Below are 71,645 nucleotides of genomic sequence, written 5' to 3' on the forward strand. Positions count from 1 at the left end.
TGATTTTTATGTACAAAATGCACTCAAAAGTGAGGAAAGTGTTTGTTTTTTTGTCACCTTGTAAGTGGAGAAGTCCAAACAGTGCAGTTTAGAGCTGAAAACGCTTTTTTGACATTTTTGAATGAAAAGCTGTTTTTTGTGAACAAAATGCACTAAAGATTGAAGAAAGTGTTATTTCTTGTCACCTTGTAAGTGGAAAAGTCCAAACAGTGCTGTTTAGAGCTGAAAACGCTTTTTTGACACTTTTGAATGAAAAACTGTTTTTTGTGGCGAAAATGCACTCAAAAGTTAAAGTTCCCATTTGCAGTTGAAGAACGTGTTATTTCTTGTCACCTTGTAAGTGGAGAAGTCCAAACAGTGCTCTTTGGAGCTGAAAACGCTTTTTTGACACTTTTGAATGAAAAACTGTTTTTTATGTACATAATGCACTCAAAAGTCAAAAATGTCATTTGCAGCTGAAGAACGTGTTATTTCTTTTCACCTTGTAAGGGGAAATGTCCAAACAGTGCCGTTTAGAGCTGAAAACGCTTTTATGACCTTTTTGAATGAAAAACTGATTTTTATGTATAAAATGCACTCAAAAGTCAAAGTTGTCATTTGCAGTTGAAGAACGTGTTATTTCTTATCACCTTGTAAGGGGAGAAGTCCAAACAGTGCTCTTTGGAGCTGAAAACGCTTTTTTGACACTTTTGAATGAAAAACTGATTTTTATGTATAAAATGCACTCAAAAGGCAAAGTTGTCATTTGCAGTTGAAGAACGTGTTATTTCTTGTCACCTTGTAAGGGGAGAAGTCCAAACAGTGCTCTTTGGAGCTGAAAACGCTTTTTTGACACTTTTGAATGAAAAACTGTTTTTTATGTACAAAATGCACTCAAAAGTGGAGAAAGTGTTTTTTTTTTGTCACCTTGTAAGTGGAAAAGTCCAAACAGTGCCGTTTGGAGCTGAAAACGCTTTTATGACATTTTTGAATGAAAAACTGATTTTTATGTATAAAATGCACTCAAAAGTCATAGTTGTCATTTGCAGTTGAAGAACGTGTTATTTCTTGTCACCTTGTAAGTGGAGAAGAAAAACAGTGCTCTTTGGAGCTGAAAACGCTTTTTGACACTTTTGAATGAAAAATTGATTTTTATGTATAAAATGCACTCAAAAGTGAAGAAAGTGTTATTTTTTGTCACCTTGTAAGTGGAAAAGTCCAAACAGTGCCGTTTTGAGCTGAAAACGCTTTTATGAGATTTTTGAATGAAAAACTGATTTTTATGTATAAAATGCACTCAAAAGTCAAAGTTGTCATTTGCACTTGAAGAACGTGTTATTTCTTGTCACCTTGTAAGTGGAGAAGTCCAAACAGTGCTCTTTGGAGCTGAAAACGCTTTTTTGACACTTTTGAATGAAAAACTGATTTTTTTGTACAAAATGCACTCAAAAGTGAAGAAAGTGTTATTTTTTGTCACTTTGTAAGTGGACAAGTCCAAACGGTGCTGTTTACAGCTGAAAACGCTTTTTTGACACTTTTGAATGAAAAACTGTTTTTTGTGGCCAAAATGCACTCAAAAGTGAATAAAGTGTAATCTATTGTCACCTTGTAAGTGGAAAAGTCCAAACAGTGCCGTTTTGAGCTGAAAACGCTTTTATGACATTTTTGAATGAAAAACTGATTTTTATGTATAAAATGCACTCAAAAGTCAAAGTTGTCATTTGCAGTTGAAGAACGTGTTAGTTCTTGTCACCTTGTAAGGGGAGAAGTCCAAACAGTGCTCTTTGGAGCTGAAAACGCTTTTTTGACACTTTTGAATGAAAAATGTTTTTTATGTACAAAATGCACTCAAAAGTGAAGAAAGTGTTATTTATTGTCACCTTGTAAGTGGAAAAGTCCAAACAGTGCTGTTTAGAGCTGAAAACGCTTTTTTGACACTTTTGAATGAAAAACTGCTTTTTGTGGCGAAAATGCACTCAAAAGTCAAAGTTCCCATTTGCAGTTGAAGAACGTGTTATTTCTTGTCACCTTGTAAGTGGAGAAGTCCAAACAGTGCCGTTTGGAGCTGAAAACGCTTTTATGACATTTTTGAATGAAAAACTGATTTTTATGTATAAAATGCACTCAAAAGTCAAAGTTGTCATTTGCACTTGAAGAACGTGTTATTTCTTGTCACCTTGTAAGGGGAGAAGTCCAAACAGTGCTCTTTGGAGCTGAAAACGCTTTTTTGACACTTTTGAATGAAAAACAGTTTTTTATGTACATAATGCACTCAAAAGTGAAGAAAGTGTTTTTTTTGTCACCTTGTAAGTGGAAAAGTCCAAACAGTGCTGTTTAGAGCTGAAAACGCTTTTTTGACACTTTTGAATGAAAAACTGTTTTTTGTGGCCAAAATGCACTCAAAAGTCAAACTTCCCATTTGCAGTTGAAGAACGTGTTATTTATTGTCACCTTGTAAGTGGAGAAGTCCAAACAGTGCTCTTTGGAGCTGAAAACGCTTTTTTGACACTTTTGAATGAAAAACTGATTTTTATGTATAAAATGCACTCAAAAGGCAAAGTTGTCATTTGCAGTTGAAGAACGTGTTATTTCTTGTCACCTTGTAAGTGGAGAAGAAAAACAGTGCTCTTTGGAGCTGAAAACGCTTTTTGACACTTTTGAATGAAAAATTGATTTTTATGTATAAAATGCACTCAAAAGTGAAGAAAGTGTTATTTTTTGTCACTTTGTAAGTGGAAAAGTCCAAACAGTGCCGTTTTGAGCTGTAAACGCTTTTATGAGATTTTTGAATGAAAAACTGATTTTTATGTATAAAATGCACTCAAAAGTCAAAGTTGTCATTTGCACTTGAAGAACGTGTTATTTCTTGTCACCTTGTAAGTGGAGAAGTCCAAACAGTGCTCTTTGGAGCTGAAAACGCTTTTTTGACACTTTTGAATGAAAAACTGATTTTTTTGTACAAAATGCACTCAAAAGTGAAGAAAGTGTTATTTTTTGTCACTTTGTAAGTGGACGAGTCCAAACGGTGCTGTTTACAGCTGAAAACGCTTTTTTGACACTTTTGAATGAAAAACTGTTTTTTGTGGCCAAAATGCACTCAAAAGTGAAGAAAGTGTTATTTATTGTCACCTTGCAAGTGGAAAAGTCCAAACAGTGCTGTTTACAACTGAAAACGCTTTTTTGACACTTTTGAATGAAAAACTGTTTTTTGTGGCGAAAATGCACTCAAAAGTCAAAGTTCCCATTTGCAGTTGAAGAACGTGTTATTTCTTGTCACCTTGTAAGTGGAGAAGTCCAAACAGTGCTCTTTGGAGCTGAAAACGCTTTTTTGACACTTTTGAATGAAAAACGGATTTTTATGTATAAAATGCACTCAAAAGTCAAAAATGTCATTTGCAGTTGAAGAACGTGTTATTTCTTTTCACCTTGTAAGGGGAAATGTCCAAACAGTGCCGTTTGGAGCTGAAAACGTTTTTATGACATTTTTGAATGAAAAACTGATTTTTATGTATAAAATGCACTCAAAGGTCAAAGTTGTCATTTGCACTTGAAGAACGTGTTATTTCTTGTCACCTTGTAAGGGGAGAAGTCCAAACAGTGCCGTTTGGAGCTGAAAACGCTTTTTTGACACTTTTGAATGAAAAACTGTTTTTTACGTACATAATGCACTCAAAAGTGAAGAAAGTGTTATTTTTTGTCACCTTGTAGGTGGAAAAGTCCAAACAGTGCTGTTTAGAGCTGAAAATGCTTTTTTGACATTTTTGAATGAAAAACTGTTTTTTGTGGCCAAAATGCACTCAAAAGTCAAAGTTCCCATTTGCAGTTGAAGAACGTGTTATTTCTTGTCACCTTGTAAGTGGAAAAGTCCAAACAGTGCTGTTTAGAGCTGAAAACGCTTTTTTGACACTTTTGAATGAAAAACTGTTTTTTGTGGCGAAAATGCTCTCAAAAGTCAAAGTTCCCATTTGCAGTTGAAGAACGTGTTATTTATTGTCACCTTGTAAGTGGAGAAGTCCAAACAGTGCAGTTTAGAGCTGAAAACGTTTTTTTGACACTTTTGAATGAAAAACTTATTTTTATGTATAAAATGCACTCAAAAGTCAAAGTTGTCATTTGCAGTTGAAGAACGTGTTATTTCTTGTCACCTTGTAAGGGGAGAAGTCCAAACAGTGCTCTTTGGAGCTGAAAACGCTTTTTTGACACTTTTGAATGAAAAACTGTTTTTTACGTACATAATGCACTCAAAAGTGAAGAAAGTGTTATTTTTTGTCACCTTGTAAGTGGAAAAGTCCAAACAGTGCTCTTTGGAGCTGAAAACGCTTTTTTGACACTTTTGAATGAAAAACTGTTTTTTATGTACATAATGCACTCAAAAGTGAAGAAAGTGTTATTTTTTGTCACCTTGTAAGTGGAGAAGTCCAAACAGTGCTCTATGGAGCTGAAAATGCTTTTTTGACACTTTTGAATGAAAAACTGATTTTTATGTACAAAATGCACTCAAAAGTGAGGAAAGTGTTTGTTTTTTTGTCACCTTGTAAGTGGAGAAGTCCAAACAGTGCAGTTTAGAGCTGAAAACGCTTTTTTGACATTTTTGAATGAAAAGCTGTTTTTTGTGAACAAAATGCACTAAAGATTGAAGAAAGTGTTATTTCTTGTCACCTTGTAAGTGGAAAAGTCCAAACAGTGCTGTTTAGAGCTGAAAACGCTTTTTTGACACTTTTGAATGAAAAACTGTTTTTTGTGGCCAAAATGCACTCAAAAGTCAAAGTTCCCATTTGCAGTTGAAGAACGTGTTATTTCTTGTCACCTTGTAAGTGAAGAAGTCCAAACAGTGCTCTTTGGAGCTGAAAACGCTTTTTTGACACTTTTGAATGAAAAACTGTTTTTTATGTACATAATGCACTCAAAAGTGAAGAAAGTGTTATTTTTTGTCACCTTGTAAGTGGAAAAGTCCAAACAGTGCTCTTTGGAGCTGAAAACGCTTTTTTGACACTTTTGAATGAAAAACTGTTTTTTATGTACATAATGCACTCAAAAGTGAAGAAAGTGTTATTTTTTGTCACCTTGTAAGTGGAGAAGTCCAAACAGTGCTCTTTGGAGCTGAAAACGCTTTTTTGACACTTTTGAATGAAAAACTGATTTTTATGTATAAAATGCACTCAAAAGTCAAAGTTGTCATTTGCAGTTGAAGAACGTGTTATTTCTTGTCACCTTGTAAGTGGAAAAGTCCAAACAGTGCTGTTTAGAGCTGAAAACGCTTTTTTGACACTTTTGAATGAAAAACTGTTTTTTGTGGCGAAAATGCTCTCAAAAGTCAAAGTTCCCATTTGCAGTTGAAGAACGTGTTAATTATTGTCACCTTGTAAGTGGAGAAGTCCAAACAGTGCAGTTTAGAGCTGAAAACGCTTTTTTGACACTTTTGAATGAAAAACTTATTTTTATGTTTAAAATGCACTCAAAAGTCAAAGTTGTCATTTGCAGTTGAAGAACGTGTTATTTCTTGTCACCTTGTAAGGGTGAAGTCCAAACAGTGCTCTTTCGAGCTGAAAACGCTTTTTTGACACTTTTGAATGAAAAACTGTTTTTTACGTACATAATGCACTCAAAAGTGAAGAAAGTGTTATTTTTTGTCACCTTGTATGTGGAAAAGTCCAAACAGTGCCGTTTGGAGCTGAAAACGCTTTTATGACATTTTTGAATGAAAAACTGATTTTTATGTATAAAATGCACTCAAAAGTCATAGTTGTCATTTGCAGTTGAAGAACGTGTTATTTCTTGTCACCTTGTAAGTGGAGAAGAAAAACAGTGCTCTTTGGAGCTGAAAACGCTTTTTGACACTTTTGAATGAAAAATTGATTTTTATGTATAAAATGCACTCAAAAGTGAAGAAAGTGTTTTTTTTTGTCACCTTGTAAGTGGAGAAGTCCAAACAGTGCAGTTTAGAGCTGAAAACGCTTTTTTAACATTTTTGAATGAAAAACTGTTTTTTGTGGCCAAAATGCACTCAAAAGTCAAAGTTCCCATTTGCAGTTGAAGAACGTGTTATTTCTTGTCACCTTGTAAGGGGAGAAGTCCAAACAGTGCTCTTTGGAGCTGAAAACGCTTTTTTGACACTTTTGAATTAAAAACTGTTTTTTGTGGCCAAAATGCACTCAAAAGTGAAGCAAGTGTTATTTATTGTCACCTTGTAAGTGGAAAAGTCCAAACAGTGCGGTTTTGAGCTAAAAAACGCTTTTATGACATTTTTGAATGAAAAACTGATTTTTATGTATAAAATGCACGCAAAACTCAAAGTTGTCATTTGCAGTTGAAGAACGTGTTATTTCTTGTCACCTTGTAAGGGGAGAAGTCCAAACAGTGCTGTTTAGAGCTGAAAACGCTTTATTGACACTTTTGAATGAAAAACTGTTTTTTGTGGAGAAAATGCTCTCAAAAGTCAAAGTTCCCATCTGCAGTTGAAGAACGTGTTATTCCTTGTCACCTTGTAAGTGGAGAAGTCCAAACAGTGCTCTTTGGAGCTGAAAACACTTTTTTGACACTTTTGAATGAAAAACTGATTTTTATGTATAAAATGCACTCAAAAGTCAAAGTTGTCATTTGCAGTTGAAGAACGTGTTATTTCTTTTCAACTTGTAAGGGGAGAAGTCCAAACAGTGCTCTTTGGAGCTGAAAACGCTTTTTTGAAACTTTTGAATGAAAAACTGTTTTTTACGTACATAATGCACTCAAAAGTGAAAAAAGTGTTATTTTTTGTCACCTTGTAAGTGGAGAAGTCCAAACAGTGCAGTGTAGAGCTGAAAACGCTTTTTTGACATTTTTGAATGAAAAACTGATTTTTATGTATTAAATGCACTCAAAAGTCAAAGTTGTCATTTGCAGTTGAAGAACGTGTTATTTCTTGTCACCTTGTAAGGGGAGAAGTCCAAACAGTGCTCTTTGGAGCTGAAAACGCTTTTTTGACAATTTTGAATGAAAAACTGTTTTTTATGTACATAATGCACTCAAAAGTGAAGAAAGTGTTATTTATTGTCACCTTGTAGGTGGAGAAGTCCAAACAGTGCTTTTTACAGCTGAAAACGCTTTTTTGAATCTTTTGAATGAAAAACTGTTTTTTGTGGCCAAAATGCACTCAAAATTGAAGAAAGTGTTATTTCTTGTCACCTTGTAAGTGGAGAAGTCCAAACCGTGGTTATTACAGCTGAAAACGCTTTTTTGACACTTTTGAATGAAAAACTGTTTTTTGTGGCCAAAATGCACTCAGAAGTGAAAAAAGTGTTATTTACTGTCACCTTGTAAGTGGAAAAGTCCAAACAGTGCCGTTTTGAGCTGAAAACGCTTTTTTGACATTTTTGAATGAAAAACTGATTTTTATGTATAAAATGCACTCAAAAGTCAAAGTTGTCATTTGCAGTTGAAGAACGTGTTATTCCTTGTCACCTTGTAAGTGGAGAAGTCCAAACAGTGCTCTTTGGAGCTGAAAACGCTTTTTTGACACTTTTGAATGAAAAACTGATTTTTATGTACAAAATGCACTCAAAAGTGAAGAAAGTTTTTTTTTTTGTTACCTTGTAAGTGGAAAAGTCCAAACAGTGCTGTTTGGAGCTGAAAACGCTTTTATGACATTTTTGAATGAAAAACTGATTTTTATGTATAAAATGCACTCAAAAGTCAAAGTTGTCATTTGCAGTTAAAGAACGTGTTATTTCTTGTCACCTTGTAAGGGGAGAATTCCAAACAGTGCTGTTCAGAACTGAAAACGCTTTTTTGACACTTTTGAATGAAAAACTGATTTTTATGTATAAAATGCACTCAAAGGTCAAAGTTGTCATTTGCACTTGAAGAACGTGTTATTTCTTGTCACCTTGTAAGGGGAGAAGTCCAAACAGTGCCGTTTGGAGCTGAAAACGCTTTTTTGACACTTTTGAATGAAAAACTGTTTTTTACGTACATAATGCACTCAAAAGTGAAGAAAGTGTTATTTTTTGTCACCTTGTAGGTGGAAAAGTCCAAACAGTGCTGTTTAGAGCTGAAAATGCTTTTTTGACATTTTTGAATGAAAAACTGTTTTTTGTGGCCAAAATGCACTCAAATGTCAAAGTTCCCATTTGCAGTTGAAGAACGTGTTATTTCTTGTCACCTTGTAAGTGGAAAAGTCCAAACAGTGCTGTTTAGAGCTGAAAACGCTTTTTTGACACTTTTGAATGAAAAACTGTTTTTTGTGGCGAAAATGCTCTCAAAAGTCAAAGTTCCCATTTGCAGTTGAAGAACGTGTTATTTATTGTCACCTTGTAAGTGGAGAAGTCCAAACAGTGCAGTTTAGAGCTGAAAACGTTTTTTTGACACTTTTGAATGAAAAACTTATTTTTATGTATAAAATGCACTCAAAAGTCAAAGTTGTCATTTGCAGTTGAAGAACGTGTTATTTCTTGTCACCTTGTAAGGGGAGAAGTCCAAACAGTGCTCTTTGGAGCTGAAAACGCTTTTTTGACACTTTTGAATGAAAAACTGTTTTTTACGTACATAATGCACTCAAAAGTGAAGAAAGTGTTATTTTTTGTCACCTTGTAAGTGGAAAAGTCCAAACAGTGCTCTTTGGAGCTGAAAACGCTTTTTTGACACTTTTGAATGAAAAACTGTTTTTTATGTACATAATGCACTCAAAAGTGAAGAAAGTGTTATTTTTTGTCACCTTGTAAGTGGAGAAGTCCAAACAGTGCTCTATGGAGCTGAAAATGCTTTTTTGACACTTTTGAATGAAAAACTGATTTTTATGTACAAAATGCACTCAAAAGTGAGGAAAGTGTTTGTTTTTTTGTCACCTTGTAAGTGGAGAAGTCCAAACAGTGCAGTTTAGAGCTGAAAACGCTTTTTTGACATTTTTGAATGAAAAGCTGTTTTTTGTGAACAAAATGCACTAAAGATTGAAGAAAGTGTTATTTCTTGTCACCTTGTAAGTGGAAAAGTCCAAACAGTGCTGTTTAGAGCTGAAAACGCTTTTTTGACACTTTTGAATGAAAAACTGTTTTTTGTGGCGAAAATGCACTCAAAAGTTAAAGTTCCCATTTGCAGTTGAAGAACGTGTTATTTCTTGTCACCTTGTAAGTGGAGAAGTCCAAACAGTGCTCTTTGGAGCTGAAAACGCTTTTTTGACACTTTTGAATGAAAAACTGTTTTTTATGTACATAATGCACTCAAAAGTCAAAAATGTCATTTGCAGCTGAAGAACGTGTTATTTCTTTTCACCTTGTAAGGGGAAATGTCCAAACAGTGCCGTTTAGAGCTGAAAACGCTTTTATGACCTTTTTGAATGAAAAACTGATTTTTATGTATAAAATGCACTCAAAAGTCAAAGTTGTCATTTGCAGTTGAAGAACGTGTTATTTCTTATCACCTTGTAAGGGGAGAAGTCCAAACAGTGCTCTTTGGAGCTGAAAACGCTTTTTTGACACTTTTGAATGAAAAACTGATTTTTATGTATAAAATGCACTCAAAAGGCAAAGTTGTCATTTGCAGTTGAAGAACGTGTTATTTCTTGTCACCTTGTAAGGGGAGAAGTCCAAACAGTGCTCTTTGGAGCTGAAAACGCTTTTTTGACACTTTTGAATGAAAAACTGTTTTTTATGTACAAAATGCACTCAAAAGTGGAGAAAGTGTTTTTTTTTTGTCACCTTGTAAGTGGAAAAGTCCAAACAGTGCCGTTTGGAGCTGAAAACGCTTTTATGACATTTTTGAATGAAAAACTGATTTTTATGTATAAAATGCACTCAAAAGTCATAGTTGTCATTTGCAGTTGAAGAACGTGTTATTTCTTGTCACCTTGTAAGTGGAGAAGAAAAACAGTGCTCTTTGGAGCTGAAAACGCTTTTTGACACTTTTGAATGAAAAATTGATTTTTATGTATAAAATGCACTCAAAAGTGAAGAAAGTGTTATTTTTTGTCACCTTGTAAGTGGAAAAGTCCAAACAGTGCCGTTTTGAGCTGAAAACGCTTTTATGAGATTTTTGAATGAAAAACTGATTTTTATGTATAAAATGCACTCAAAAGTCAAAGTTGTCATTTGCACTTGAAGAACGTGTTATTTCTTGTCACCTTGTAAGTGGAGAAGTCCAAACAGTGCTCTTTGGAGCTGAAAACGCTTTTTTGACACTTTTGAATGAAAAACTGATTTTTTTGTACAAAATGCACTCAAAAGTGAAGAAAGTGTTATTTTTTGTCACTTTGTAAGTGGACAAGTCCAAACGGTGCTGTTTACAGCTGAAAACGCTTTTTTGACACTTTTGAATGAAAAACTGTTTTTTGTGGCCAAAATGCACTCAAAAGTGAATAAAGTGTAATCTATTGTCACCTTGTAAGTGGAAAAGTCCAAACAGTGCCGTTTTGAGCTGAAAACGCTTTTATGACATTTTTGAATGAAAAACTGATTTTTATGTATAAAATGCACTCAAAAGTCAAAGTTGTCATTTGCAGTTGAAGAACGTGTTAGTTCTTGTCACCTTGTAAGGGGAGAAGTCCAAACAGTGCTCTTTGGAGCTGAAAACGCTTTTTTGACACTTTTGAATGAAAAATGTTTTTTATGTACAAAATGCACTCAAAAGTGAAGAAAGTGTTATTTATTGTCACCTTGTAAGTGGAAAAGTCCAAACAGTGCTGTTTAGAGCTGAAAACGCTTTTTTGACACTTTTGAATGAAAAACTGCTTTTTGTGGCGAAAATGCACTCAAAAGTCAAAGTTCCCATTTGCAGTTGAAGAACGTGTTATTTCTTGTCACCTTGTAAGTGGAGAAGTCCAAACAGTGCCGTTTGGAGCTGAAAACGCTTTTTTGACACTTTTGAATGAAAAACTGATTTTTATGTATAAAATGCACTCAAAAGGCAAAGTTGTCATTTGCACTTGAAGAACGTGTTATTTCTTGTCACCTTGTAAGGGGAGAAGTCCAAACAGTGCTCTTTGGAGCTGAAAACGCTTTTTTGACACTTTTGAATGAAAAACAGTTTTTTATGTACAAAATGCACTCAAAAGTGGAGAAAGTGTTTTTTTTTTTGTCACCTTGTAAGTGGAAAAGTCCAAACAGTGCTGTTTGGAGCTGAAAACGCTTTTATGACATTTTTGAATGAAAAACTGATTTTTATGTATAAAATGCACTCAAAAGTCAAAGTTGTCATTTGCAGTTGAAGAACGTGTTATTTCTTGTCACCTTGTAAGTGGAGAAGAAAAACAGTGCTCTTTGGAGCTGAAAACGCTTTTTGACACTTTTGAATGAAAAATTGATTTTTATGTATAAAATGCACTCAAAAGTGAAGAAAGTGTTATTTTTTGTCACTTTGTAAGTGGAAAAGTCCAAACAGTGCCGTTTTGAGCTGTAAACGCTTTTATGAGATTTTTGAATGAAAAACTGATTTTTATGTATAAAATGCACTCAAAAGTCAAAGTTGTCATTTGCACTTGAAGAACGTGTTATTTCTTGTCACCTTGTAAGTGGAGAAGTCCAAACAGTGCTCTTTGGAGCTGAAAACGCTTTTTTGACACTTTTGAATGAAAAACTGATTTTTTTGTACAAAATGCACTCAAAAGTGAAGAAAGTGTTATTTTTTGTCACTTTGTAAGTGGACGAGTCCAAACGGTGCTGTTTACAGCTGAAAACGCTTTTTTGACACTTTTGAATGAAAAACTGTTTTTTGTGGCCAAAATGCACTCAAAAGTGAAGAAAGTGTTATTTATTGTCACCTTGCAAGTGGAAAAGTCCAAACAGTGCTGTTTACAACTGAAAACGCTTTTTTGACACTTTTGAATGAAAAACTGTTTTTTGTGGCGAAAATGCACTCAAAAGTCAAAGTTCCCATTTGCAGTTGAAGAACGTGTTATTTCTTGTCACCTTGTAAGTGGAGAAGTCCAAACAGTGCTCTTTGGAGCTGAAAACGCTTTTTTGACACTTTTGAATGAAAAACGGATTTTTATGTATAAAATGCACTCAAAAGTCAAAAATGTCATTTGCAGTTGAAGAACGTGTTATTTCTTTTCACCTTGTAAGGGGAAATGTCCAAACAGTGCCGTTTGGAGCTGAAAACGTTTTTATGACATTTTTGAATGAAAAACTGATTTTTATGTATAAAATGCACTCAAAGGTCAAAGTTGTCATTTGCACTTGAAGAACGTGTTATTTCTTGTCACCTTGTAAGGGGAGAAGTCCAAACAGTGCCGTTTGGAGCTGAAAACGCTTTTTTGACACTTTTGAATGAAAAACTGTTTTTTACGTACATAATGCACTCAAAAGTGAAGAAAGTGTTATTTTTTGTCACCTTGTAGGTGGAAAAGTCCAAACAGTGCTGTTTAGAGCTGAAAATGCTTTTTTGACATTTTTGAATGAAAAACTGTTTTTTGTACAAAATGCACTCAAAAGTGAAGAAAGTGTTATTTTTTGTCACTTTGTAAGTGGACGAGTCCAAACGGTGCTGTTTACAGCTGAAAACGCTTTTTTGACACTTTTGAATGAAAAACTGTTTTTTGTGGCCAAAATGCACTCAAAAGTGAAGAAAGTGTTATTTATTGTCACCTTGCAAGTGGAAAAGTCCAAACAGTGCTGTTTACAACTGAAAACGCTTTTTTGACACTTTTGAATGAAAAACTGTTTTTTGTGGCGAAAATGCACTCAAAAGTCAAAGTTCCCATTTGCAGTTGAAGAACGTGTTATTTCTTGTCACCTTGTAAGTGGAGAAGTCCAAACAGTGCTCTTTGGAGCTGAAAACGCTTTTTTGACACTTTTGAATGAAAAACGGATTTTTATGTATAAAATGCACTCAAAAGTCAAAGTTCCCATTTGCAGTTGAAGAACGTGTTATTTCTTGTCACCTTGTAAGTGGAAAAGTCCAAACAGTGCTGTTTAGAGCTGAAAACGCTTTTTTGACACTTTTGAATGAAAAACTGTTTTTTGTGGCGAAAATGCTCTCAAAAGTCAAAGTTCCCATTTGCAGTTGAAGAACGTGTTATTTATTGTCACCTTGTAAGTGGAGAAGTCCAAACAGTGCAGTTTAGAGCTGAAAACGTTTTTTTGACACTTTTGAATGAAAAACTTATTTTTATGTATAAAATGCACTCAAAAGTCAAAGTTGTCATTTGCAGTTGAAGAACGTGTTATTTCTTGTCACCTTGTAAGGGGAGAAGTCCAAACAGTGCTCTTTGGAGCTGAAAACGCTTTTTTGACACTTTTGAATGAAAAACTGTTTTTTACGTACATAATGCACTCAAAAGTGAAGAAAGTGTTATTTTTTGTCACCTTGTAAGTGGAAAAGTCCAAACAGTGCTCTTTGGAGCTGAAAACGCTTTTTTGACACTTTTGAATGAAAAACTGTTTTTTATGTACATAATGCACTCAAAAGTGAAGAAAGTGTTATTTTTTGTCACCTTGTAAGTGGAGAAGTCCAAACAGTGCTCTATGGAGCTGAAAATGCTTTTTTGACACTTTTGAATGAAAAACTGATTTTTATGTACAAAATGCACTCAAAAGTGAGGAAAGTGTTTGTTTTTTTGTCACCTTGTAAGTGGAGAAGTCCAAACAGTGCAGTTTAGAGCTGAAAACGCTTTTTTGACATTTTTGAATGAAAAGCTGTTTTTTGTGAACAAAATGCACTAAAGATTGAAGAAAGTGTTATTTCTTGTCACCTTGTAAGTGGAAAAGTCCAAACAGTGCTGTTTAGAGCTGAAAACGCTTTTTTGACACTTTTGAATGAAAAACTGTTTTTTGTGGCCAAAATGCACTCAAAAGTCAAAGTTCCCATTTGCAGTTGAAGAACGTGTTATTTCTTGTCACCTTGTAAGTGAAGAAGTCCAAACAGTGCTCTTTGGAGCTGAAAACGCTTTTTTGACACTTTTGAATGAAAAACTGTTTTTTATGTACATAATGCACTCAAAAGTGAAGAAAGTGTTATTTTTTGTCACCTTGTAAGTGGAAAAGTCCAAACAGTGCTCTTTGGAGCTGAAAACGCTTTTTTGACACTTTTGAATGAAAAACTGTTTTTTATGTACATAATGCACTCAAAAGTGAAGAAAGTGTTATTTTTTGTCACCTTGTAAGTGGAGAAGTCCAAACAGTGCTCTTTGGAGCTGAAAACGCTTTTTTGACACTTTTGAATGAAAAACTGATTTTTATGTATAAAATGCACTCAAAAGTCAAAGTTGTCATTTGCAGTTGAAGAACGTGTTATTTCTTGTCACCTTGTAAGTGGAAAAGTCCAAACAGTGCTGTTTAGAGCTGAAAACGCTTTTTTGACACTTTTGAATGAAAAACTGTTTTTTGTGGCGAAAATGCTCTCAAAAGTCAAAGTTCCCATTTGCAGTTGAAGAACGTGTTAATTATTGTCACCTTGTAAGTGGAGAAGTCCAAACAGTGCAGTTTAGAGCTGAAAACGCTTTTTTGACACTTTTGAATGAAAAACTTATTTTTATGTTTAAAATGCACTCAAAAGTCAAAGTTGTCATTTGCAGTTGAAGAACGTGTTATTTCTTGTCACCTTGTAAGGGTGAAGTCCAAACAGTGCTCTTTCGAGCTGAAAACGCTTTTTTGACACTTTTGAATGAAAAACTGTTTTTTACGTACATAATGCACTCAAAAGTGAAGAAAGTGTTATTTTTTGTCACCTTGTATGTGGAAAAGTCCAAACAGTGCCGTTTGGAGCTGAAAACGCTTTTATGACATTTTTGAATGAAAAACTGATTTTTATGTATAAAATGCACTCAAAAGTCATAGTTGTCATTTGCAGTTGAAGAACGTGTTATTTCTTGTCACCTTGTAAGTGGAGAAGAAAAACAGTGCTCTTTGGAGCTGAAAACGCTTTTTGACACTTTTGAATGAAAAATTGATTTTTATGTATAAAATGCACTCAAAAGTGAAGAAAGTGTTTTTTTTTGTCACCTTGTAAGTGGAGAAGTCCAAACAGTGCAGTTTAGAGCTGAAAACGCTTTTTTAACATTTTTGAATGAAAAACTGTTTTTTGTGGCCAAAATGCACTCAAAAGTCAAAGTTCCCATTTGCAGTTGAAGAACGTGTTATTTCTTGTCACCTTGTAAGGGGAGAAGTCCAAACAGTGCTCTTTGGAGCTGAAAACGCTTTTTTGACACTTTTGAATTAAAAACTGTTTTTTGTGGCCAAAATGCACTCAAAAGTGAAGCAAGTGTTATTTATTGTCACCTTGTAAGTGGAAAAGTCCAAACAGTGCGGTTTTGAGCTAAAAAACGCTTTTATGACATTTTTGAATGAAAAACTGATTTTTATGTATAAAATGCACGCAAAACTCAAAGTTGTCATTTGCAGTTGAAGAACGTGTTATTTCTTGTCACCTTGTAAGGGGAGAAGTCCAAACAGTGCTGTTTAGAGCTGAAAACGCTTTATTGACACTTTTGAATGAAAAACTGTTTTTTGTGGAGAAAATGCTCTCAAAAGTCAAAGTTCCCATCTGCAGTTGAAGAACGTGTTATTCCTTGTCACCTTGTAAGTGGAGAAGTCCAAACAGTGCTCTTTGGAGCTGAAAACACTTTTTTGACACTTTTGAATGAAAAACTGATTTTTATGTATAAAATGCACTCAAAAGTCAAAGTTGTCATTTGCAGTTGAAGAACGTGTTATTTCTTTTCAACTTGTAAGGGGAGAAGTCCAAACAGTGCTCTTTGGAGCTGAAAACGCTTTTTTGAAACTTTTGAATGAAAAACTGTTTTTTACGTACATAATGCACTCAAAAGTGAAAAAAGTGTTATTTTTTGTCACCTTGTAAGTGGAGAAGTCCAAACAGTGCAGTGTAGAGCTGAAAACGCTTTTTTGACATTTTTGAATGAAAAACTGATTTTTATGTATTAAATGCACTCAAAAGTCAAAGTTGTCATTTGCAGTTGAAGAACGTGTTATTTCTTGTCACCTTGTAAGGGGAGAAGTCCAAACAGTGCTCTTTGGAGCTGAAAACGCTTTTTTGACAATTTTGAATGAAAAACTGTTTTTTATGTACATAATGCACTCAAAAGTGAAGAAAGTGTTATTTATTGTCACCTTGTAAGTGGAGAAGTCCAAACAGTGCTTTTTACAGCTGAAAACGCTTTTTTGAATCTTTTGAATGAAAAACTGTTTTTTGTGGCCAAAATGCACTCAAAATTGAAGAAAGTGTTATTTCTTGTCACCTTGTAAGTGGAGAAGTCCAAACCGTGGTTATTACAGCTGAAAACGCTTTTTTGACACTTTTGAATGAAAAACTGTTTTTTGTGGCCAAAATGCACTCAGAAGTGAAAAAAGTGTTATTTACTGTCACCTTGTAAGTGGAAAAGTCCAAACAGTTCCGTTTTGAGCTGAAAACGCTTTTTTGACATTTTTGAATGAAAAACTGATTTTTATGTATAAAATGCACTCAAAAGTCAAAGTTGTCATTTGCAGTTGAAGAACGTGTTATTCCTTGTCACCTTGTAAGTGGAGAAGTCCAAACAGTGCTCTTTGGAGCTGAAAACGCTTTTTTGACACTTTTGAATGAAAAACTGATTTTTATGTACAAAATGCACTCAAAAGTGAAGAAAGTTTTTTTTTTTGTTACCTTGTAAGTGGAAAAGTCCAAACAGTGCTGTTTGGAGCTGAAAACGCTTTTATGACATTTTTGAATGAAAAACTGATTTTTATGTATAAAATGCACTCAAAAGTCAAAGTTGTCATTTGCAGTTAAAGAACGTGTTATTTCTTGTCACCTTGTAAGGGGAGAAGTCCAAACAGTGCTGTTCAGAACTGAAAACGCTTTTTTGACACTTTTGAATGAAAAACTGATTTTTATGTATAAAATGAACTCAAAAGTCAAAGTTCTCATTTGCAGTTGAAGAACGTGTTATTTCTTATGACCTCAGAGCTGAAAACGCTTTTTTGACATTTTTGAATGAAAAACTGTTTCTTGTGGCCAAAATGCACTCAAAATTGAAGAAAGTGTTATTTGTCACCTTGTAAGTGGAAAAGTCCAAACAGTGCTGTTTAGAGCTGAAAACGCTTTTTTGACACTTGAATGAAAAACTGTTTTTTGTGGCGAAAATGCACTCAAAAGTCAAAGTTCCCATTTGCAGTTGAAGAACGTGTTATTTCTTGTCACCTTGTAAGGGGAGAAGTCCAAACAGTGCTCTTTGGAGCTGAAAATGCTTTTTTGACACTTTTGAATGAAAAACTGTTTTTTGTGGCGAAAATGCTCTCAAAAGTAAAATTTCCCAATTGCAGTTGAAGAACGTGTTATTTCTTGTCATCTTGTAAGTGGAGAAGTCCAAACAGTGCTTATTACAGCTGAAAACGCTTTTTTGACACTTTTGAATGAAAAACTGATTTTTATGTACATAATGCACTCAAAAGTGAAGAAAGTGTTATTTTTTGTCACCTTGTAAGGGGAGAAGTCCAAACAGTGCTCTTTGGAGCTGAAAACGCTTTTTTGACACTTTTGAATGAAAAACTGATTTTTATGTATTAAATGCACTCAAAAGTCAAAGTTGTCATTTGCAGTTGAAGAACGTGTTATTTCTTGTCACCTTGTAAGGGGAGAAGTCCAAACAGTGCTCTTTGGAGCTGAAAACGCTTTTTTGACAATTTTGAATGAAAAACTGTTTTTTATGTACATAATGCACTCAAAAGTGAAGAAAGTGTTATTTATTGTCACCTTGTAAGTGGAGAAGTCCAAACAGTGCTTTTTACAGCTGAAAACGCTTTTTTGAATCTTTTGAATGAAAAACTGTTTTTTGTGGCCAAAATGCACTCAAAATTGAAGAAAGTGTTATTTCTTGTCACCTTGTAAGTGGAGAAGTCCAAACAGTGGTTATTACAGCTGAAAACGCTTTTTTGACACTTTTGAATGAAAAACTGTTTTTTGTGGCCAAAATGCACTCAGAAGTGAAAAAAGTGTTATTTACTGTCACCTTGTAAGTGGAAAAGTCCAAACAGTGCCGTTTTGAGCTGAAAACGCTTTTTTGACATTTTTGAATGAAAAACTGATTTTTATGTATAAAATGCACTCAAAAGTCAAAGTTGTCATTTGCAGTTGAAGAACGTGTTATTCCTTGTCACCTTGTAAGTGGAGAAGTCCAAACAGTGCTCTTTGGAGCTGAAAACGCTTTTTTGACACTTTTGAATGAAAAACTGATTTTTATGTACAAAATGCACTCAAAAGTGAAGAAAGTTTTTTTTTTTGTTACCTTGTAAGTGGAAAAGTCCAAACAGTGCTGTTTGGAGCTGAAAACGCTTTTATGACATTTTTGAATGAAAAACTGATTTTTATGTATAAAATGCACTCAAAAGTCAAAGTTGTCATTTGCAGTTAAAGAACGTGTTATTTCTTGTCACCTTGTAAGGGGAGAAGTCCAAACAGTGCTGTTCAGAACTGAAAACGCTTTTTTGACACTTTTGAATGAAAAACTGATTTTTATGTATAAAATGAACTCAAAAGTCAAAGTTCTCATTTGCAGTTGAAGAACGTGTTATTTCTTATGACCTCAGAGCTGAAAACGCTTTTTTGACATTTTTGAATGAAAAACTGTTTCTTGTGGCCAAAATGCACTCAAAATTGAAGAAAGTGTTATTTGTCACCTTGTAAGTGGAAAAGTCCAAACAGTGCTGTTTAGAGCTGAAAACGCTTTTTTGACACTTGAATGAAAAACTGTTTTTTGTGGCGAAAATGCACTCAAAAGTCAAAGTTCCCATTTGCAGTTGAAGAACGTGTTATTTCTTGTCACCTTGTAAGGGGAGAAGTCCAAACAGTGCTCTTTGGAGCTGAAAATGCTTTTTTGACACTTTTGAATGAAAAACTGTTTTTTGTGGCGAAAATGCTCTCAAAAGTAAAATTTCCCAATTGCAGTTGAAGAACGTGTTATTTCTTGTCATCTTGTAAGTGGAGAAGTCCAAACAGTGCTTATTACAGCTGAAAACGCTTTTTTGACACTTTTGAATGAAAAACTGATTTTTATGTACATAATGCACTCAAAAGTGAAGAAAGTGTTATTTTTTGTCACCTTGTAAGGGGAGAAGTCCAAACAGTGCTCTTTGGAGCTGAAAACGCTTTTTTGACACTTTTGAATGAAAAACTGATTTTTATGTACATAATGCACTCAAAAGTGAAGAAAGTGTTATTTTTTGTCACCTTGTAAGTGGAGAAGTCCAAACAGTGCTTTTTACAGCTGAAAACGCTTTTTTGAATCTTTTGAATGAAAAACTGTTTTTTGTGGCCAAAATGCACTCAAAATTGAAGAAAGTGTTATTTCTTGTCACCTTGTAAGTGGAGAAGTCCAAACAGTGCTGTTTACAGCTGAAAACGCTTTTTTGACACTTTTGAATGAAAAACTGCTTTTTGTGGCGAAAATGCACTCAAAAGTCAAAGTTCCCATTTGCAGTTGAAGAACGTGTTATTTCTTGTCACCTTGTAAGTGGAGAAGTCCAAACAGTGCCGTTTGGAGCTGAAAACGCTTTTATGACATTTTTGAATGAAAAACTGATTTTTATGTATAAAATGCACTCAAAAGTCAAAGTTGTCATTTGCACTTGAAGAACGTGTTATTTCTTGTCACCTTGTAAGGGGAGAAGTCCAAACAGTGCTCTTTGGAGCTGAAAACGCTTTTTTGACACTTTTGAATGAAAAACAGTTTTTTATGTACATAATGCACTCAAAAGTGAAGAAAGTGTTTTTTTTTGTCACCTTGTAAGTGGAAAAGTCCAAACAGTGCAGTTTAGAGCTGAAAACGCTTTTTTGACATTTTTGAATGAAAAACTGTTTTTTGTGGCCAAAATGCAGTCAAAATTGAAGAAAGTGTTATTTATTGTCACCTTGTAAGTGGAAAAGTCCAAACAGTGCTGTTTAGAGCTGAAAACGCTTTTTTGACACTTTTGAATGAAAAACTGTTTTTTGTGGCCAAAATGCACTCAAAAGTCAAACTTCCCATTTGCAGTTGAAGAACGTGTTATTTATAGTCACCTTGTAAGTGGAGAAGTCCAAACAGTGCTCTTTGGAGCTGAAAACGCTTTTTTGACACTTTTGAATGAAAAACTGATTTTTATGTATAAAATGCACTCAAAAGGCAAAGTTGTCATTTGCACTTGAAGAACGTGTTATTTCTTGTCACCTTGTAAGGGGAGAAGTCCAAACAGTGCTGTTCAGAACTGAAAACGCTTTTTTGACACTTTTGAATGAAAAACTGATTTTTATGTATAAAATGAACTCAAAAGTCAAAGTTCTCATTTGCAGTTGAAGAACGTGTTATTTCTTATGACCTCAGAGCTGAAAACGCTTTTTTGACATTTTTGAATGAAAAACTGTTTTTTGTGGCCAAAATGCACTCAAAATTGAAGAAAGTGTTATTTATTGTCACCTTGTAAGTGGAAAAGTCCAAACAGTGCTGTTTAGAGCTGAAAACGCTTTTTTGACACTTTTGAATGAAAAACTGTTTTTTGTGGCCAAAATGCACTCAAAAGTCAAAGTTCCCATTTGCAGTTGAAGAACGTGTTATTTCTTGTCACCTTGTAAGTGGAGAAGTCCAAACAGTGCTCTTTGGAGCTGAAAACGCTTTTTTTGACACTTTTGAATGAAAAACTGATTTTTATGTATAAAATGCACTCAAAAGGCAAAGTTGTCATTTGCAGTTGAAGAACGTGTTATTTCTTGTCACCTTGTAAGGGGAGAAGTCCAAACAGTGCTCTTTGGAGCTGAAAACGCTTTTTGACACTTTTGAATGAAAAATTGATTTTTATGTATAAAATGCACTCAAAAGTGAAGAAAGTGTTTTTTTTGTCACTTTGTAAGTGGAAAAGTCCAAAATGTGCCGTTTGGAGCTGAAAACGCTTTTATGACATTTTTGAATGAAAAACTGATTTTTATGTATAAAATGCACTCAAAAGTGAAGAAAGTGTTATTTTTTGTCACTTTGTAAGTGGACAAGTCCAAACGGTGCTGTTTACAGCTGAAAACGCTTTTTTGACACTTTTGAATGAAAAACTGTTTTTTGTGGCCAAAATGCACTCAAAAGTGAAGAAAGTGTTATTTATTGTAACCTTGTAAGTGGAAAAGTCCAAACAGTGCCGATTTGAGCTGAAAACGCTTTTATGACATTTTTGAATGAAAAACTGATTTTTATGTATAAAATGCACTCAAAAGTCAAAGTTGTAATTTGCAGTTGAAGAACGTGTTATTTCTTGTCACCTTGTAAGGGGAGAAGTCCAAACAGTGCTCTTTGGAGCTGAAAAACGCTTTCTTGACGTTTTGAATGAAAAACGTATTTTTATGTATAAAATGCACTCAAAAGTCAAAGTTCCCATCTGCAGTTGAAGAACGTGTTATTTCTTGTCACATTGTAAGTGGAGAAGTCCAAACAGTGCTCTTTGGAGCTGAAAACGCTTTTTTGACTTTTTTGAATGAAAAACTGTTTTTTGTGGCCAAAATGCACTCAAAAGTCAAACTTCCCATTTGCAGTTGAAGAACGTGTTATTTATTGTCACCTTGTAAGTGGAGAAGTCCAAACAGTGCTCTTTGGAGCTGAAAACGCTTTTTTGACACTTTTGAATGAAAAACTGATTTTTATGTACAAAATGCACTCGAAAGTGGAGAAAGTGTTTTTTTTTTGTCACCTTGTAAGTGGAAAAGTCCAAACAGTGCCGTTTGGAGCTGAAAACGCTTTTATGACATTTTTGAATGAAAAACTGATTTTTATGTATAAAATGCACTCAAAAGTCAAAGTTGTCATTTGCAGTTGAAGAACGTGTTATTTCTTGTCACCTTGTAAGTGGAGAAGAAAAACAGTGCTCTTTGGAGCTGAAAACGCTTTTTGACACTTTTGAATGAAAAATTGATTTTTATGTATAAAATGCACTCAAAAGTGAAGAAAGTGTTATTTTTTGTCACTTTGTAAGTGGAAAAGTCCAAACAGTGCCGTTTTGAGCTGAAAACGCTTTTATGAGATTTTTGAATGAAAAACTGATTTTTATGTATAAAATGCACTCAAAAGTCAAAGTTGTCATTTGCACTTGAAGAACGTGTTATTTCTTGTCACCTTGTAAGTGGAGAAGTCCAAACAGTGCTCTTTGGAGCTGAAAACGCTTTTTTGACACTTTTGAATGAAAAACTGATTTTTTTGTACAAAATGCACTCAAAAGTGAAGAAAGTGTTATTTTTTGTCACTTTGTAAGTGGACAAGTCCAAACGGTGCTGTTTACAGCTGAAAACGCTTTTTTGACACTTTTGAATGAAAAACTGTTTTTTGTGGCCAAAATGCACTCAAAAGTGAAGAAAGTGTTATTTATTGTCACCTTGTAAGTGGAAAAGTCCAAACAGTGCCGTTTTGAGCCGAAAACGCTTTTATGACATTTTTGAATGAAAAACTGATTTTTATGTATAAAATGCACTCAAAAGTCAAAGTTGTCATTTGCAGTTGAAGAACGTGTTATTTCTTGTCACCTTGTAAGTGGAGAAGAAAAACAGTGCTCTTTGGAGCTGAAAACGCTTTTTGACACTTTTGAATGAAAAATTGATTTTTATGTATAAAATGCACTCAAAAGTGAAGAAAGTGTTATTTTTTGTCACCTTGTAAGTGGAAAAGTCCAAACAGTGCCGTTTTGAGCTGAAAACGCTTTTATGAGATTTTTGAATGAAAAACTGATTTTTATGTATAAAATGCACTCAAAAGTCAAAGTTGTCATTTGCACTTGAAGAACGTGTTATTTCTTGTCACCTTGTAAGTGGAGAAGTCCAAACAGTGCTCTTTGGAGCTGAAAACGCTTTTTTGACACTTTTGAATGAAAAACTGATTTTTTTGTACAAAATGCACTCAAAAGTGAAGAAAGTGTTATTTTTTGTCACTTTGTAAGTGGACAAGTCCAAACGGTGCTGTTTACAGCTGAAAACGCTTTTTTGACACTTTTGAATGAAAAACTGTTTTTTGTGGCCAAAATGCACTCAAAAGTGAAGAAAGTGTTATTTATGGTCACCTTGTAAGTGGAAAAGTCCAAACAGTGCCGTTTTGAGCTGAAAACGCTTTTATGACATTTTTGAATGAAAAACTGATTTTTATGTATAAAATGCACTCAAAAGTCAAAGTTGTCATTTGCAGTTGAAGAACGTGTTAGTTCTTGTCACCTTGTAAGGGGAGAAGTCCAAACAGTGCTCTTTGGAGCTGAAAACGCTTTTTTGACACTTTTGAATGAAAAATGTTTTTTATGTACAAAATGCACTCAAAAGTGAAGAAAGTGTTATTTATTGTCACCTTGTAAGTGGAAAAGTCCAAACAGTGCTGTTTAGAGCTGAAAACGCTTTTTTGACACTTTTGAATGAAAAACTGCTTTTTGTGGCGAAAATGCACTCAAAAGTCAAAGTTCCCATTTGCAGTTGAAGAACGTGTTATTTCTTGTCACCTTGTAAGTGGAGAAGTCCAAACAGTGCCGTTTGGAGCTGAAAACGCTTTTATGACATTTTTGAATGAAAAACTGATTTTTATGTATAAAATGCACTCAAAAGTCAAAGTTGTCATTTGCACTTGAAGAACGTGTTATTTCTTGTCACCTTGTAAGGGGAGAAGTCCAAACAGTGCTCTTTGGAGCTGAAAACGCTTTTTTGACACTTTTGAATGAAAAACAGTTTTTTATGTACATAATGCACTCAAAAGTGAAGAAAGTGTTTTTTTTGTCACCTTGTAAGTGGAAAAGTCCAAACAGTGCAGTTTAGAGCTGAAAACGCTTTTTTGACATTTTTGAATGAAAAACTGTTTTTTATGGCCAAAATGCAGTCAAAATTGAAGAAAGTGTTATTTATTGTCACCTTGTAAGTGGAAAAGTCCAAACAGTGCTGTTTAGAGCTGAAAACGCTTTTTTGACACTTTTGAATGAAAAACTGTTTTTTGTGGCCAAAATGCACTCAAAAGTCAAACTTCCCATTTGCAGTTGAAGAACGTGTTATTTATTGTCACCTTGTAAGTGGAGAAGTCCAAACAGTGCTCTTTGGAGCTGAAAACGCTTTTTTGACACTTTTGAATGAAAAACTGATTTTTATGTATAAAATGCACTCAAAAGGCAAAGTTGTCATTTGCAGTTGAAGAACGTGTTATTTCTTGTCACCTTGTAAGGGGAGAAGTCCAAACAGTGCTCTTTGGAGCTGAAAACGCTTTTTTGACACTTTTGAATGAAAAACTGTTTTTTATGTACAAAATGCACTCAAAAGTGGAGAAAGTGTTTTTTTTTGTCACCTTGTAAGTGGAAAAGTCCAAACAGTGCTGTTTGGAGCTGAAAACGCTTTTATGACATTTTTGAATGAAAAACTGATTTTTATGTATAAAATGCACTCAAAAGTCAAAGTTGTCATTTGCACTTGAAGAACGTGTTATTTCTTGTCACCTTGTAAGTGGAGAAGAAAAACAGTGCTCTTTGGAGCTGAAAACGCTTTTTGACACTTTTGAATGAAAAATTGATTTTTATGTATAAAATGCACTCAAAAGTGAAGAAAGTGTTATTTTTTGTCACTTTGTAAGTGGAAAAGTCCAAACAGTGCCGTTTTGAGCTGTAAACGCTTTTATGAGATTTTTGAATGAAAAACTGATTTTTATGTATAAAATGCACTCAAAAGTCAAAGTTGTCATTTGCACTTGAAGAACGTGTTATTTCTTGTCACCTTGTAAGTGGAGAAGTCCAAACAGTGCTCTTTGGAGCTGAAAACGCTTTTTTGACACTTTTGAATGAAAAACTGATTTTTTTTGTACAAAATGCACTCAAAAGTGAAGAAAGTGTTATTTTTTGTCACTTTGTAAGTGGACAAGTCCAAACGGTGCTGTTTACAGCTGAAAACGCTTTTTTGACACTTTTGAATGAAAAACTGTTTTTTGTGGCCAAAATGCACTCAAAAGTGAAGAAAGTGTTATTTATTGTCACCTTGTAAGTGGAAAAGTCCAAACAGTGCCGTTTTGAGCTGAAAACGCTTTTATGACATTTTTGAATGAAAAACTGATTTTTATGTATAAAATGCACTCAAAAGTCAAAGTTGTCATTTGCACTTGAAGAACGTGTTATTTCTTGTCACCTTGTAAGTGGAGAAGTCCAAACAGTGCTCTTTGGAGCTGAAAACGCTTTTTTGACACTTTTGAATGAAAAACTGATTTTTTTGTACAAAATGCACTCAAAAGTGAAGAAAGTGTTATTTTTTGTCACTTTGTAAGTGGACAAGTCCAAACGGTGCTGTTTACAGCTGAAAACGCTTTTTTGACACTTTTGAATGAAAAACTGTTTTTTGTGGCCAAAATGCACTCAAAAGTGAAGAACGTGTTATTTCTTGTCACCTTGTAAGGGGAGAAGTCCAAACAGTGTTCTTTGGAGCTGAAAAACGCTTTCTTGACGTTTTGAATGAAAAACGTATTTTTATGTATAAAATGCACTCAAAAGTCAAAGTTGTCAAGTGCAGTTGAAAAACGTGTTAGTTCTTGTCACCTTGTAAGGGGAGAAGTCCAAACAGTGCTCTTTGGAGCTGAAAACGCTTTTTTGACACTTTTGAATGAAAAATGTTTTTTATGTACAAAATGCACTCAAAAGTGAAGAAAGTGTTATTTACTGTCACCTTGTAAGTGGAAAAGTCCAAACAGTGCTGTTTAGAGCTGAAAACGCTTTTTTGACACTTTTGAATGAAAAACTGATTTTTGTGGCGAAAATGCACTCAAAAGTCAAAGTTCCCATTTGCAGTTGAAGAACGTGTTATTTCTTGTCACTTTGTAAGGGGAGAAGTCCAAACAGTGCTCTTTGGAGCTGAAAACGCTTTTTGACACTTTTGAATGAAAAATTGATTTTTATGTATAAAATGCACTCAAAAGTGAAGAAAGTGTTTTTTTTGTCACTTTGTAAGTGGAAAAGTCCAAAATGTGCCGTTTGGAGCTGAAAACGCTTTTATGACATTTTTGAATGAAAAACTGATTTTTATGTATAAAATGCACTCAAAAGTGAAGAAAGTGTTATTTTTTGTCACTTTGTAAGTGGACAAGTCCAAACGGTGCTGTTTACAGCTGAAAACGCTTTTTTGACACTTTTGAATGAAAAACTGTTTTTTGTGGCCAAAATGCACTCAAAAGTGAAGAAAGTGTTATTTATTGTAACCTTGTAAGTGGAAAAGTCCAAACAGTGCCGATTTGAGCTGAAAACGCTTTTATGACATTTTTGAATGAAAAACTGATTTTTATGTATAAAATGCACTCAAAAGTCAAACTTCCCATTTGCAGTTGAAGAACGTGTTATTTATTGTCACCTTGTAAGGGGAGAAGTCCAAACAGTGCTCTTTGGAGCTGAAAACGCTTTTTTGACACTTTTGAATGAAAAACTGATTTTTATGTATAAAATGCACTCAAAAGGCAAAGTTGTCATTTGCAGTTGAAGAACGTGTTATTTCTTGTCACCTTGTAAGGGGAGAAGTCCAAACAGTGCTCTTTGGAGCTGAAAACGCTTTTTTGACACTTTTGAATGAAAAACTGTTTTTTATGTACAAAATGCACTCAAAAGTGGAGAAAGTGTTTTTTTTTTGTCACCTTGTAAGTGGAAAAGTCCAAACAGTGCTGTTTGGAGCTGAAAACGCTTTTATGACATTTTTGAATGAAAAACTGATTTTTATGTATAAAATGCACTCAAAAGTCAAAGTTGTCATTTGCAGTTGAAGAACGTGTTATTTCTTGTCACCTTGTAAGTGGAGAAGAAAAACAGTGCTCTTTGGAGCTGAAAACGCTTTTTGACACTTTTGAATGAAAAATTGATTTTTATGTATAAAATGCACTCAAAAGTGAAGAAAGTGTTATTTTTTGTCACTTTGTAAGTGGAAAAGTCCAAACAGTGCCGTTTTGAGCTGTAAACGCTTTTATGAGATTTTTGAATGAAAAACTGATTTTTATGTATAAAATGCACTCAAAAGTCAAAGTTGTCATTTGCACTTGAAGAACGTGTTATTTCTTGTCACCTTGTAAGTGGAGAAGTCCAAACAGTGCTCTTTGGAGCTGAAAACGCTTTTTTGACACTTTTGAATGAAAAACTGATTTTTTTTGTACAAAATGCACTCAAAAGTGAAGAAAGTGTTATTTTTTGTCACTTTGTAAGTGGACAAGTCCAAACGGTGCTGTTTACAGCTGAAAACGCTTTTTTGACACTTTTGAATGAAAAACTGTTTTTTGTGGCCAAAATGCACTCAAAAGTGAAGAAAGTGTTATTTATTGTCACCTTGTAAGTGGAAAAGTCCAAACAGTGCCGTTTTGAGCTGAAAACGCTTTTATGACATTTTTGAATGAAAAACTGATTTTTATGTATAAAATGCACTCAAAAGTCAAAGTTGTCATTTGCAGTTGAAGAACGTGTTATTTCTTGTCACCTTGTAAGGGGAGAAGTCCAAACAGTGTTCTTTGGAGCTGAAAAACGCTTTCTTGACGTTTTGAATGAAAAACGTATTTTTATGTATAAAATGCACTCAAAAGTCAAAGTTGTCAAGTGCAGTTGAAAAACGTGTTAGTTCTTGTCACCTTGTAAGGGGAGAAGTCCAAACAGTGCTCTTTGGAGCTGAAAACGCTTTTTTGACACTTTTGAATGAAAAATGTTTTTTATGTACAAAATGCACTCAAAAGTGAAGAAAGTGTTATTTACTGTCACCTTGTAAGTGGAAAAGTCCAAACAGTGCTGTTTAGAGCTGAAAACGCTTTTTTGACACTTTTGAATGAAAAACTGATTTTTATGTATAAAATGCACTCAAAAGTCAAAGTTGTCAATTGCAGTTGAAGAACGTGTTATTTCTTTTCACTTTGTAAGGGGAGAAGAAAAACAGTGCTCTTTGGAGCTGAAAACGCTTTTTGACACTTTTGAATGAAAAATTGATTTTTATGTATAAAATGCACTCAAAAGTGAAGAAAGTGTTTTTTTTGTCACTTTGTAAGTGGAAAAGTCCAAAATGTGCCGTTTGGAGCTGAAAACGCTTTAATGACATTTTTGAATGAAAAACTGATTTTTATGTATAAAATGCACTCAAAAGTGAAGAAAGTGTTATTTTTTGTCACTTTGTAAGTGGACAAGTCCAAACGGTGCTGTTTACAGCTGAAAACGCTTTTTTGACACTTTTGAATGAAAAACTGTTTTTTGTGGCCAAAATGCACTCAAAAGTGAAGAAAGTGTTATTTATTGTAACCTTGTAAGTGGAAAAGTCCAAACAGTGCCGATTTGAGCTGAAAACGCTTTTATGACATTTTTGAATGAAAAACTGATTTTTATGTATAAAATGCACTCAAAAGTCAAAGTTGTCATTTGCAGTTGAAGAACGTGTTATTTCTTGTCACCTTGTAAGGGGAGAAGTCCAAACAGTGCTCTTTGGAGCTGAAAAACGCTTTCTTGACGTTTTGAATGAAAAACGTATTTTTATGTATAAAATGCACTCAAAAGTCAAAGTTCCCATCTGCAGTTGAAGAACGTGTTATTTCTTGTCACATTGTAAGTGGAGAAGTCCAAACAGTGCTCTTTGGAGCTGAAAACGCTTTTTTGACACTTTTGAATGAAAAACTGTTTTTTGTGGCCAAAATGCACTCAAAAGTCAAACTTCCCATTTGCAGTTGAAGAACGTGTTATTTATTGTCACCTTGTAAGTGGAGAAGTCCAAACAGTGCTCTTTGGAGCTGAAAACGCTTTTTTGACACTTTTGAATGAAAAACTGATTTTTATGTACAAAATGCACTCGAAAGTGGAGAAAGTGTTTTTTTTTTGTCACCTTGTAAGTGGAAAAGTCCAAACAGTGCCGTTTGGAGCTGAAAACGCTTTTATGACATTTTTGAATGAAAAACTGATTTTTATGTATAAAATGCACTCAAAAGTCAAAGTTGTCATTTGCAGTTGAAGAACGTGTTATTTCTTGTCACCTTGTAAGTGGAGAAGAAAAACAGTGCTCTTTGGAGCTGAAAACGCTTTTTGACACTTTTGAATGAAAAATTGATTTTTATGTATAAAATGCACTCAAAAGTGAAGAAAGTGTTATTTTTTGTCACTTTGTAAGTGGAAAAGTCCAAACAGTGCCGTTTTGAGCTGAAAACGCTTTTATGAGATTTTTGAATGAAAAACTGATTTTTATGTATAAAATGCACTCAAAAGTCAAAGTTGTCATTTGCAGTTGAAGAACGTGTTATTTCTTGTCACCTTGTAAGTGGAGAAGTCCAAACAGTGCTGTTTACAGCTGAAAACGCTTTTTTGACACTTTTGAATGAAAAACTGTTTTTTGTGGCCAAAATGCACTCAAAAGTGAAGAAAGTGTTATTTATTGTCACCTTGTAAGTGGAAAAGTCCAAACAGTGCCGTTTTGAGCCGAAAACGCTTTTATGACATTTTTGAATGAAAAACTGATTTTTATGTATAAAATGCACTCAAAAGTCAAAGTTGTCATTTGCAGTTGAAGAACGTGTTATTTCTTGTCACCTTGTAAGGGGAGAAGTCCAAACAGTGCTCTTTGGAGCTGAAAAACGCTTTCTTGACGTTTTGAATGAAAAACGTATTTTTATGTATAAAATGCACTCAAAAGTCAAAGTTGTCAAGTGCAGTTGAAAAACGTGTTAGTTCTTGTCACCTTGTAAGGGGAGAAGTCCAAACAGTGCTCTTTGGAGCTGAAAACGCTTTTTTGACACTTTTGAATGAAAAATGTTTTTTATGTACAAAATGCACTCAAAAGTGAAGAAAGTGTTATTTACTGTCACCTTGTAAGTGGAAAAGTCCAAACAGTGCTGTTTAGAGCTGAAAACGCTTTTTTGACACTTTTGAATGAAAAACTGATTTTTATGTATAAAATGCACTCAAAAGTCAAAGTTGTCAATTGCAGTTGAAGAACGTGTTATTTCTTTTCACTTTGTAAGGGGAGAAGTCCAAACAGTGCTCTTTGGAGCTGAAAATTATGAGGGGCCGTATAAGACATTATTTATTCTGAACCATTCACATTCATACATTCTTGCTCTCACAGTCATATATACTCTCTTTCGCATACATATATTCTCTTACGCATCCATATATTCTCTCTCTCACATTCATACATTCTTGCTCTCACAGTCATATATACTCTCTTTCGCATACATATATTCTCACTTGCACATCCATATATTCTCTCTCTCGCATGCATATATATTCTCTTACGCATTCATATATTCTCACTTGCACATCCATATATTCTCTCTCTCGCATGCATATATATTACTTTACACATACATACATTCTCACTCTCATTGTCACTCTTAAAAAAGAATGTATGTATGTGAAAGACAAGTATATATGAACGTGTGAGGAAGAGTTTATATGTGTGTGTGAGAGAGGAGTATGCATGAAACGGAAGTTACTTTGCATGAAAAGGAAGGCACTTTGAATGAAAAGGAAGGCACTTTGAATGAAACGGAAGGCAGATGATTTCTCGTGCTCTGATTGGACGAGAGGCCGCCACCTCCCATTTTGAACAGACGCTAACACGAGCCAATAAGAAGGCCATCGGAACCTTAAGAAATATTTTATCTTCACCTCAAGTGGTCACAAATCTGTCTGCATCTCTAGAGACACAAAGGAATGTCTCAAATACCAATAATGGTAATAGAAGTGCCACCGAAACAGAAAATCCGTATCCACCTTATTCCTAGCCCCCATGAGCCTTTGCGTGAATTATGGGCGACACTTCCTGTAGACGCTGGAACACGCATTTACATTAAAACAAATTCCTCTTGTTTTCGATCCATAACTACATATAAATGTGGGAAAACCAGCTGTCATTTCTTAAAAAAGGCAACGGTGAGGTGGAGATGAAATTTTTGTTAAGGTTCCGATGGCTGCAGGACCCCCGTGGCTACTTCTTGCCGGTTCGTTTTTTTAAAAAAATAAACTTTATTAACAATATCTTGCACATACAAAATACCAAACACAAAACTCCACTGTGTGCAAAATACAATCTTCACGTTCGCCATGAGAATGAACAAAAAAACATAATGATAACCATGTAAAACAGGTTATGCAAAAAGAAAACAAAAATAATAAGGCAAAGGAATCTGTTAAAGTTTCAGGAGAGACCATGTTTCAACTGTTCTGACAGCTTTTTTGTTAGTGGAAGATTTAATACTGTTCACATACAAAACCATTTCTTTCTGAAAAACATAAAACACGGTTTTTTTGTTGGCATATTTACACTTGTGTATAAAGTATTTAGCCATAATTATAAGTAAATTAACTACATATATTTTTTCTGCATTAAGTCTTTCTTGTGTAAAATATCCAAAAATAATATGCTCGTAAAATAATCTATAATCTTCACATAGATGAGTTCTTATAAAATGTATCACATCTTTCCAAAATAGTTGAGTGAAATAGCAAAACCAAATAAGATGAGGCACAGTTTCTGGTGAGGAATGACAGAATGAACAGTTTATGTCCAGATCTTTTTTAAACTTAGTAAAGAAATGTTTCACTGGATAAAATTTGTGAAGAATTTTGAAAGAAATTTCTCTGATTTTATTGGTGATGAAATACTTTTGTGGCAGGGTCCAAACCTTTTCCCACTGAATTCTACATCCAAAGCTGTTCCAGTATGAGATAACATACGGTTTTGTGGCAATCTCATTTTGAAACAGAGAACAGATACTTTGATTATTCCTGCTAGCTGAAAAACATACCTTTCCACAACACAAGTCTGTTAATTTGGGATTTCTTGCTTGTTCACGTTAGCGTCTGCACTGTAATCCCTAGCGAGTTGACTGAACTTAAAAATTATTTTGTAACAGATTACGCAACAGTTAAGTTATATTATTAAAACTTTTAAGTTAACATTTATTAAAATTCATATTGTCAGTTGGCTTACATTTGTATTATTTCATATAAAAAATATTAAGATTCCTCAACTTATAAAAGAGAGATTATTTACTTAAAGTTTTTAATATTTTCCAACTAAAAAACGCTTTAACTAACTATATTTTTATATTACTCAACTCATAAAATATGTAAAATTCACTCAAATGCTTTATAAATTCTTTAACTCATTAAATGTGTAGCATTGAAAATATTTAAAATTCTTCAGCTTAAAATGTATTCTAAACAGAGATATTGATACTGCCCCACTACATTTTAAAGGCTAACATTGATAAAAACCAACAAACGTGAAGGCCACACAATAGTGATTGCTTAATACACTTTTTTTAATTGCTCTTTAAAAAAAAGCACAAATATCAAGAGGATGAAGAAACAATAAGTGCAATAAAACTGCATTATAAGAGTGCCACACAACATATTGACAAAAAGAGTTGGTTTTGTATTTTACGGCAGAAAAAGCAAATGATCACAACAAAACACATTAGTTACATAACACTTAAACCAACAAATAGTCCATTCTGGAAGACTCACTCAACGAAACATTCTTCAGCGTCAATAAATGTCCTTTCAGTGGTTTGCTGTCCTCAAGGCTCAAGACAGCATTCTGAATAAATATGAAGGCAAGTTCAAGTTTTTTGGGGTGCTGTAGGTCCAGAGCATAGATGTCCCCGAAGAGTTAGAAGAGATTAGTCAGCCAGATGTGTGGGACCACTGACGGCAGCATCAGGAGCATCACCACGACAACTGAGAAGATACCCACAGCAGTGTCTGTGAGGTCTGGTATTCTGGAAAATACAAAACAAAAAACACAGATGAGTTCAGACCCTCAAAGATATTCATCACACTAATGTCCAAAACTGACATTCCTGCCATCTGTCAATGGGAATCTTTTCATGCTAACATTCTGTTAGCTTTTAATCAACTGGCTATGATGTTTTAAGGACCAACTCCAATTAAAATTGTGTTTTTAAAAAGTTCTTTAGCATTTTTCTGAAGGAGGACATTTATAAAATAATTTAAGACTAAAGCTTCATTTTTCTTTATTCAAATAATGATGGATCAGGAGCACAAAAGGTAAACGAAACTCCACTCCTTCCAATCAGGAGTCCCTGATGTTCGCCTTTCATCTTCCGTCTCAGTTTTAAAACCATTTAAAAATATCACTCAGTTTACAAACTACAAACAATTGCCCTATTTATTATGTCACTCAATAAAATCTCAATCAATATTAAAGGATTACTGAAAACCATTGACAGGGAGTCGTGTGCACTTACTGTACAGGTCTTGAAGAAGTTGGAGGCATCTTCATGCAGATAAACAGGAAGTGCAAGGAGGACAAGTGCCCGTCTCATGTTCACGTCACGCTGGTCCTAAAAGAATAAAAAGAAATATCCATTACCTTTGAAGCAAATGCAGAGCAAACACTTCCAATATTTACTTAAGGAACTTTAAGAAATAATAAAATGATACCTTTTCTAGATGTCTATTTCTAGTAAGAGGACAATACAGTGTTTATGTCATGATCCACTTCAGGTCAAAGACCCAAAGTCATTTGAAGGCAAGTTACACCGTGGCTTCTTACAGCTGTTTACAAATGATTTGTTATCCGTTTTTGAATTATGCACATTAGAAATTCACCTGGAGGTCATAAATCCTAACCAAGCTGGCCAGTTCCTGTCTGTTTTGGTGGACTTAGTCTCAGAAAAGGGCAGCTTTAAGTTACACAAACATGTAAAAACTGCACAATTTCCTCTGACTGCATCTACTCTACATAAATCCATTTCAGATCTTGACAGATGAGTTTTCATGGTTTCAAATGATGGAATGGTGCTAATGCAACATCATTTTATTATTGTAATATACTGTCATAAAGACATGACAATATTCCAAAGTGTCTCCACATACATGGCAGTGGAAACACTTTGGAATATTGGCTATGTAGTACTGCAGTATTATATGTAGTACTGCATAGTGCCAAAGTAACAGAACACAACTTGCACCTCCATTCCATTGTGCCACCTTCAGCCTGCAATCTAAAAAAGTTTAGTTAAATTGTAAATAATTTCAGCTCTATTTAGACCTTTGGCTAGTTAAAATGTGCATAAATGTTTCCATGCTGCCGTATAAATCTAATAATGGTAATAGTTCAGGATGAATGCATTAAATAAGTATAAAACTCACCTACTGACAGGTCTTTTCTGGTGAAATGGTGACTTTCTGGTGAACTTTCTGAAGTTCAGTATCTGAAAAAGTCCAAAAGAGATTTTTCAATGTTAAAAAATGTTTCAATTATATTCTGATCAAAAAACATTTATTGCACTACACAACCTATTGCATTTTTTGTTTTTTTTAAAATAGCTCTAGACAAATAACTGAGACAAGTTACCTCGCTGGCCTTGGCGTCTACCTGGAGGTGAAACACTGAACACTCTGTAGTTCGGTACCTGAACACAACACGAGCACGTTGATTAATTTATTTTTACAAAAACCTTTTTTATAACGGAGATCAGTGATTTATAAAAGCTTAAAGCTGCATTCAAAACCCAATGCTTCCATGTAGCAACCAGGCTTAAAACTGTTGGCGGTAGCTCCTCCCACACAACCGTTAGAGGCTTTGAGTGACATTTTTGGACAAATGTCCAGCAGCAAACTTTAGCCACAGACAGAGGCCTCCAACGCGAATTTCACACGCGGATCATGTTTAGTGTGATTGCAGCATAACAGATCATTTCTACCTCTGAAAAAAAAAAAAAACCTCATCACTGTCGTAACTTACGGGCAGAAATGCATTTTGGGTTTGGCTCGCCATACGTCTGCTATGACAAACTAATCATGTATACATTTCCACATTAATCTCTAAAACAATCATAACACACATATGTTTAAACAACAGTAAACCACATTTACGGTAGTATAAGAGCATTTTTAAAGCATTCATTCATAAACCATGAACGATACTTACCAAATAAAATCAGGGCTGAAGACAAGACGGCACCATCAGCGATGAGGCGGATGGAAAAAAAACCCCGAGGTTGGGGCGTCTTGAAGCGGGACGAAATCGCAACGCTTTGCAGAATAATAAAATGCTCGACTTTCAATTTCAAACGTCGCATACTCGCATTCGGCAAATCCAACATGGCCACCTGAGCTAACGTAGAGAAAACGAAAGACCCTCCCACCAGTACGTGATGACGTCATGACGCTACTTCAGGGATCTTAAAATTTTTGAGTGCTAGATACAAATAAGCTTTAAAATATTTAGCACTGTTAAGTTAAATTTGAAAAAATCTTGATAGAGCTTAATACTTTATAGTTGAATCAACTACAAAATGACATTTAAGTTGTGTAACCTTAATAGTTATGAGTCAGTACAAGTGATAGGGTTTAGAGTGTGTTCAAAATGGGAGGTGGCGGCCTCTCGTCCAATCAGAGCACGAGAAATCATCTGCCTTCCGTTTCATTCAAAGTGGCTTCCTTTTCATTCAAAGTGCCTTCCTTTTCATGCAAAGTAACTTCCGTTTCATGCATACTCCTCTCTCACACACACATATAAACTCTTCCTCACACGTTCATATATACTTGTCTTTCACATACATACATTCTTTTTTAAGAGTGACAATGAGAGTGAGAATGTATGTATGTGTAAAGTAATATATATGCATGCAAGAGAGAGAATATATGGATGTGCAAGTGAGAATATATGAATGCGTAAGAGAATATATATGCATGCGAGAGAGAGAATATATGGATGTGCAAGTGAGAATATATGTATGCGAAAGAGAGTATATATGACTGTGAGAGCAAGAATGTATGAATGTGAGAGAGAGAATATATGGATGCGTAAGAGAATATATGTATGCGAAAGAGAGTATATATGACTGTGAGAGCAAGAATGTATGAATGTGAGAGAGAGAATATATGGATGCGTAAGAGAATATATGTATGCGAAAGAGAGTATATATGACTGTGAGAGCAAGAATGTATGAATGTGAATGGTTCAGAATAAATAATGTCTTATACGGCCCCTCATAGAAAATGCTTTTTGACACTTTTGAATGAAAAATTGATTTTTATGTATAAAATGCACTCAAAAGTGAAGAAAGTGTTTTTTTTGTCACTTTGTAAGTGGAAAAGTCCAAAATGTGCCGTTTGGAGCTGAAAACGCTTTTATGACATTTTTGAATGAAAAACTGATTTTTATGTATAAAATGCACTCAAAAGTGAAGAAAGTGTTATTTTTTGTCACTTTGTAAGTGGACAAGTCCAAACGGTGCTGTTTACAGCTGAAAACGCTTTTTTGACACTTTTGAATGAAAAACTGTTTTTTGTGGCCAAAATGCACTCAAAAGTGAAGAAAGTGTTATTTATTGTAACCTTGTAAGTGGAAAAGTCCAAACAGTGCCAATTTGAGCTGAAAACGCTTTTATGACATTTTTGAATGAAAAACTGATTTTTATGTATAAAATGCACTCAAAAGTCAAAGTTGTAATTTGCAGTTGAAGAACGTGTTATTTCTTGTCACCTTGTAAGGGGAGAAGTCCAAACAGTGCTCTTTGGAGCTGAAAAACGCTTTCTTGACGTTTTGAATGAAAAACGTATTTTTATGTATAAAATGCACTCAAAAGTCAAAGTTCCCATCTGCAGTTGAAGAACGTGTTATTTCTTGTCACATTGTAAGTGGAGAAGTCCAAACAGTGCTCTTTGGAGCTGAAAACGCTTTTTTGACACTTTTGAATGAAAAACTGATTTTTATGTATAAAATGCACTCAAAAGTCAAAGTTGTCATTTGCAGTTGAAGAACGTGTTATTTCTTGTCACCTTGTAAGGGGAGAAGTCCAAACAGTGCTCTTTGGAGCTGAAAACGCTTTTTTGACACTTTTGAATGAAAAACTGTTTTTTGTGGCCAAAATGCACTCAAAAATGAAGAAAGTGTTATTTATTGTCACCTTGTAAGTGGAAAAGTCCAAACAGTGCTGTTTACAACTGAAAACGCTTTTTTGACACTTTTGAATGAAAAACTGTTTTTTGTGGCGAAAATGCACTCAAAAGTCAAAGTTCCCATTTGCAGTTGAAGAACGTGTTATTTCTTGTCACCTTGTAAGTGGAGAAGAAAAACAGTGCTCTTTGGAGCTGAAAACGCTTTTTGACACTTTTGAATGAAAAATTGATTTTTATGTATAAAATGCACTCAAAAGTGAAGAAAGTGTTATTTTTTGTCACTTTGTAAGTGGACAAGTCCAAACGGTGCTGTTTACAGCTGAAAACGCTTTTTTGACACTTTTGAATGAAAAACTGTTTTTTGTGGCCAAAATGCACTCAAAAGTCAAAGTTCCCATTTGCAGTTGAAGAACGTGTTATTTCTTGTCACCTTGTAAGTGGAGAAGAAAAACAGTGCTCTTTGGAGCTGAAAACGCTTTTTGACACTTTTGAATGAAAAACTGATTTTTTTGTACAAAATGCACTCAAAAGTGAAGAAAGTGTTATTTATTGTCACCTTGTAAGTGGAAAAGTCCAAACAGTGCCGTTTTGAGCTGAAAACGCTTTTATGACATTTTTGAATGAAAAACTGATTTTTATGTATAAAATGCACTCAAAAGTCAAAGTTGTCATTTGCAGTTGAAGAACGTGTTATTTCTTGTCACCTTGTAAGGGGAGAAGTCCAAACAGTGCTCTTTGGAGCTGAAAAACGCTTTCTTGACGTTTTGAATGAAAAACGTATTTTTATGTATAAAATGCACTCAAAAGTCAAAGTTGTCAAGTGCAGTTGAAAAACGTGTTATTTCTTGTCACCTTGTAAGGGGAGAAGTCCAAACAGTGCTCTTTGGAGCTGAAAACGCTTTTTTGACACTTTTGAATGAAAAATGTTTTTTATGTACAAAATGCACTCAAAAGTGAAGAAAGTGTTATTTATTGTCACCTTGTAAGTGGAAAAGTCCAAACAGTGCTGTTTAGAGCTGAAAACGCTTTTTTGACACTTTTGAATGAAAAACTGATTTTTATGTATAAAATGCACTCAAAAGTCAAAGTTGTCAATTGCAGTTGAAGAACGTGTTATTTCTTTTCACTTTGTATGGGGAGAAGTCCAAACAGTGCTCTTTGGAGCTGAAAACGCTTTTTTGACGCTTTGAATGAAAAACTGATTTTTATGTATAAAATGCACTCAAAAGTCAAAGTTGTCATTTGCACTTGAAGAACGTGTTATTTCTTGTCACCTTGTAAGGGGAGAAGTCCAAACAGTGCTCTATGGATTGGAAAACTCTTTTTTGACACTTTTGAATGAAAAACTGTTTTTTATGTACATAATGCACTCAAAAGTGAAGAAAGTGTTATTTTTTGTCACCTTGTAATTGGAGAAGTCCAAACAGTGCAGTTTAGAGCTGAAAACGCTTTTTTGACATTTTTGAATGAAACTGTTTTTTGTGGCCAAAATGCACTCAAAAGTGGAGAAAGTGTTTTTTTTTGTCACCTTGTAAGTGGAAAAGTCCAAACAGTGCTCTATGGATTGGAAAACTCTTTTTTGACACTTTTGAATGAAAAACTGTTTTTTTATGTACAAAATGCACTCAAAAGTGGAGAAAGTGTTTTTTTTTTTTTGTCACCTTGTAAGTGGAAAAGTCCAAACAGTGCCGTTTGGAGCTGAAAACGCTTTTATGACATTTTTGAATGAAAAACTGATTTTTATGTATAAAATGCACTCAAAAGTCAAAGTTGTCATTTGCAGTTGAAGAACGTGTTATTTCTTGTCACCTTGTAAGTGGAGAAGAAAAACAGTGCTCTTTGGAGCTGAAAACGCTTTTATGACATTTTTGAATGAAAAACTGATTTTTATGTATAAAATGCACTCAAAAGTCAAAGTTGTCATTTGCACTTGAAGAACGTGTTATTTCTTGTCACCTTGTAAGTGGAGAAGTCCAAACAGTGCTCTTTGGAGCTGAAAACGCTTTTTTGACACTTTTGAATGAAAAACTGATTTTTTTGTACAAAATGCACTCAAAAGTGAAGAAAGTGTTATTTTTTGTCACTTTGTAAGTGGACAAGTCCAAACGGTGCTGTTTACAGCTGAAAACGCTTTTTTGACACTTTTGAATGAAAAACTGTTTTTTGTGGCCAAAATGCACTCAAAAGTGAAGAAAGTGTTATTTATTGTCACCTTGTAAGTGGAAAAGTCCAAACAGTGCCGTTTTGAGCTGAAAACGCTTTTATGACATTTTTGAATGAAAAACTGATTTTTATGTATAAAATGCACTCAAAAGTCAAAGTTGTCATTTGCAGTTGAAGAACGTGTTATTTCTTGTCACCTTGTAAGGGGAGAAGTCCAAACAGTGCTCTTTGGAGCTGAAAAACGTTTTCTTGACGTTTTGAATGAAAAACGTATTTTTATGTATAAAATGCACTCAAAAGTCAAAGTTGTCAAGTGCAGTTGAAAAACGTGTTATTTCTTGTCACCTTGTAAGGGGAGAAGTCCAAACAGTGCTCTTTGGAGCTGAAAACGCTTTTTTGACACTTTTGAATGAAAAATGTTTTTTATGTACAAAATGCACTCAAAAGTGAAGAAAGTGTTATTTATTGTCACCTTGTAAGTGGAAAAGTCCAAACAGTGCTGTTTAGAGCTGAAAACGCTTTTTTGACACTTTTGAATGAAAAACTGATTTTTATGTATAAAATGCACTCAAAAGTCAAAGTTGTCAATTGCAGTTGAAGAACGTGTTATTTCTTTTCACTTTGTAAGGGGAGAAGTCCAAACAGTGCTCTTTGGAGCTGAAAACGCTTTTTGACACTTTTGAATGAAAAATTGATTTTTATGTATAAAATGCACTCAAAAGTGAAGAAAGTGTTTTTTTTGTCACTTTGTAAGTGGAAAAGTCCAAAATGTGCCGTTTGGAGCTGAAAACGCTTTTATGACATTTTTGAATGAAAAACTGATTTTTATGTATAAAATGCACTCAAAAGTGAAGAAAGTGTTATTTTTTGTCACTTTGAAAGTGGACAAGTCCAAACGGTGCTGTTTACAGCTGAAAACGCTTTTTTGACACTTTTGAATGAAAAACTGTTTTTTGTGGCCAAAATGCACTCAAAAGTGAAGAAAGTGTTATTTATTGTAACCTTGTAAGTGGAAAAGTCCAAACAGTGCCGATTTGAGCTGAAAACGCTTTTATGACATTTTTGAATGAAAAACTGATTTTTATGTATAAAATGCACTCAAAAGTCAAAGTTGTAATTTGCAGTTGAAGAACGTGTTATTTCTTGTCACCTTGTAAGGGGAGAAGTCCAAACAGTGCTCTTTGGAGCTGAAAAACGCTTTCTTGACGTTTTGAATGAAAAACGTATTTTTATGTATAAAATGCACTCAAAAGTCAAAGTTCCCATCTGCAGTTGAAGAACGTGTTATTTCTTGTCACATTGTAAGTGGAGAAGTCCAAACAGTGCTCTTTGGAGCTGAAAACGCTTTTTTGATACTTTTGAATGAAAAACTGATTTTTATGTATAAAATGCACTCAAAAGTCAAAGTTGTCATTTGCAGTTGAAGAACGTGTTATTTCTTGTCACCTTGTAAGGGGAGAAGTCCAAACAGTGCTCTTTGGAGCTGAAAACGCTTTTTTGACACTTTTGAATGAAAAACTGATTTTTATGTATAAAATGCACTCAAAAGTCAAAGTTGTCATTTGCAGTTGAAGAACGTGTTATTTCTTATCACCTTGTAAGGGGAGAAGTCCAAACAGTGCTCTTTGGAGCTGAAAACGCTTCTTTGACGTTTTAATTGAATAACTGATTTTTATGTATAAAATGCACTCAAAAGTCAAATTTGTCATTTGCAGTTGAAGAACGTGTTATTTCTTGTCACCTTGTAAGGGGAGAAGTCCAAACAGTGCTCTTTGGAGCTGAAAACGCTTTTTTGACACTTTTGAATGAAAAACTGATTTTTATGTACAAAATGCACTCAAAAGTGAAGAAAGTGTTATTTCTTGTCACCTTGTAAGTGGTGAAGTCCAAACGGTGCTGTTTGAGCTGAAAACGCTTTTTTGACACTTTTGAATGAAAAACTGCTTTTTGTGGCGAAAATGCACTCAAAAGTCAAAGTTGTCATTTGCAGTTGAAGAACGTGTTATTTCTTGTCACCTTGTAAGTGGAGAAGAAAAACAGTGCTCTTTGGAGCTGAAAACGCTTTTTGACACTTTTGAATGAAAAACTGATTTTTATGTATAAAATGCACTCAAAAGTCAAAGTTGTCATTTGCAGTTGAAGAACGTGTTATTTCTTGTCACCTTGTAAGTGGAGAAGAAAAACAGTGCTCTTTGGAGCTGAAAACGCTTTTTGACACTTTTGAATGAAAAATTGATTTTTATGTATAAAATGCACTCAAAAGTGAAGAAAGTGTTATTTTTTGTCACTTTGTAAGTGGAAAAGTCCAAACAGTGCCGTTTTGAGCTGTAAACGCTTTTATGAGATTTTTGAATGAAAAACTGATTTTTATGTATAAAATGCACTCAAAAGTCAAAGTTGTCATTTGCACTTGAAGAACGTGTTATTTCTTGTCACCTTGTAAGTGGAGAAGTCCAAACAGTGCTCTTTGGAGCTGAAAACGCTTTTTTGACACTTTTGAATGAAAAATGTTTTTTATGTACAAAATGCACTCAAAAGTGAAGAAAGTGTTATTTATTGTCACCTTGTAAGTGGAAAAGTCCAAACAGTGCTGTTTAGAGCTGAAAACGCTTTTTTGACACTTTTGAATGAAAAACTGATTTTTATGTATAAAATGCACTCAAAAGTCAAAGTTGTCAATTGCAGTTGAAGAACGTGTTATTTCTTTTCACTTTGTAAGGGGAGAAGTCCAAACAGTGCTCTTTGGAGCTGAAAACGCTTTTTGACACTTTTGAATGAAAAATTGATTTTTATGTATAAAATGCACTCAAAAGTGAAGAAAGTGTTTTTTTTGTCACTTTGTAAGTGGAAAAGTCCAAAATGTGCCGTTTGGAGCTGAAAACGCTTTTATGACATTTTTGAATGAAAAACTGATTTTTATGTATAAAATGCACTCAAAAGTGAAGAAAGTGTTATTTTTTGTCACTTTGTAAGTGGACAAGTCCAAACGGTGCTGTTTACAGCTGAAAACGCTTTTTTGACACTTTTGAATGAAAAACTGTTTTTTGTGGCCAAAATGCACTCAAAAGTGAAGAAAGTGTTATTTATTGTAACCTTGTAAGTGGAAAAGTCCAAACAGTGCCGATTTGAGCTGAAAACGCTTTTATGACATTTTTGAATGAAAAACTGATTTTTATGTATAAAATGCACTCAAAAGTCAAAGTTGTAATTTGCAGTTGAAGAACGTGTTATTTCTTGTCACCTTGTAAGGGGAGAAGTCCAAACAGTGCTCTTTGGAGCTGAAAAACGCTTTCTTGACGTTTTGAATGAAAAACGTATTTTTATGTATAAAATGCACTCAAAAGTCAAAGTTCCCATCTGCAGTTGAAGAACGTGTTATTTCTTGTCACATTGTAAGTGGAGAAGTCCAAACAGTGCTCTTTGGAGCTGAAAACGCTTTTTTGACACTTTTGAATGAAAAACTGATTTTTATGTATAAAATGCACTCAAAAGTCAAAGTTGTCATTTGCAGTTGAAGAACGTGTTATTTCTTGTCACCTTGTAAGTGGAGAAGTCCAAACAGTGCTCTTTGGAGCTGAAAACGCTTTTTTGACACTTTTGAATGAAAAACTGTTTTTTGTGGCCAAAATGCACTCAAAAATGAAGAAAGTGTTATTTATTGTCACCTTGTAAGTGGAAAAGTCCAAACAGTGCTGTTTACAACTGAAAACGCTTTTTTGACACTTTTGAATGAAAAACTGTTTTTTGTGGCGAAAATGCACTCAAAAGTCAAAGTTCCCATTTGCAGTTGAAGAACGTGTTATTTCTTGTCACCTTGTAAGTGGAGAAGAAAAACAGTGCTCTTTGGAGCTGAAAACGCTTTTTGACACTTTTGAATGAAAAATTGATTTTTATGTATAAAATGCACTCAAAAGTGAAGAAAGTGTTATTTTTTGTCACTTTGTAAGTGGAAAAGTCCAAACAGTGCCGTTTTGAGCTGAAAACGCTTTTATGACATTTTTGAATGTAAAACTGATTTTTATGTATAAAATGCACTCAAAAGTCAAAGTTGTAATTTGCAGTAGAAGAACGTGTTATTTCTTGTCACCTTGTAAGTGGAGAAGTCCAAACAGTGCTCTTTGGAGCTGAAAACGCTTTTTTGACACTTTTGAATGAAAAACTGATTTTTTTGTACAAAATGCACTCAAAAGTGAAGAAAGTGTTATTTATTGTCACCTTGTAAGTGGAAAAGTCCAAACAGTGCCGTTTTGAGCTGAAAACGCTTTTATGACATTTTTGAATGAAAAACTGATTTTTATGTATAAAATGCACTCAAAAGTCAAAGTTGTCATTTGCAGTTGAAGAACGTGTTATTTCTTGTCACCTTGTAAGGGGAGAAGTCCAAACAGTGCTCTTTGGAGCTGAAAAACGCTTTCTTGACGTTTTGAATGAAAAACGTATTTTTATGTATAAAATGCACTCAAAAGTCAAAGTTGTCAAGTGCAGTTGAAAAACGTGTTATTTCTTGTCACCTTGTAAGGGGAGAAGTCCAAACAGTGCTCTTTGGAGCTGAAAACGCTTTTTTGACACTTTTGAATGAAAAATGTTTTTTTATGTACAAAATGCACTCAAAAGTGAAGAAAGTGTTATTTATTGTCACCTTGTAAGTGGAAAAGTCCAAACAGTGCTGTTTAGAGCTGAAAACGCTTTTTTGACACTTTTGAATGAAAAACTGATTTTTATGTATAAAATGCACTCAAAAGTCAAAGTTGTCAATTGCAGTTGAAGAACGTGTTATTTCTTTTCACTTTGTAAGGGGAGAAGTCCAAACAGTGCTCTTTGGAGCTGAAAACGCTTTTTTGACGCTTTGAATGAAAAACTGATTTTTATGTATAAAATGCACTCAAAAGTCAAAGTTGTCATTTGCACTTGAAGAACGTGTTATTTCTTGTCACCTTGTAAGGGGAGAAGTCCAAACAGTGCTCTATGGATTGGAAAACTCTTTTTTGACACTTTTGAATGAAAAACTGTTTTTTATGTACATAATGCACTCAAAAGTGAAGAAAGTGTTATTTTTTGTCACCTTGTAATTGGAGAAGTCCAAACAGTGCAGTTTAGAGCTGAAAACGCTTTTTTGACATTTTTGAATGAAACTGTTTTTTGTGGCCAAAATGCACTCAAAAGTGGAGAAAGTGTTTTTTTTTTGTCACCTTGTAAGTGGAAAAGTCCAAACAGTGCTCTATGGATTGGAAAACTCTTTTTTGACACTTTTGAATGAAAAACTGTTTTTTATGTACAAAATGCACTCAAAAGTGGAGAAAGTGTTTTTTTTTTTTTTGTCACCTTGTAAGTGGAAAAGTCCAAACAGTGCCGTTTGGAGCTGAAAACGCTTTTTTGACACTTTTGAATGAAAAACTGATTTTTTTGTACAAAATGCACTCAAAAGTGAAGAAAGTGTTATTTTTTGTCACTTTGTAAGTGGACAAGTCCAAACGGTGCTGTTTACAGCTGAAAACGCTTTTTTGACACTTTTGAATGAAAAACTGTTTTTTGTGGCCAAAATGCACTCAAAAGTGAAGAAAGTGTTATTTATTGTCACCTTGTAAGTGGAAAAGTCCAAACAGTGCCGTTTTGAGCCGAAAACGCTTTTATGACATTTTTGAATGAAAAACTGATTTTTATGTATAAAATGCACTCAAAAGTCAAAGTTGTCATTTGCAGTTGAAGAACGTGTTATTTCTTGTCACCTTGTAAGTGGAGAAGAAAAACAGTGCTCTTTGGAGCTGAAAACGCTTTTATGACATTTTTGAATGAAAAACTGATTTTTATGTATAAAATGCACTCAAAAGTCAAAGTTGTCATTTGCACTTGAAGAACGTGTTATTTCTTGTCACCTTGTAAGTGGAGAAGTCCAAACGGTGCTGTTTACAGCTGAAAACGCTTTTTTGACACTTTTGAATGAAAAACTGTTTTTTGTGGCCAAAATGCACTCAAAAGTGAAGAAAGTGTTATTTATTGTCACCTTGTAAGTGGAAAAGTCCAAACAGTGCCGTTTTGAGCTGAAAACGCTTTTATGACATTTTTGAATGAAAAACTGATTTTTATGTATAAAATGCACTCAAAAGTCAAAGTTGTCATTTGCAGTTGAAGAACGTGTTATTTCTTGTCACCTTGTAAGGGGAGAAGTCCAAACAGTGCTCTTTGGAGCTGAAAAACGTTTTCTTGACGTTTTGAATGAAAAACGTATTTTTATGTATAAAATGCACTCAAAAGTCAAAGTTGTCAAGTGCAGTTGAAAAACGTGTTATTTCTTGTCACCTTGTAAGGGGAGATGTCCAAACAGTGCTCTTTGGAGCTGAAAACGCTTTTTTGACACTTTTGAATGAAAAATGTTTTTTATGTACAAAATGCACTCAAAAGTGAAGAAAGTGTTATTTATTGTCACCTTGTAAGTGGAAAAGTCCAAACAGTGCTGTTTAGAGCTGAAAACGCTTTTTTGACACTTTTGAATGAAAAACTGATTTTTATGTATAAAATGCACTCAAAAGTCAAAGTTGTCAATTGCAGTTGAAGAACGTGTTATTTCTTTTCACTTTGTAAGGGGAGAAGTCCAAACAGTGCTCTTTGGAGCTGAAAACGCTTTTTGACACTTTTGAATGAAAAATTGATTTTTATGTATAAAATGCACTCAAAAGTGAAGAAAGTGTTTTTTTTGTCACTTTGTAAGTGGAAAAGTCCAAAATGTGCCGTTTGGAGCTGAAAACGCTTTTATGACATTTTTGAATGAAAAACTGATTTTTATGTATAAAATGCACTCAAAAGTGAAGAAAGTGTTATTTTTTGTCACTTTGAAAGTGGACAAGTCCAAACGGTGCTGTTTACAGCTGAAAACGCTTTTTTGACACTTTTGAATGAAAAACTGTTTTTTGTGGCCAAAATGCACTCAAAAGTGAAGAAAGTGTTATTTATTGTAACCTTGTAAGTGGAAAAGTCCAAACAGTGCCGATTTGAGCTGAAAACGCTTTTATGACATTTTTGAATGAAAAACTGATTTTTATGTATAAAATGCACTCAAAAGTCAAAGTTGTAATTTGCAGTTGAAGAACGTGTTATTTCTTGTCACCTTGTAAGGGGAGAAGTCCAAACAGTGCTCTTTGGAGCTGAAAAACGCTTTCTTGACGTTTTGAATGAAAAACGTATTTTTATGTATAAAATGCACTCAAAAGTCAAAGTTCCCATCTGCAGTTGAAGAACGTGTTATTTCTTGTCACATTGTAAGTGGAGGTCCAAACAGTGCTCTTTGGAGCTGAAAACGCTTTTTTGATACTTTTGAATGAAAAACTGATTTTTATGTATAAAATGCACTCAAAAGTCAAAGTTGTCATTTGCAGTTGAAGAACGTGTTATTTCTTGTCACCTTGTAAGGGGAGAAGTCCAAACAGTGCTCTTTGGAGCTGAAAACGCTTTTTTGACACTTTTGAATGAAAAACTGATTTTTATGTATAAAATGCACTCAAAAGTCAAAGTTGTCATTTGCAGTTGAAGAACGTGTTATTTCTTATCACCTTGTAAGGGGAGAAGTCCAAACAGTGCTCTTTGGAGCTGAAAACGCTTCTTTGACGTTTTAATTGAATAACTGATTTTTATGTATAAAATGCACTCAAAAGTCAAATTTGTCATTTGCAGTTGAAGAACGTGTTATTTCTTGTCACCTTGTAAGGGGAGAAGTCCAAACAGTGCTCTTTGGAGCTGAAAACGCTTTTTTGACACTTTTGAATGAAAAACTGATTTTTATGTACAAAATGCACTCAAAAGTGAAGAAAGTGTTATTTCTTGTCACCTTGTAAGTGGTGAAGTCCAAACGGTGCTGTTTGAGCTGAAAACGCTTTTTTGACACTTTTGAATGAAAAACTGCTTTTTGTGGCGAAAATGCACTCAAAAGTCAAAGTTGTCATTTGCAGTTGAAGAACGTGTTATTTCTTGTCACCTTGTAAGTGGAGAAGAAAAACAGTGCTCTTTGGAGCTGAAAACGCTTTTTGACACTTTTGAATGAAAAACTGATTTTTATGTATAAAATGCACTCAAAAGTCAAAGTTGTCATTTGCAGTTGAAGAACGTGTTATTTCTTGTCACCTTGTAAGTGGAGAAGAAAAACAGTGCTCTTTGGAGCTGAAAACGCTTTTTGACACTTTTGAATGAAAAATTGATTTTTATGTATAAAATGCACTCAAAAGTGAAGAAAGTGTTATTTTTTGTCACTTTGTAAGTGGAAAAGTCCAAACAGTGCTCTTTGGAGCTGTAAACGCTTTTATGAGATTTTTGAATGAAAAACTGATTTTTATGTATAAAATGCACTCAAAAGTCAAAGTTGTCATTTGCACTTGAAGAACGTGTTATTTCTTGTCACCTTGTAAGTGGAGAAGTCCAAACAGTGCTCTTTGGAGCTGAAAACGCTTTTTTGACACTTTTGAATGAAAAATGTTTTTTATGTACAAAATGCACTCAAAAGTGAAGAAAGTGTTATTTATTGTCACCTTGTAAGTGGAAAAGTCCAAACAGTGCTGTTTAGAGCTGAAAACGCTTTTTTGACACTTTTGAATGAAAAACTGATTTTTATGTATAAAATGCACTCAAAAGTCAAAGTTGTCAATTGCAGTTGAAGAACGTGTTATTTCTTTTCACTTTGTAAGGGGAGAAGTCCAAACAGTGCTCTTTGGAGCTGAAAACGCTTTTTGACACTTTTGAATGAAAAATTGATTTTTATGTATAAAATGCACTCAAAAGTGAAGAAAGTGTTTTTTTTGTCACTTTGTAAGTGGAAAAGTCCAAAATGTGCCGTTTGGAGCTGAAAACGCTTTTATGACATTTTTGAATGAAAAACTGATTTTTATGTATAAAATGCACTCAAAAGTGAAGAAAGTGTTATTTTTTGTCACTTTGTAAGTGGACAAGTCCAAACGGTGCTGTTTACAGCTGAAAACGCTTTTTTGACACTTTTGAATGAAAAACTGTTTTTTGTGGCCAAAATGCACTCAAAAGTGAAGAAAGTGTTATTTATTGTCACCTTGTAAGTGGAAAAGTCCAAACAGTGCCGATTTGAGCTGAAAACGCTTTTATGACATTTTTGAATGAAAAACTGATTTTTATGTATAAAATGCACTCAAAAGTCAAAGTTGTAATTTGCAGTTGAAGAACGTGTTATTTCTTGTCACCTTGTAAGGGGAGAAGTCCAAACAGTGCTCTTTGGAGCTGAAAAACGCTTTCTTGACGTTTTGAATGAAAAACGTATTTTTATGTATAAAATGCACTCAAAAGTCAAAGTTCCCATCTGCAGTTGAAGAACGTGTTATTTCTTGTCACATTGTAAGTGGAGAAGTCCAAACAGTGCTCTTTGGAGCTGAAAACGCTTTTTTGACACTTTTGAATGAAAAACTGATTTTTATGTATAAAATGCACTCAAAAGTCAAAGTTGTCATTTGCAGTTGAAGAACGTGTTATTTCTTGTCACCTTGTAAGGGGAGAAGTCCAAACAGTGCTCTTTGGAGCTGAAAACGCTTTTTTGACACTTTTGAATGAAAAACTGTTTTTTGTGGCCAAAATGCACTCAAAAATGAAGAAAGTGTTATTTATTGTCACCTTGTAAGTGGAAAAGTCCAAACAGTGCTGTTTACAACTGAAAACGCTTTTTTGACACTTTTGAATGAAAAACTGTTTTTTGTGGCGAAAATGCACTCAAAAGTCAAAGTTCCCATTTGCAGTTGAAGAACGTGTTATTTCTTGTCACCTTGTAAGTGGAGAAGAAAAACAGTGCTCTTTGGAGCTGAAAACGCTTTTTGACACTTTTGAATGAAAAATTGATTTTTATGTATAAAATGCACTCAAAAGTGAAGAAAGTGTTATTTTTTGTCACTTTGTAAGTGGAAAAGTCCAAACAGTGCCGTTTTGAGCTGAAAACGCTTTTATGACATTTTTGAATGTAAAACTGATTTTTATGTATAAAATGCACTCAAAAGTCAAAGTTGTAATTTGCAGTAGAAGAACGTGTTATTTCTTGTCACCTTGTAAGTGGAGAAGTCCAAACAGTGCTCTTTGGAGCTGAAAACGCTTTTTTGACACTTTTGAATGAAAAACTGATTTTTTTGTACAAAATGCACTCAAAAGTGAAGAAAGTGTTATTTATTGTCACCTTGTAAGTGGAAAAGTCCAAACAGTGCCGTTTTGAGCTGAAAACGCTTTTATGACATTTTTGAATGAAAAACTGATTTTTATGTATAAAATGCACTCAAAAGTCAAAGTTGTCATTTGCAGTTGAAGAACGTGTTATTTCTTGTCACCTTGTAAGGGGAGAAGTCCAAACAGTGCTCTTTGGAGCTGAAAAACGCTTTCTTGACGTTTTGAATGAAAAACGTATTTTTATGTATAAAATGCACTCAAAAGTCAAAGTTGTCAAGTGCAGTTGAAAAACGTGTTATTTCTTGTCACCTTGTAAGGGGAGAAGTCCAAACAGTGCTCTTTGGAGCTGAAAACGCTTTTTTGACACTTTTGAATGAAAAATGTTTTTTATGTACAAAATGCACTCAAAAGTGAAGAAAGTGTTATTTATTGTCACCTTGTAAGTGGAAAAGTCCAAACAGTGCTGTTTAGAGCTGAAAACGCTTTTTTGACACTTTTGAATGAAAAACTGATTTTTATGTATAAAATGCACTCAAAAGTCAAAGTTGTCATTTGCAGTTGAAGAACGTGTTATTTTTTTTCACTTTGTAAGGGGAGAAGTCCAAACAGTGCTCTTTGGAGCTGAAAACGCTTTTTTGACGCTTTGAATGAAAAACTGATTTTTATGTATAAAATGCACTCAAAAGTCAAAGTTGTCATTTGCACTTGAAGAACGTGTTATTTCTTGTCACCTTGTAAGGGGAGAAGTCCAAACAGTGCTCTATGGATTGGAAAACTCTTTTTTGACACTTTTGAATGAAAAACTGTTTTTTATGTACATAATGCACTCAAAAGTGAAGAACGTGTTATTTCTTGTCACCTTGTAAGGGGAGAAGTCCAAACAGTGCTCTTTGGAGCTGAAAAACGCTTTCTTGACGTTTTGAATGAAAAACGTATTTTTATGTATAAAATGCACTCAAAAGTCAAAGTTGTCAAGTGCAGTTGAAAAACGTGTTATTTCTTGTCACCTTGTAAGGGGAGAAGTCCAAACAGTGCTCTTTGGAGCTGAAAACGCTTTTTTGACACTTTTGAATGAAAAATGTTTTTTATGTACAAAATGCACTCAAAAGTGAAGAAAGTGTTATTTATTGTCACCTTGTAAGTGGAAAAGTCCAAACAGTGCTGTTTAGAGCTGAAAACGCTTTTTTGACACTTTTGAATGAAAAACTGATTTTTATGTATAAAATGCACTCAAAAGTCAAAGTTGTCATTTGCAGTTGAAGAACGTGTTATTTTTTTTCACTTTGTAAGGGGAGAAGTCCAAACAGTGCTCTTTGGAGCTGAAAACGCTTTTTTGACGCTTTGAATGAAAAACTGATTTTTATGTATAAAATGCACTCAAAAGTCAAAGTTGTCATTTGCACTTGAAGAACGTGTTATTTCTTGTCACCTTGTAAGGGGAGAAGTCCAAACAGTGCTCTATGGATTGGAAAACTCTTTTTTGACACTTTTGAATGAAAAACTGTTTTTTATGTACATAATGCACTCAAAAGTGAAGAAAGTGTTATTTTTTGTCACCTTGTAATTGGAGAAGTCCAAACAGTGCAGTTTAGAGCTGAAAACGCTTTTTTGACATTTTTGAATGAAACTGTTTTTTGTGGCCAAAATGCACTCAAAAGTGGAGAAAGTGTTTTTTTTTGTCACCTTGTAAGTGGAAAAGTCCAAACAGTGCTCTATGGATTGGAAAACTCTTTTTTGACACTTTTGAATGAAAAACTGTTTTTTATGTACAAAATGCACTCAAAAGTGGAGAAAGTGTTTTTTTTTTTTTTGTCACCTTGTAAGTGGAAAAGTCCAAACAGTGCCGTTTGGAGCTGAAAACGCTTTTATGACATTTTTGAATGAAAAACTGATTTTTATGTATAAAATGCACTCAAAAGTCAAAGTTGTCATTTGCAGTTGAAGAACGTGTTATTTCTTGTCACCTTGTAAGTGGAGAAGAAAAACAGTGCTCTTTGGAGCTGAAAACGCTTTTATGACATTTTTGAATGAAAAACTGATTTTTATGTATAAAATGCACTCAAAAGTCAAAGTTGTCATTTGCACTTGAAGAACGTGTTATTTCTTGTCACCTTGTAAGTGGAGAAGTCCAAACAGTGCTCTTTGGAGCTGAAAACGCTTTTTTGACACTTTTGAATGAAAAACTGATTTTTTTGTACAAAATGCACTCAAAAGTGAAGAAAGTGTTATTTTTTGTCACTTTGTAAGTGGAAAAGTCCAAACAGTGCCGTTTGGAGCTGAAAACGCTTTTATGACATTTTTGAATGAAAAACTGTTTTTTATGTACAAAATGCACTCAAAAGTGGAGAAAGTGTTTTTTTTTTTTTGTCACCTTGTAAGTGGAAAAGTCCAAACAGTGCCGTTTGGAGCTGAAAACGCTTTTATGACATTTTTGAATGAAAAACTGATTTTTATGTATAAAATGCACTCAAAAGTCAAAGTTGTCATTTGCAGTTGAAGAACGTGTTATTTCTTGTCACCTTGTAAGTGGAGAAGAAAAACAGTGCTCTTTGGAGCTGAAAACGCTTTTATGACATTTTTGAATGAAAAACTGATTTTTATGTATAAAATGCACTCAAAAGTCAAAGTTGTCATTTGCAGTTGAAGAACGTGTTATTTCTTGTCACCTTGTAAGGGGAGAAGTCCAAACAGTGCTCTTTGGAGCTGAAAAACGTTTTCTTGACGTTTTGAATGAAAAACGTATTTTTATGTATAAAATGCACTCAAAAGTCAAAGTTGTCAAGTGCAGTTGAAAAACGTGTTATTTCTTGTCACCTTGTAAGGGGAGATGTCCAAACAGTGCTCTTTGGAGCTGAAAACGCTTTTTTGACACTTTTGAATGAAAAATGTTTTTTATGTACAAAATGCACTCAAAAGTGAAGAAAGTGTTATTTATTGTCACCTTGTAAGTGGAAAAGTCCAAACAGTGCTGTTTAGAGCTGAAAACGCTTTTTTGACACTTTTGAATGAAAAACTGATTTTTATGTATAAAATGCACTCAAAAGTCAAAGTTGTCAATTGCAGTTGAAGAACGTGTTATTTCTTTTCACTTTGTAAGGGGAGAAGTCCAAACAGTGCTCTTTGGAGCTGAAAACGCTTTTTGACACTTTTGAATGAAAAATTGATTTTTATGTATAAAATGCACTCAAAAGTGAAGAAAGTGTTTTTTTTGTCACTTTGTAAGTGGAAAAGTCCAAAATGTGCCGTTTGGAGCTGAAAACGCTTTTATGACATTTTTGAATGAAAAACTGATTTTTATGTATAAAATGCACTCAAAAGTGAAGAAAGTGTTATTTTTTGTCACTTTGAAAGTGGACAAGTCCAAACGGTGCTGTTTACAGCTGAAAACGCTTTTTTGACACTTTTGAATGAAAAACTGTTTTTTGTGGCCAAAATGCACTCAAAAGTGAAGAAAGTGTTATTTATTGTAACCTTGTAAGTGGAAAAGTCCAAACAGTGCCGATTTGAGCTGAAAACGCTTTTATGACATTTTTGAATGAAAAACTGATTTTTATGTATAAAATGCACTCAAAAGTCAAAGTTGTAATTTGCAGTTGAAGAACGTGTTATTTCTTGTCACCTTGTAAGGGGAGAAGTCCAAACAGTGCTCTTTGGAGCTGAAAAACGCTTTCTTGACGTTTTGAATGAAAAACGTATTTTTATGTATAAAATGCACTCAAAAGTCAAAGTTCCCATCTGCAGTTGAAGAACGTGTTATTTCTTGTCACATTGTAAGTGGAGAAGTCCAAACAGTGCTCTTTGGAGCTGAAAACGCTTTTTTGATACTTTTGAATGAAAAACTGATTTTTATGTATAAAATGCACTCAAAAGTCAAAGTTGTCATTTGCAGTTGAAGAACGTGTTATTTCTTGTCACCTTGTAAGGGGAGAAGTCCAAACAGTGCTCTTTGGAGCTGAAAACGCTTTTTTGACACTTTTGAATGAAAAACTGTTTTTTGTGGCCAAAATGCACTCAAAAATGAAGAAAGTGTTATTTATTGTCACCTTGTAAGTGGAAAAGTCCAAACAGTGCTGTTTACAACTGAAAACGCTTTTTTGACACTTTTGAATGAAAAACTGTTTTTTGTGGCGAAAATGCACTCAAAAGTCAAAGTTCCCATTTGCAGTTGAAGAACGTGTTATTTCTTGTCACCTTGTAAGGGGAGAAGTCCAAACAGTGCTCTTTGGAGCTGAAAACGCTTTTTTGACACTTTTGAATGAAAAATGTTTTTTATGTACAAAATGCACTCAAAAGTGAAGAAAGTGTTATTTATTGTCACCTTGTAAGTGGAAAAGTCCAAACAGTGCTGTTTAGAGCTGAAAACGCTTTTTTGACACTTTTGAATGAAAAACTGATTTTTATGTATAAAATGCACTCAAAAGTCAAAGTTGTCAATTGCAGTTGAAGAACGTGTTATTTCTTTTCACTTTGTAAGGGGAGAAGTCCAAACAGTGCTCTTTGGAGCTGAAAACGCTTTTTGACACTTTTGAATGAAAAATTGATTTTTATGTATAAAATGCACTCAAAAGTGAAGAAAGTGTTTTTTTTGTCACTTTGTAAGTGGAAAAGTCCAAAATGTGCCGTTTGGAGCTGAAAACGCTTTTATGACATTTTTGAATGAAAAACTGATTTTTATGTATAAAATGCACTCAAAAGTGAAGAAAGTGTTATTTTTTGTCACTTTGAAAGTGGACAAGTCCAAACGGTGCTGTTTACAGCTGAAAACGCTTTTTTGACACTTTTGAATGAAAAACTGTTTTTTGTGGCCAAAATGCACTCAAAAGTGAAGAAAGTGTTATTTATTGTCACCTTGTAAGTGGAAAAGTCCAAACAGTGCCGTTTTGAGCTGAAAACGCTTTTATGACATTTTTGAATGAAAAACTGATTTTTATGTATAAAATGCACTCAAAAGTCAAAGTTGTCATTTGCAGTTGAAGAACGTGTTATTTCTTGTCACCTTGTAAGGGGAGAAGTCCAAACAGTGCTCTTTGGAGCTGAAAAACGTTTTCTTGACGTTTTGAATGAAAAACGTATTTTTATGTATAAAATGCACTCAAAAGTCAAAGTTGTCAAGTGCAGTTGAAAAACGTGTTATTTCTTGTCACCTTGTAAGGGGAGATGTCCAAACAGTGCTCTTTGGAGCTGAAAACGCTTTTTTGACACTTTTGAATGAAAAATGTTTTTTATGTACAAAATGCACTCAAAAGTGAAGAAAGTGTTATTTATTGTCACCTTGTAAGTGGAAAAGTCCAAACAGTGCTGTTTAGAGCTGAAAACGCTTTTTTGACACTTTTGAATGAAAAACTGATTTTTATGTATAAAATGCACTCAAAAGTCAAAGTTGTCAATTGCAGTTGAAGAACGTGTTATTTCTTTTCACTTTGTAAGGGGAGAAGTCCAAACAGTGCTCTTTGGAGCTGAAAACGCTTTTTGACACTTTTGAATGAAAAATTGATTTTTATGTATAAAATGCACTCAAAAGTGAAGAAAGTGTTTTTTTTGTCACTTTGTAAGTGGAAAAGTCCAAAATGTGCCGTTTGGAGCTGAAAACGCTTTTATGACATTTTTGAATGAAAAACTGATTTTTATGTATAAAATGCACTCAAAAGTGAAGAAAGTGTTATTTTTTGTCACTTTGAAAGTGGACAAGTCCAAACGGTGCTGTTTACAGCTGAAAACGCTTTTTTGACACTTTTGAATGAAAAACTGTTTTTTGTGGCCAAAATGCACTCAAAAGTGAAGTAAGTGTTATTTATTGTAACCTTGTAAGTGGAAAAGTCCAAACAGTGCCGATTTGAGCTGAAAACGCTTTTATGACATTTTTGAATGAAAAACTGATTTTTATGTATAAAATGCACTCAAAAGTCAAAGTTGTAATTTGCAGTTGAAGAACGTGTTATTTCTTGTCACCTTGTAAGGGGAGAAGTCCAAACAGTGCTCTTTGGAGCTGAAAAACGCTTTCTTGACGTTTTGAATGAAAAACGTATTTTTATGTATAAAATGCACTCAAAAGTCAAAGTTCCCATCTGCAGTTGAAGAACGTGTTATTTCTTGTCACATTGTAAGTGGAGAAGTCCAAACAGTGCTCTTTGGAGCTGAAAACGCTTTTTTGATACTTTTGAATGAAAAACTGATTTTTATGTATAAAATGCACTCAAAAGTCAAAGTTGTCATTTGCAGTTGAAGAACGTGTTATTTCTTGTCACCTTGTAAGGGGAGAAGTCCAAACAGTGCTCTTTGGAGCTGAAAACGCTTTTTTGACACTTTTGAATGAAAAACTGTTTTTTGTGGCCAAAATGCACTCAAAAATGAAGAAAGTGTTATTTATTGTCACCTTGTAAGTGGAAAAGTCCAAACAGTGCTGTTTACAACTGAAAACGCTTTTTTGACACTTTTGAATGAAAAACTGTTTTTTGTGGCGAAAATGCACTCAAAAGTCAAAGTTCCCATTTGCAGTTGAAGAACGTGTTATTTCTTGTCACCTTGTAAGTGGAAAAGAAAAACAGTGCTCTTTGGAGCTGAAAACGCTTTTTGACACTTTTGAATGAAAAATTGATTTTTATGTATAAAATGCACTCAAAAGTGAAGAAAGTGTTATTTTTTGTCACTTTGTAAGTGGAAAAGTCCAAACAGTGCCGTTTTGAGCTGAAAACGCTTTTATGACATTTTTGAATGAAAAACTGATTTTTATGTATAAAATGCACTCAAAAGTCAAAGTTGTAATTTGCAGTTGAAGAACGTGTTATTTCTTGTCACCTTGTAAGTGGAGAAGTCCAAACAGTGCTCTTTGGAGCTGAAAACGCTTTTTTGACACTTTTGAATGAAAAACTGATTTTTTTGTACAAAATGCACTCAAAAGTGAAGAAAGTGTTATTTTTTGTCACTTTGTAAGTGGACGAGTCCAAACGGTGCTGTTTACAGCTGAAAACGCTTTTTTGACACTTTTGAATGAAAAACTGTTTTTTGTGGCCAAAATGCACTCAAAAGTGAAGAAAGTGTTATTTATTGTCACCTTGTAAGTGGAAAAGTCCAAACAGTGCCGTTTTGAGCTGAAAACGCTTTTATGACATTTTTGAATGAAAAACTGATTTTTATGTATAAAATGCACTCAAAAGTCAAAGTTGTCATTTGCAGTTGAAGAACGTGTTATTTCTTGTCACCTTGTAAGGGGAGAAGTCCAAACAGTGCTCTTTGGAGCTGAAAAACGCTTTCTTGACGTTTTGAATGAAAAACGTATTTTTATGTATAAAATGCACTCAAAAGTCAAAGTTGTCAAGTGCAGTTGAAAAACGTGTTAGTTCTTGTCACCTTGTAAGGGGAGAAGTCCAAACAGTGCTCTTTGGAGCTGAAAACGCTTTTTTGACACTTTTGAATGAAAAATGTTTTTTATGTACAAAATGCACTCAAAAGTGAAGAAAGTGTTATTTACTGTCACCTTGTAAGTGGAAAAGTCCAAACAGTGCTGTTTAGAGCTGAAAACGCTTTTTTGACACTTTTGAATGAAAAACTGATTTTTATGTATAAAATGCACTCAAAAGTCAAAGTTGTCAATTGCAGTTGAAGAACGTGTTATTTCTTTTCACTTTGTAAGGGGAGAAGTCCAAACAGTGCTCTTTGGAGCTGAAAACGCTTTTTGACACTTTTGAATGAAAAATTGATTTTTATGTATAAAATGCACTCAAAAGTGAAGAAAGTGTTTTTTTTGTCACTTTGTAAGTGGAAAAGTCCAAAATGTGCCGTTTGGAGCTGAAAACGCTTTTATGACATTTTTGAATGAAAAACTGATTTTTATGTATAAAATGCACTCAAAAGTGAAGAAAGTGTTATTTTTTTGTCACTTTGTAAGTGGACAAGTCCAAACGGTGCTGTTTACAGCTGAAAACGCTTTTTTGACACTTTTGAATGAAAAACTGTTTTTTGTGGCCAAAATGCACTCAAAAGTGAAGAAAGTGTTATTTATTGTAACCTTGTAAGTGGAAAAGTCCAAACAGTGCCGATTTGAGCTGAAAACGCTTTTATGACATTTTTGAATGAAAAACTGATTTTTATGTATAAAATGCACTCAAAAGTCAAAGTTGTAATTTGCAGTTGAAGAACGTGTTATTTCTTGTCACCTTGTAAGGGGAGAAGTCCAAACAGTGCTCTTTGGAGCTGAAAAACGCTTTCTTGACGTTTTGAATGAAAAACGTATTTTTATGTATAAAATGCACTCAAAAGTCAAAGTTCCCATTTGCAGTTGAAGAACGTGTTATTTCTTGTCACCTTGTAAGTGGAGAAGAAAAACAGTGCTCTTTGGAGCTGAAAACGCTTTTTGACACTTTTGAATGAAAAATTGATTTTTATGTATAAAATGCACTCAAAAGTGAAGAAAGTGTTATTTTTTGTCACTTTGTAAGTGGAAAAGTCCAAACAGTGCCGTTTTGAGCTGAAAACGCTTTTATGACATTTTTGAATGAAAAACTGATTTTTATGTATAAAATGCACTCAAAAGTCAAAGTTGTAATTTGCAGTTGAAGAACGTGTTATTTCTTGTCACCTTGTAAGTGGAGAAGTCCAAACAGTGCTCTTTGGAGCTGAAAACGCTTTTTTGACACTTTTGAATGAAAAACTGATTTTTTTGTACAAAATGCACTCAAAAGTGAAGAAAGTGTTATTTTTTGTCACTTTGTAAGTGGACGAGTCCAAACGGTGCTGTTTACAGCTGAAAACGCTTTTTTGACACTTTTGAATGAAAAACTGTTTTTTGTGGCCAAAATGCACTCAAAAGTGAAGAAAGTGTTATTTATTGTCACCTTGTAAGTGGAAAAGTCCAAACAGTGCCGTTTTGAGCTGAAAACGCTTTTATGACATTTTTGAATGAAAAACTGATTTTTATGTATAAAATGCACTCAAAAGTCAAAGTTGTCATTTGCAGTTGAAGAACGTGTTATTTCTTGTCACCTTGTAAGGGGAGAAGTCCAAACAGTGCTCTTTGGAGCTGAAAAACGCTTTCTTGACGTTTTGAATGAAAAACGTATTTTTATGTATAAAATGCACTCAAAAGTCAAAGTTGTCAAGTGCAGTTGAAAAACGTGTTAGTTCTTGTCACCTTGTAAGGGGAGAAGTCCAAACAGTGCTCTTTGGAGCTGAAAACGCTTTTTTGACACTTTTGAATGAAAAATGTTTTTTATGTACAAAATGCACTCAAAAGTGAAGAAAGTGTTATTTACTGTCACCTTGTAAGTGGAAAAGTCCAAACAGTGCTGTTTAGAGCTGAAAACGCTTTTTTGACACTTTTGAATGAAAAACTGATTTTTATGTATAAAATGCACTCAAAAGTCAAAGTTGTCAATTGCAGTTGAAGAACGTGTTATTTCTTTTCACTTTGTAAGGGGAGAAGTCCAAACAGTGCTCTTTGGAGCTGAAAACGCTTTTTGACACTTTTGAATGAAAAATTGATTTTTATGTATAAAATGCACTCAAAAGTGAAGAAAGTGTTTTTTTTGTCACTTTGTAAGTGGAAAAGTCCAAAATGTGCCGTTTGGAGCTGAAAACGCTTTTATGACATTTTTGAATGAAAAACTGATTTTTATGTATAAAATGCACTCAAAAGTGAAGAAAGTGTTATTTTTTTGTCACTTTGTAAGTGGACAAGTCCAAACGGTGCTGTTTACAGCTGAAAACGCTTTTTTGACACTTTTGAATGAAAAACTGTTTTTTGTGGCCAAAATGCACTCAAAAGTGAAGAAAGTGTTATTTATTGTAACCTTGTAAGTGGAAAAGTCCAAACAGTGCCGATTTGAGCTGAAAACGCTTTTATGACATTTTTGAATGAAAAACTGATTTTTATGTATAAAATGCACTCAAAAGTCAAAGTTGTAATTTGCAGTTGAAGAACGTGTTATTTCTTGTCACCTTGTAAGGGGAGAAGTCCAAACAGTGCTCTTTGGAGCTGAAAAACGCTTTCTTGACGTTTTGAATGAAAAACGTATTTTTATGTATAAAATGCACTCAAAAGTCAAAGTTCCCATCTGCAGTTGAAGAACGTGTTATTTCTTGTCACATTGTAAGTGGAGAAGTCCAAACAGTGCTCTTTGGAGCTGAAAACGCTTTTTTGACACTTTTGAATGAAAAACTGATTTTTATGTATAAAATGCACTCAAAAGTCAAAGTTGTCATTTGCAGTTGAAGAACGTGTTATTTCTTGTCACCTTGTAAGGGGAAAAGTCCAAACAGTGCTCTTTGGAGCTGAAAACGCTTCTTTGACGTTTTAATTGAATAACTGATTTTTATGTATAAAATGCACTCAAAAGTCAAATTTGTCATTTGCAGTTGAAGAACGTGTTATTTCTTAACACCTTGTAAGGGGAGAAGTCCAAACAGTGCTCTTTGGAGCTGAAAAACGCTTTCTTGACGTTTTGAATGAAAAACGTATTTTTATGTATAAAATGCACTCAAAAGTCAAAGTTGTCAAGTGCAGTTGAAAAACGTGTTATTTCTTGTCACCTTGTAAGGGGAGAAGTCCAAACAGTGCTCTTTGGAGCTGAAAACGCTTTTTTGACACTTTTGAATGAAAAACAGTTTTTTATGTACATAATGCACTCAAAAGTGAAGAAAGTGTTTTTTTTTGTCACCTTGTAAGTGGAAAAGTCCAAACAGTGCAGTTTAGAGCTGAAAACGCTTTTTTGACATTTTTGAATGAAAAACTGTTTTTTGTGGCCAAAATGCAGTCAAAATTGAAGAAAGTGTTATTTATTGTCACCTTGTAAGTGGAAAAGTCCAAACAGTGCTGTTTAGAGCTGAAAACGCTTTTTTGACACTTTTGAATGAAAAACTGTTTTTTGTGGCCAAAATGCACTCAAAAGTCAAACTTCCCATTTGCAGTTGAAGAACGTGTTATTTATTGTCACCTTGTAAGTGGAGAAGTCCAAACAGTGCTCTTTGGAGCTGAAAACGCTTTTTTGACACTTTTGAATGAAAAACTGATTTTTATGTATAAAATGCACTCAAAAGGCAAAGTTGTCATTTGCAGTTGAAGAACGTGTTATTTCTTGTCACCTTGTAAGGGGATAAGTCCAAACAGTGCTCTATGGATTGGAAAACTCTTTTTTGACACTTTTGAATGAAAAACTGTTTTTTATGTACAAAATGCACTCAAAAGTGGAGAAAGTGTTTTTTTTTTGTCACCTTGTAAGTGGAAAAGTCCAAACAGTGCCGTTTGGAGCTGAAAACGCTTTTATGACATTTTTGAATGAAAAACTGATTTTTATGTATAAAATGCACTCAAAAGTCAAAGTTGTCATTTGCAGTTGAAGAACGTGTTATTTCTTGTCACCTTGTAAGTGGAGAAGAAAAACAGTGCTCTTTGGAGCTGAAAACGCTTTTTGACACTTTTGAATGAAAAATTGATTTTTATGTATAAAATGCACTCAAAAGTGAAGAAAGTGTTATTTTTTGTCACTTTGTAAGTGGAAAAGTCCAAACAGTGCCGTTTTGAGCTGAAAACGCTTTTATGACATTTTTGAATGAAAAACTGATTTTTATGTATAAAATGCACTCAAAAGTCAAAGTTGTCATTTGCACTTGAAGAACGTGTTATTTCTTGTCACCTTGTAAGTGGAAAAGTCCAAACAGTGCTCTTTGGAGCTGAAAACGCTTTTTTGACACTTTTGAATGAAAAACTGATTTTTTTGTACAAAATGCACTCAAAAGTGAAGAAAGTGTTATTTTTTGTCACTTTGTAAGTGGACAAGTCCAAACGGTGCTGTTTACAGCTGAAAACGCTTTTTTGACACTTTTGAATGAAAAACTGTTTTTTGTGGCCAAAATGCACTCAAAAGTGAAGAAAGTGTTATTTATTGTCACCTTGTAAGTGGAAAAGTCCAAACAGTGCCGTTTTGAGCTGAAAACGCTTTTATGACATTTTTGAATGAAAAACTGATTTTTATGTATAAAATGCACTCAAAAGTCAAAGTTGTCATTTGCAGTTGAAGAACGTGTTATTTCTTGTCACCTTGTAAGGGTAGAAGTCCAAACAGTGCTCTTTGGAGCTGAAAAACGCTTTCTTGACGTTTTGAATGAAAAACGTATTTTTATGTATAAAATGCACTCAAAAGTCAAAGTTGTCAAGTGCAGTTGAAAAACGTGTTATTTCTTGTCACCTTGTAAGGGGAGAAGTCCAAACAGTGCTCTTTGGAGCTGAAAACGCTTTTTTGACACTTTTGAATGAAAAATGTTTTTTATGTACAAAATGCACTCAAAAGTGAAGAAAGTGTTATTTATTGTCACCTTGTAAGTGGAAAAGTCCAAACAGTGCTGTTTAGAGCTGAAAACGCTTTTTTGACACTTTTGAATGAAAAACTGATTTTTATGTATAAAATGCACTCAAAAGTCAAAGTTGTCAATTGCAGTTGAAGAACGTGTTATTTCTTTTCACTTTGTAAGGGGAGAAGTCCAAACAGTGCTCTTTGGAGCTGAAAACGCTTTTTGACACTTTTGAATGAAAAATTGATTTTTATGTATAAAATGCACTCAAAAGTGAAGAAAGTGTTTTTTTTGTCACTTTGTAAGTGGAAAAGTCCAAAATGTGCCGTTTGGAGCTGAAAACGCTTTTATGACATTTTTGAATGAAAAACTGATTTTTATGTATAAAATGCACTCAAAAGTGAAGAAAGTGTTATTTTTTGTCACTTTGTAAGTGGACAAGTCCAAACGGTGCTGTTTACAGCTGAAAACGCTTTTTTGACACTTTTGAATGAAAAACTGTTTTTTGTGGCCAAAATGCACTCAAAAGTGAAGAAAGTGTTATTTATTGTAACCTTGTAAGTGGAAAAGTCCAAACAGTGCCGATTTGAGCTGAAAACGCTTTTATGACATTTTTGAATGAAAAACTGATTTTTATGTATAAAATGCACTCAAAAGTCAAAGTTGTAATTTGCAGTTGAAGAACGTGTTATTTCTTGTCACCTTGTAAGGGGAGAAGTCCAAACAGTGCTCTTTGGAGCTGAAAACGCTTTCTTGACGTTTTGAATGAAAAACGTATTTTTATGTATAAAATGCACTCAAAAGTCAAAGTTGTCATTTGCAGTTGAAGAACGTGTTATTTCTTGTCACCTTGTAAGGGGAGAAGTCCAAACAGTGCTCTTTGGAGCTGAAAACGCTTTTTTGACACTTTTGAATGAAAAACTGATTTTTTTGTACAAAATGCACTCAAAAGTGAAGAAAGTGTTATTTTTTGTCACTTTGTAAGTGGACAAGTCCAAACGGTGCTGTTTACAGCTGAAAACGCTTTTTTGACACTTTTGAATGAAAAACTGTTTTTTGTGGCCAAAATGCACTCAAAAGTGAAGAAAGTGTTATTTATTGTCACCTTGTAAGTGGAAAAGTCCAAACAGTGCCGTTTTGAGCTGAAAACGCTTTTATGACATTTTTGAATGAAAAACTGATTTTTATGTATAAAATGCACTCAAAAGTCAAAGTTGTCATTTGCAGTTGAAGAACGTGTTATTTCTTGTCACCTTGTAAGGGGAGAAGTCCAAACAGTGCTCTTTGGAGCTGAAAAACGCTTTCTTGACGTTTTGAATGAAAAACGTATTTTTATGTATAAAATGCACTCAAAAGTCAAAGTTGTCAAGTGCAGTTGAAAAACGTGTTATTTCTTGTCACCTTGTAAGGGGAGAAGTCCAAACAGTGCTCTTTGGAGCTGAAAACGCTTTGTTGACACTTTTGAATGAAAAACTGTTTTTTATGTACATAATGCACTCAAAAGTGAAGAAAGTGTTATTTATTGTCACCTTGTAAGTGGAAAAGTCCAAACAGTGCTGTTTAGAGCTGAAAACGCTTTTTTGACACTTTTGAATGAAAAACGCTTTTTTGTGGCGAAAATGCACTCAAAAGTCAAAGTTCCCATTTGCAGTTGAAGAACGTGTTATTTCTTGTCACATTGTAAGTGGAGAAGTCCAAACAGTGCTCTTTGGAGCTGAAAACGCTTTTTTGACACTTTTGAATGAAAAAGTGATTTTTATGTATAAAATGCACTCAAAAGTCAAAGTTGTCATTTGCAGTTGAAGAACGTGTTATTTCTTGTCACCTTGTAAGGGGAGAAGTCCAAACAGTGCTCTTTGGAGCTGAAAACGCTTTTTTGACACTTTTGAATGAAAAACTGTTTTTTATGTACATAATGCACTCAAAAGTGAAGAAAGTGTTATTTTTTTGTCACCTTGTAAGTGGAGAAGTCCAAACAGTGCAGTTTAGAGCTGAAAACGCTTTTTTGACACTTTTGAATGAAAAACTGATTTTTATGTATAAAATGCACTCAAAAGTCAAAGTTGTCATTTGCAGTTGAAGAACGTGTTATTTCTTGTCACCTTGTAAGGGGAGAAGTCCAAACAGTGCTCTTTGGAGCTGAAAACGCTTCTTTGACGTTTTAAATGAATAACTGATTTTTATGTATAAAATGCACTCAAAAGTCAAATTTGTCATTTGCAGTTGAAGAACGTGTTATTTCTTGTCACCTTGTAAGGGGAGAAGTCCAAACAGTGCAGTTTAGAGCTGAAAACGCTTCTTTGACGTTTTAAATGAATAACTGATTTTTATGTATAAAATGCACTCAAAAGTCAAATTTGTCATTTGCAGTTGAAGAACGTGTTATTTCTTGTCACCTTGTAAGGAGAGAAGTCCAAACAGTGCTGTTTGGAGCTGAAAACGCTTTTTTGACACTTTTGAATTAAAAACTGTTTTTTGTGGCCAAAATGCACTCAAAAGTGAAGAAAGTGTTATTTATTGTCACCTTGTAAGTGGAAAAGTCCAAACAGTGCTGTTTACAACTGAAAACGCTTTTTTGACACTTTTGAATGAAAAACTGTTTTTTGTGGCGAAAATGCACTCAAAAGATAAAGTTCCCATTTGCAGTTGAAGAACGTGTTATTTCTTGTCACCTTGTAAGTGGAGAAGTCCAAACGGTGTTGTTTAGAGCTGAAAACGCTTTTTGACACTTTTGAATGGAAAACTGATTTTTATGTATAAAATGCACTCAAAAGTCAAAGTTGTCATTTGCAGTTGAAGAACGTGTTATTTCTTGTCACCTTGTAAGTGGAGAAGTCCAAACAGTGCTCTTTGGAGCTGAAAACGCTTTTTTGACACTTTTGAATGAAAAATGTTTTTTATGTACATAATGCACTCAAAAGTGAAGAAAGTGTTATTTCTTGTCACCTTGTAAGTGGAGAAGTCCAAACAGAGCTGTTTACAGCTGAAAACGCTTTTTTGACACTTTTGAATGAAAAACTGTTTTTTGTGGCCAAAATGCACTCAAAAGTGAAGAAAGTGTTATTTTTTGTCACTTTGTAAGTGGAAAAGTCCAAACAGTGCCGTTTGGAGCTGAAAACGCTTTAATGACATTTTTTAATGAAAAACTGATTTTTATGTATAAAATGCACTCAAAAGTCAAAGTTGTCATTTGCAGTTAAAGAACGTGTTATTTCTTGTCACCTTGTAAGGGGAGAATTCCAAACAGTGCTCTTTGGAGCTGAAAACGCTTTTTTGATACTTTTGAATGAAAAACTGATTTTTGTGGTCAAAAATGCACTCAAAAGTGAAGAAAGTGTTATTTCTTGTCACCTTGTAAGGGGAGAAGTCCAAACAGTGCTGTTTACAGCTGAAAACGCTTTTTTGACACTTTTGAATGAAAAACTGTTTTTTGTGGCCAAAATGCACTCAAAAGTGAAGAAAGTGTTATTTATTGTCACCTCTTAAGTGGAAAAGTCCAAACAGTGCTGTTTACAACTGAAAACGCTTTTTTGACACTTTTGAATGAAAAACTCAAAAGTCAAAGTTTTCATTTGCAGTTGAAGAACGTGTTATTTATTGTCACCTTGTAAGGGGAGAAGTCCAAACAGTGCTCTTTGGAGCTGAAAACGCTTTTTTGACACTTTTGAATGAAAAACTGTTTTTTGTGGCCAAAATGCACTCAAAAGTGAAGAAAGTGTTATTTTTTGTCACCTTGTAAGTGGAGAAGTCCAAACAGTGCTCTTTGGAGCTGAAAACGCTTCTTTGACGTTTTGAATGAAAAACTGATTTTTATGTATAAAATGCACTCAAAAGTCAAAGTTGTCATTTGCAGTTGAAGAACGTGTTATTTCTTGTCACCTTGTAAGGGGAGAAGTCCAAACAGTGCTCTTTGGAGCTGAAAACGCTTTTTTGACACTTTTGAATGAAAAACTGTTTTTTATGTACATAATGCACTCAAAAGTGAAGAAAGTGTTATTTTTTTGTCACCTTGTAAGTGGAGAAGTCCAAACAGTGCAGTTTAGAGCTGAAAACGCTTTTTTGACACTTTTGAATGAAAAACTGATTTTTATGTATAAAATGCACTCAAAAGTCAAAGTTGTCATTTGCAGTTGAAGAACGTGTTATTTCTTGTCACCTTGTAAGGGGAGAAGTCCAAACAGTGCTCTTTGGAGCTGAAAACGCTTCTTTGACGTTTTAAATGAAAAACTGATTTTTATGTATAAAATGCACTCAAAAGTCAAAGTTGTCATTTGCAGTTGAAGAACGTGTTATTTCTTGTCACCTTGTAAGTGGAGAAGTGGGAGCCGGTTTAGCTCGTGCTGGTTTGCAGCGCCTTCCAACCATGAAACCAGGGTTCGACTCCGGGCTGCTCCCTGTTCCCTTCTCTACCTCTGTGCCAGTCCCAAGCCAGGTTGGAGAAGGTTGTGTCAGGGAGGGCATCCGGCATAAAACATTGCCAAGTTTCCCATGCGACTTGTTCGCTGTGGCGACCCCTGATGGGAGAAGCCGAAAGAGGAAGAAGAAGAAGACCTTGTAAGTGGAGAAGTCCAAACAGTGCTCTTTGGAGCTGAAAACACTTTTTTGACACTTTGGAATGAAAAACTGTTTTTTATGTACATAATGCACTCAAAAGTGAAGAAAGTGTTATTTTTTTGTCCCCTTGTAAGTGGAGAAGTCCAAACAGTGCAGTTTAGAGCTGAAAACGCTTCTTTGACGTTTTAAATGAAAAACTGATTTTTATGTATAAAATGCACTCAAAAGTCAAAGTTGTCATTTGCAGTTGAAGAACGTCTTATTTTTTGTCACCTTGTAAGTGGAGAAGTCCAAACAGTGCTCTTTGGAGCTGAAAACGCTTTTTTGACATTTTTGAATGAAAAACTGTTTTTTGTGGCCAAAATGCACTCAAAATTGAAGAAAGTGTTATTTATTGTCACCTTGTAAGTGGAAAAGTCCAAACAGTGCTCTTTGGAGCTGAAAACGCTTCTTTGACGTTTTAAATGAAAAACTGATTTTTATGTATAAAATGCACTCAAAAGTCAAAGTTGTCATTTGCAGTTGAAGAACGTGTTATTTCTTGTCACCTTGTAAGTGGAGAAGTGGGAGCCGGTTTAGCTCGTGCTGGTTTGCAGCGCCTTCCAACCATGAAACCAGGGTTCGACTCCGGGCTGCTCCCTGTTCCCTTCTCTACCTCTGTGCCAGTCCCAAGCCAGGTTGGAGAAGGTTGTGTCAGGGAGGGCATCCGGCATAAAACATTGCCAAGTTTCCCATGCGACTTGTTCGCTGTGGCGACCCCTGATGGGAGAAGCCGAAAGAGGAAGAAGAAGAAGACCTTGTAAGTGGAGAAGTCCAAACAGTGCTCTTTGGAGCTGAAAACACTTTTTTGACACTTTGGAATGAAAAACTGTTTTTTATGTACATAATGCACTCAAAAGTGAAGAAAGTGTTATTTTTTTGTCCCCTTGTAAGTGGAGAAGTCCAAACAGTGCAGTTTAGAGCTGAAAACGCTTCTTTGACGTTTTAAATGAAAAACTGATTTTTATGTATAAAATGCACTCAAAAGTCAAAGTTGTCATTTGCAGTTGAAGAACGTCTTATTTTTTGTCACCTTGTAAGTGGAGAAGTCCAAACAGTGCTCTTTGGAGCTGAAAACGCTTTTTTGACATTTTTGAATGAAAAACTGTTTTTTGTGGCCAAAATGCACTCAAAATTGAAGAAAGTGTTATTTATTGTCACCTTGTAAGTGGAAAAGTCCAAACAGTGCTGTTTAGAGCTGAAAACGCTTTTTTGACACTTTTGAATGAAAAACGCTTTTTTGTGGCGAAAATGCACTCAAAAGTCAAAGTTCCCATTTGCAGTTGAAGAACGTGTTATTTCTTGTCACATTGTAAGTGGAGAAGTCCAAACAGTGCTCTTTGGAGCTGAAAACGCTTTTTGACACTTTTGAATGAAAAAGTGATTTTTATGTATAAAATGCACTCAAAAGTCAAAGTTGTCATTTGCAGTTGAAGAACGTGTTATTTCTTGTCACCTTGTAAGGGGAGAAGTCCAAACAGTGCTCTTTGGAGCTGAAAACGCTTTTTTGACACTTTTGAATGAAAAACTGTTTTTTATGTACATAATGCACTCAAAAGTGAAGAAAGTGTTATTTTTTTGTCACCTTGTAAGTGGAGAAGTCCAAACAGTGCAGTTTAGAGCTGAAAACGCTTTTTTGACACTTTTGAATGAAAAACTGATTTTTATGTATAAAATGCACTCAAAAGTCAAAGTTGTCATTTGCAGTTGAAGAACGTGTTATTTCTTGTCACGTTGTAAGGGGAGAAGTCCAAACAGTGCTCTTTGGAGCTGAAAACGCTTCTTTGACGTTTTAAATGAATAACTGATTTTTATGTATAAAATGCACTCAAAAGTCAAATTTGTCATTTGCAGTTGAAGAACGTGTTATTTCTTGTCACCTTGTAAGGGGAGAAGTCCAAACAGTGCTGTTTGGAGCTGAAAACGCTTTTTTGACACTTTTGAATGAAAAACTGTTTTTTGTGGCCAAAATGCACTCAAAAGTGAAGAAAGTGTTATTTATTGTCACCTTGTAAGTGGAAAAGTCCAAACAGTGCTGTTTACAACTGAAAACGCTTTTTTGACACTTTTGAATGAAAAACTGTTTTTTGTGGCGAAAATGCACTCAAAAGATAAAGTTCGCATTTGCAGTTGAAGAACGTGTTATTTTTTGTCACTTTGTAAGTGGAAAAGTCCAAACAGTGTCGTTTTGAGCTGAAAACACTTTTATGACATTTTTGAATGAAAAACTGATTTTTATGTATAAAATGCACTCAAAAGATAAAGTTCCCATTTGCAGTTGAAGAACGTGTTATTTCTTGTCACCTTGTAAGGGGAGAAGTCCAAACAGTGCTCTTTGGAGCTGAAAACGCTTTTTGACACTTTTGAATGGAAAACTGTTTTTTTGTGGCCAAAATGCACTCAAAAGTGAAGAAAGTGTTGTTTCTTGTCACCTTGTAAGTGGAGAAGTGCAAACAGTGCAGTTTAGAGCTGAAAACGCTTTTTTTGAAACTTTTGAATGAAAAACTGATTTTTATGTATAAAATGCACTCAAAAGTCAAAGTTGTCATTTGCAGTTGAAGAACGTGTTATTTCTTGTCACCTTGTAAGTGGAGAAGTCCAAACAGTGCTCTTTGGAGCTGAAAACGCTTTTTTGACACTTTTGAATGAAAAATGTTTTTTATGTACATAATGCACTCAAAAATGAAGAAAGTGTTATTTATTGTCACCTTGTAAGTGGAAAAGTCCAAACAGTGCTGTTTACAACTGAAAACGCTTTTTTGACACTTTTGAATGAAAAACTGTTTTTGTGGCGAAAATGCACTCAAAAGTCAAAGTTCCCATTTGCAGTTGAAGAACGTGTTATTTCTTGTCACCTTGTAAGTGGAGAAGAAAAACAGTGCTCTTTGGAGCTGAAAACGCTTTTTGACACTTTTGAATGAAAAATTGATTTTTATGTATAAAATGCACTCAAAAGTGAAGAAAGTGTTATTTTTTGTCACTTTGTAAGTGGAAAAGTCCAAACAGTGCCGTTTTGAGCTGAAAACGCTTTTATGACATTTTTGAATGAAAAACTGATTTTTATGTATAAAATGCACTCAAAAGTCAAAGTTGTCATTTGCAGTTGAAGAACGTGTTATTTCTTGTCACCTTGTAAGTGGAGAAGAAAAACAGTGCTCTTTGGAGCTGAAAACGCTTTTTGACACTTTTGAATGAAAAATTGATTTTTATGTATAAAATGCACTCAAAAGTGAAGAAAGTGTTTTTTTGTCACTTTGTAAGTGGAAAAGTCCAAAATGTGCCGTTTGGAGCTGAAAACGCTTTTATGACATTTTTGAATGAAAAACTGATTTTTATGTATAAAATGCACTCAAAAGTGAAGAAAGTGTTATTTTTTGTCACTTTGTAAGTGGACAAGTCCAAACGGTGCTGTTTACAGCTGAAAACGCTTTTTTGACACTTTTGAATGAAAAACTGTTTTTTGTGGCCAAAATGCACTCAAAAGTGAAGAAAGTGTTATTTATTGTAACCTTGTAAGTGGAAAAGTCCAAACAGTGCCGATTTGAGCTGAAAACGCTTTTATGACATTTTTGAATGAAAAACGGATTTTTATGTATAAAATGCACTCAAAAGTCAAAGTTGTAATTTGCAGTTGAAGAACGTGTTATTTCTTGTCACCTTGTAAGGGGAGAAGTCCAAACAGTGCTCTTTGGAGCTGAAAAACGCTTTCTTGACGTTTTGAATGAAAAACGTATTTTTATGTATAAAATGCACTCAAAAGTCAAAGTTCCCATCTGCAGTTGAAGAACGTGTTATTTCTTGTCACATTGTAAGTGGAGAAGTCCAAACAGTGCTCTTTGGAGCTGAAAACGCTTTTTTGACACTTTTGAATGAAAAACTGATTTTTATGTATAAAATGCACTCAAAAGTCAAAGTTGTCATTTGCAGTTAAAGAACGTGTTATTTCTTGTCACCTTGTAAGGGGAGAAGTCCAAACAGTGCTCTTTGGAGCTGAAAACGCTTTTTTGACACTTTTGAATGAAAAACTGTTTTTTGTGGCCAAAATGCACTCAAAAATGAAGAAAGTGTTATTTATTGTCACCTTGTAAGTGGAAAAGTCCAAACAGTGCTGTTTACAACTGAAAAGGCTTTTTTGACACTTTTGAATGAAAAACTGTTTTTTGTGGCGAAAATGCACTCAAAAGTCAAAGTTCCCATTTGCAGTTGAAGAACATGTTATTTCTTGTCACCTTGTAAGTGGAGAAGAAAAACAGTGCTCTTTGGAGCTGAAAACGCTTTTTGACACTTTTGAATGAAAAATTGATTTTTATGTATAAAATGCACTCAAAAGTGAAGAAAGTGTTATTTTTTGTCACTTTGTAAGTGGAAAAGTCCAAACAGTGCCGTTTTGAGCTGAAAACGCTTTTATGACATTTTTGAATAAAAAACTGATTTTTATGTATAAAATGCACTCAAAAGTCAAAGTTGTAATTTGCAGTTGAAGAACGTGTTATTTCTTGTCACCTTGTAAGTGGAGAAGTCCAAACAGTGCTCTTTGGAGCTGAAAACGCTTTTTTGACACTTTTGAATGAAAAACTGATTTTTTTGTACAAAATGCACTCAAAAGTGAAGAAAGTGTTATTTCTTGTCACTTTGTAAGTGGACAAGTCCAAACGGTGCTGTTTACAGCTGAAAACGCTTTTTTGACACTTTTGAATGAAAAACTGTTTTTTGTGGCCAAAATGCACTCAAAAGTGAAGAAAGTGTTATTTATTGTCACCTTGTAAGTGGAAAAGTCCAAACAGTGCCGTTTTGAGCTGAAAACGCTTTTATGACATTTTTGAATGAAAAACTGATTTTTATGTATAAAATGCACTCAAAAGTCAAAGTTGTCATTTGCAGTTGAAGAACGTGTTATTTCTTGTCACCTTGTAAGGGGAGAAGTCCAAACAGTGCTCTTTGGAGCTGAAAAACGCTTTCTTGACGTTTTGAATGAAAAACGTATTTTTATGTATAAAATGCACTCAAAAGTCAAAGTTGTCAAGTGCAGTTGAAAAACGTGTTATTTCTTGTCACCTTGTAAGGGGAGAAGTCCAAACAGTGCTCTTTGGAGCTGAAAACGCTTTTTTGACACTTTTGAATGAAAAATGTTTTTTATGTACAAAATGCACTCAAAAGTGAAGAAAGTGTTATTTATTGTCACCTTGTAAGTGGAAAAGTCCAAACAGTGCTGTTTAGAGCTGAAAACGCTTTTTTGACACTTTTGAATGAAAAACTGATTTTTATGTATAAAATGCACTCAAAAGTCAAAGTTGTCAATTGCAGTTGAAGAACGTGTTATTTCTTTTCACTTTGTAAGGGGAGAAGTCCAAACAGTGCTCTTTGGAGCTGAAAACGCTTTTTTGACGCTTTGAATGAAAAACTGATTTTTATGTATAAAATGCACTCAAAAGTCAAAGTTGTCATTTGTACTTGAAGAACGTGTTATTTCTTGTCACCTTGTAAGGGGAGAAGTCCAAACAGTGCTCTATGGATTGGAAAACTCTTTTTTGACACTTTTGAATGAAAAACTGTTTTTTATGTACATAATGCACTCAAAAGTGAAGAAAGTGTTATTTTTTGTCACCTTGTAATTCGAGAAGTCCAAACAGTGCAGTTTAGAGCTGAAAACGCTTTTTTGACAATTTTGAATGAAACTGTTTTTTGTGGCCAAAATGCACTCAAAAG

General features: G+C 34.2%; 1 long non-coding RNA gene across 3 annotated transcripts; it reads right to left on the reverse strand.

Annotated features, from left to right (window-relative positions):
- Positions 1–32,116: 32,116 nt before the first annotated feature.
- LOC144991157 (uncharacterized) lies at positions 32,117–34,767 on the reverse strand. Of its 3 annotated transcripts, none has more exons than XR_013655086.1 (4): positions 34,198–34,767; positions 34,001–34,054; positions 33,086–33,181; positions 32,117–32,596 (listed from the first exon to the last, which is right to left on the reverse strand). It is a non-coding gene; the product is annotated as an uncharacterized LOC144991157 (long non-coding RNA). The 3 variants fall into 3 exon arrangements; XR_013655087.1 differs by having other exon boundaries at positions 33,997–34,054; XR_013655088.1 differs by having other exon boundaries at positions 33,993–34,054.
- Positions 34,768–71,645: the final 36,878 nt, after the last annotated feature.

The sequence above is a fragment of the Oryzias latipes genome, chromosome 3 (assembly GCF_053564925.1).
Source record: "Oryzias latipes strain Hd-rR chromosome 3, Olatipes_Hd-rR_3.1".
NCBI classification, from domain to species: Eukaryota; Metazoa; Chordata; class Actinopteri; order Beloniformes; family Adrianichthyidae; genus Oryzias; species Oryzias latipes.